This window comes from Bos taurus, chromosome 5 (genome assembly GCF_002263795.3).
Source record: "Bos taurus isolate L1 Dominette 01449 registration number 42190680 breed Hereford chromosome 5, ARS-UCD2.0, whole genome shotgun sequence".
In the NCBI taxonomy this organism is placed as follows: domain Eukaryota; kingdom Metazoa; phylum Chordata; class Mammalia; order Artiodactyla; family Bovidae; genus Bos; species Bos taurus.
Window position 1 is genome coordinate 44,318,084 of NC_037332.1, and position 60,948 is coordinate 44,379,031.

Sequence of the window (60,948 nt, forward strand, 5' to 3'; positions counted from 1 at the left end):
GGAGTGGGGTGCCATCGCCTTCTCCACAAAGTACCTCATCCTCTCCCAAGTACCTCACAATGGAGGTGACTTACAGACATCACCTTAATCAAATGATCACTGCGAACATCATCCGTAACAGAACATTCCAAAACTGCATGTCACCTGAAAGGACACAATGAGAAGAGGACAATATCACATCTGTGGCATCCCTGCCAGAGATGCATAACCTGATCTACTCCAGGGAACATCAGAAAAACCTTAGGCATTTTACACCATAGGTGGTTGAGGTCGTCAAAAGGATTAAGGTCATAAAAGTCATGGAAAAGATGATGAAGTGATCTAGACTGAAGGAAACTGGAAAACATAACAACCACATATGACATGTGATTCTGAATTAGACCTTTTAATTAAGAGTTTATTGTACAATTGATGAAATTGCACAGATCTGATGACCAGGTGGTCCTAATTTTGTCCGTGTTCATCTCATGATTTGGATGATGTTTTGAGGTTATGTAGGAGTTAAACACTGAAGGATTCGGAGCCATGGGCACCATGTTGGCAGTATATTCTCAAACTGTTCAGAAAACATAAAAGGTTGTACTGTATTTGCAAATTTGGGGAATGGTTGAGATTATTTCAGTCTCTTTAAAAAGTGGGAAAAACTATTCTTTTGAAAGTTATACTTCATCAAAAAGAATAAATAAAAGAATAAGTAAAACATGTATCACGTGGTTGCAGGTTTGAGCCCTGGGACACTCCAACACTTAAAAATCAATCAGCAGAGAAACAGCCAGCCTAGAAAGGCTGAGTAGGAACCTCTGTCAATGAGACAGAATATAAAGGAGGAGAGCTGAGAAAGAAAAACTTTTCAGAAATAGGAAGTGGTTCACTCTGTGCAATGCTACTGAGAGATCAGGTAGGATGAACAGAAAACAATTGATCTCTAGAACTGGCCCCAGTGCATCTTGGGAGGAGTCATGTTGGAGCTGTTTTCAGCTGAGTGAGGACAGAAGTCAGATTAAGAAGAGATGAAAAGACAAAGGGAGGTGAGAGCATGGACTGGGTGAATATAGATATCTCACCCCGGAAGTGTTACTGGAAAGGGAGCAGAGAATGACGTTGCAGTTGGAGGGTCATGTAGAGCCCCCGGAGAGTTCTGTGGAACAAGCCAGGTTACCAGGGCAGTATGGTGATGGACTGCATGTGGAGGCACTGCCACTGGCTGGAGCAGAGGCCCTGCATCCTAGTAATAAAGGGGAAGGAAGGGAAGGTGGGCCCAGGGAAAGACGCAAACTCTATTACGGTGGCCAGGAGGGTAAAACCTTGTATGAGTTGCTTCTGTTCTGTCAGTGTAAAATGAGGTTAGATCATCTAGTGAGTGCAGGTGCAGAAGGCCAGCGGTTGGGCATATGTGCTGGGACTTTGAAAAGAGAGAAGTAAATAGTGACAGTCAAAAAAAGAAAAAAAAAATTGGTGACTGTCATTTTGGTGAGTGGGGACACCTACATAGAAGGATTGCAGAGAAGTGACTAAGATGATGAGGCTGACTTGAGGGCCCATTTAAATTTATGTTTATGAACTTAAGATGAGGGGAATTCCTTGGTGGTTCCATGGTTAGACCCTAGAGAAGGAAATGGCAAGCCACTCCAGTATTCTTGCCTGGAGGATTCCACGGACATAGGAGTTGGGTGGGCTATAGTCCAGGGGGTTGCAAAGAGTGGACATGACTGAGAGACTAACACAAACGCCCATGGTTAGGACTCCATGCTTTCACTGTTCTGCTCCTTTTGACTGAACAGATGAAGGTTCACATGCCTACACAGGTGGGACTTTGCCTAAGATCAATTTGTTTAAAGATTCTCATTATATTTTTGTTGAATACTGGAGCGTACTTGTATCATTCAAGATTAAGTCTGGGTTATTTCTTTGATTAAGAACTGAATGTCCTAGAGATACATTTGATAATGAAGATTTTAGACAAATATTCACTAGCATTAGTTCTGTTAGCAAGCTGAAAAATGTTGTAGACCTAATACTAAATAATAAACACGTGAGGTAAACGTCAAGCCTCTTAGAAGAAAGATTGCATGCTCCTGATTCTATAAAAACATAATTTGTTTGAAGAGTTGTAGTGTAACCTTTTACTCAACTATTACTTCCTTAATATTAAAAAGAGACAAAATGAGCTGAAGTGAAAAATCCACTGTTACACTCCGCAGTCCTGAACATAACTCCTGAGATCTTGGTTTTGACACTTGTTTCTCCATACCACCCTGTAGAAAAAGATGAAACATATGGTAAGAAGGTTGAAACATATCTTCATTGTGTTATAGATACTTCAAATCCTTTGAGAGAACAAAATAGTTTATCAATACATGAAATACAAGTTATAGACAGTTGCAAGTATTGATGTTTAGCTGGAGATATGTATATCAAGGACTTCACATCTCCCCCAAGCCTTCACCAGGGCACAGAATGCTGAACACAAATGCTGAGTTCTGTGCAGTCCACAACAGCACTGCAAAGTGCAGTCCACATTTACTTAATTCCAAAACTAATTTCGAGATATGACAAGGTATTGGTAGTGTATGGAGAATCTTAAAGCCTCTAGAAATTCCCTAAAAAAAATGAGTAGTAAAAGAGTAAGATTCTGAATCTGGTAAAATATTGTTTCTATGTAATACACTGTTTAGCATAAATCTAAAGCTTCAGTTTTACCATGGTCTTTGGGAATATTCCCTCACTTCTCTCATCACAGCAAGATGAATCAGCTCTCCTGTTTAGTGCTTAACACATACTGTGGTCTATAACAGGAGCTAAAGACTAATAAGATTAGTCTTATTCTAAAGACTAATCTACACAGTGATGTAGGTCCATTATATTTCAAACACAAACATACAAAGAAATTCACAGAAGAGTGGTCAGATTTGTGGTGATCCAGAGTGGGGCTTGGGGGTGGGGTGAGGGCTGAGGAACTGGACAAAGGCAGTGGAAGGTACTACAGACGTCCAGTTATAAGACAATAGTAGGGATGTGATGTACAACAGACCTTCCCTGGTGGTTCAGTGGCAAAAGATTGCAGCTGCAGTGCAGGAGACCCAAGTTTGATCCCTGGGTCAGGAAGACCCGCTGGAGAAGTAACCTACTCCAGTATTCTTGCCTAGGAAATCCCATGGACAGAGGAACCTGGCAGGCTACAGTGCATGGGGTCCTGAAAGAACTGGACACGACTTAGCAACTAAACAACAACAATACAATATACAACATGATAAATATAATTAACACTGCTATATGTTATATGTATATAAAGGATGTTGAGAGTAAATTTTAAGACTTTTCATCCCACACAGAATTTTTTTCTTCTATTTCTCTAATTTTGTATCCATATGAGATAATCTGTGCTTACTAAACTTCTTGTGATAATCATTTCATGATGACTATAAATCAAATCACTATGCTGTACACCCTGAACTTTTATAGCGCTGTATGTCAATTACATCTCAGTAAAACTGGAAGGGAAAAAAAACATACCATGCTCTAACACCTTGTGGATCACTGAAACCTTCTTTGCACTTGCTACAGCTTGAGTGATGTCATCTTTCAGCAAAGCTGGAAAAGAAGTGATGAGAAGTGAAAACAATATAGAAATTTCATTTTAAGTTTAGGTTAAGTCAGCTTTCTCTTAGGCTGAGGAAAGAACAACTAATACTATTTTTTAAGAGTCCGTGTATCTGTGTGAATGTTGGAGGGAAACTCTTTCTTCATTCCATCTCCTTTGGTATGAAATAAAGCGTTCTGTTTCTCATTTACCAAAGTCAGTGGATGTTCAGGAACTATTAATTAATGTGATACAAGGGACTCTTTTTACTAGGCAGTGTAAAAACAAAACAAACAAGCAGAAACAGGTCTAGAGTTTTTTACTTAGCAATTCTAATGGAAATTTATCATAAAAAAATCATGGTATGTACCCAAAGATGTGTGTATAAGATGTTTCATAGCAGTTAATATAAAAGGAGAAAATGGAAACAGCCTAAGTGCTTAACCCTGAGAGATAGACTGAGGGACTCCCTGGTGGCCCAGTGGTTAAGAGTGCACCTTCCAGTGCAGGGGATGCTGGTTCAATCCCTGGTGGGGGAAGGAAGATGTCAAATGCTGCAGGGCAGCTAAGCCTGCACATCCCAACTGGAGAGAAGCCTGCCTGGCACAATGAAGATCCTGCCTGTGGCAACTGAGACTTCACATGGCCAAAAATAAACAAACAGATGTCAAAAAAGGAGTGGATTGATAAATTACAGAATATCTACACAGTATAACTCTATTCATCTTAAAAAATAATAAAGATGGGTATTTGTTAACAAAAATAGTTTGTGAAATAAAGAGCAAACTGTAAAGCTGTAAATTTAGTACAATTTCTTTTATGTTGAAGCACATTGCTTGTGGATACAAATGTGCATAATATAGCTTTAATTCATTTACATGAGTGATGTAGATTCTGAAAGAAGATATGGATACCAAAAGTTACCAGTGTTCATGCATCTCTTGGTAGTAAGAATTTCTATTCAAAGATCACAGGTTATTCTATAATGTAAAATATTTGTATAAAATAAATTAACTGGATACAAAATAATATTCTAAAGGCTAATCTTTTTATTAGGACTTTGAATATTTAAAAATATAACTATCAGTTTTGCAATATTTCTTCAATAGTTTATGCAGTAAAGATTCATATGTTATCTCTACTTTAAAAGGAACTCAGTAGAATATTTTTTCACCCCATTTACACAAATCTGTAAATTAGCCTGTTAGAATGATTATGCTTATATAGGCACAGGAGTTTTTGAAGATGCAAACCAAAGAATTTAGAAATGAAATGTCATAATGTTTCTAAATCAGTTTAAAATCACTCAGCAAACAATCCCATATATATGATATACATAAAAGAAGTAAATATGACAAAATGTAAATAACTGTAAAAGTACACGATGAGCATATTGATGTTTATTATGCTAATGTTTCTAATTTTCCAAATATTTAAAACATTTCACAATAAAAAGTAAAAGTTATATTTTAAAAAGACCACACATATTCCTCTTTTTTGGTTAACCACTAATACTTTTGTTTTTTAATAAAGGAGGGTACATTGAAAAACAACAAACAAACTCCCACACAACCAAATCATCCCTAAACCTCTACAAACAAGGAAAGTAGGAGGAATGACATTGTTCTTTACAAAGCACCAACATGTCCAGTTATGATGAAGTGATAGGTCACTCCAGAAACTCTTGTATGTTAGCAAACAGCAAAGTTTTATGATACCAGCTCTTTAATTTCTAACTTAAGGAATTATGAGGAGCAAAGTAAAGAGCTTCTAGAAATTAAGATGGAGTTTTTTTAGGTCCCTGATGAGCCCTTCAAGACCTTTTTATTTCTATTGAATCTTGACCTAAAGTATCGTTCCAGTTTTCCCATAAGATGATTATGGAAAAGCTTGACTAACCCAACAGGTATAACCAGGTGAGTCCTGTGCCATGACTCCACATTATCCTGTCTTACCACTGCAGGGTATACGACAGGCGTTAACTGCTCTTGGGGTTTTGCCATCATTACACCATCTACGGCTATTGATTTGAAATATCCCATAATCACTGCTTTTGTCTCCACGATTGTAGTTTGTAGCACATGTGTTGTAACTTCTTTCCCAACTGGCCAAACACACCCCTGAAAAAAAAAATTAGTAATAAACAGCAACACGACATAACTTATACTTCACAGCATAATTAGTTCTATTTAATTCTACTTTACTAACAACTTATTTTATAAGTATAAAGATGTGTTTTACTTGTAAAATATTTTAAAACTTTCGTGTTAAAGGGCCCTTAAGAGAATTCTTTTGTTAGCAAAACATTTGTTTATACCAATGAAACAAGTAACATATTTTAAAATATTAAAATAGATGTTTCCTCTATAGCTATTACCCTTCCCCTGCTCCCATCACTCATGTAAGAGTCAGCCTAGAATAGAAAAATCAACAGAGTTATTGAGTAGATTTTGTCATTAGCGGTATATGTGTGAAAGAAGATGCTTCAGTGGTGTCTGACTCTTTGCAACCCCATGGACTGTAGCCCACCAGGCTCTTCTGTCCATGGGATTTTCCACACAAGATTACTGGAGTGGGTGGCCATGCCCTCCTCTCAACCCAGGTCTCGAATCCATGTCTCTTGCATCTCCTGCATCAGCAGATGGTTTCTTTTTACTGAGCCATCTGGAAAGCCCTGTTAGTGGCATATGCATATGCTAATGGAAAAATACTTTTATTAGGAAAAAAAAATTTTTAAGTATTTTTTTCTGGGAGAAAAAAAAATTTCTTATGATACCTAAAGTTGAATTTGGATATCAAATTAGAATCCTGAAAAGAGTCATAGAATAGGGAAGACTATGTCATCCATCCATCCTTCTAGCCAGTTACTCATTCATTTAAAAATAGTTATGGAGGAGAAATGTCTGAATTCACTCTGAAAAATACAGAGATGACTGACAAATATGGACCAAAATACACAGTCACTTTTCCTTAGGACACATGTTGAATTTTGTGGGAGAAAATGAAAAATAATTCATCAACTAGAGTCAGAATAATAAAATGTCATTTCATACTGCATTTCAGGGATCCTTATATAGATATTGAGTGAGGGGAAATAGGTTCCTTTTGTCCCTGTTTTAAGAGTTCAATGAAATTAAAAAAAAACTTTGCCCAACATCATGGTAGGGGCACTAAAAATGAGAAAAACACTGCCTTACTCAGGCTTGCAGAACTCAAGTTCCAAACTGGAAATGGCTAAAGTCAAATACCAAGGGCTTGACAGGCATATCCCAGGTGCTAAAATATATCTTATAGTCAGCCTCCACATGCCAGCTGGCAAATTCAGTGGCTCTAGAGTATAGCGGTACCTGACATGCTTAGAATGGTATAGAATTTGACCCTCCCATGCCTCAGTCCTTCACCTGGTACATCTGATTCTAAAGGAACCATTGATGTTTTGACCACTGTGAATGTACAAAACCTCAAAGAAATAAGAAAAGTCCATTCACACAATATCCTTTATTATTCATCCTCTATTAGTATCTGTTCTACACCTGGCTCACAATTTGAAAGGAGGAATAGTTAACTTACACTTTGCCAGGCTGATGCCCTTATAGCCATCTAATCCAAGTCTTTTCAGAGTTCTGGCAAGCTCACACTTCTGAAATTTCTTGCCCTGAACAGTGACAGAAAGGAGGAGAAGCCCCAGATTAAGGAGAGCCTGCATGTTGACGGACAAACCAGATACCCAGGCTGGACTTGATATGTAAAATCTTTTCACTTCTCTCTTCTCTGACCAGTTTGGGGGCTCCACCCTTGGTGACATGTGGAAAGCAGGGCCTGTTTTTGGTCCACTGACCAAAGTTTTCTTCCTTATGTTTAAAGGAATATGCTGATATCCTAAGTATTAACTGGCAAGAAAATAATAAAATGAGATTGCTTAATGACCTTGTTCAGGAAGAACTGGAATTAGCACTATAGCCCAAAGAAGAACTTCCTCTTATTTTATTACAAATTTGAGTAACTATAAAAAAAAAGATTACTGAATGAATATTTTATCCAACTGAAAATGAACTCTAAAATGTCATTAAATTTCTTTATGTGCTTTCACTATGTTGTCTTTTCACGTAAAATTATTTTATATATATATTTTCCACAGAACAACATGACATACTGCCTGGTGTTCTGATAAGTATGCAGCACCACACCATGTTGTTCAAGCAGACTGCTCATGTGAACAACATTCCTAACTCCTTTCTGACAATGCCTTACTTCACATTTCCATGTTAGAACATAAAGGGTCATTGTAAAACAAAATAACTTAACAGTAAAACTTACAGAAGGATAACCATATATGCCACCCCAAAATCTTCCTTTTTGGCACAAGGATTATTTTGAGCTGAGGCAATTGAAAAGAAGCAAATCCAAGAAAAATTCTCTGCCCTCCCCCTAGTTTCCTAAAAGCAGAACATAAATTTGTGCAGATATTAGTCACCAACAACCCTTGACTCTTATCAGCCCCAAGACAGCACCAGAAGACTCAATAAAACAACCTTTATTGAGTATTAGTTTTTATATTTAATTAATTTTATTTTATTTTTAAACCTTACATAATTGTATTAGTTTTGCCAAATATCAAAATGAATCCACCACAGGTATACATGTGTTCCCCATCCTGAACCCTCCTCCCTCCTCCCTCCCCATACCATCCCTCTGGGTCGTCCCAGTGCACCAGCCCCAAGCATCCAGCATCGTGCATTGAACCTGGACTGGCATCTCGTTTCATACATGACATTTCACATGTTTCAATGCCATTCTCCCAAATCTTCCCACCCTCTCCCTCTCCCACAGAGTCCATGAGTATTAGTTTTTAATGTTTTTATTATCATCCCACAATCTGCCAGCCTTGAAGCCTAGTATTATTTTCCTCTGTCTTGTTACTACTCTAAAAGTATCTTGTTCTTTGGTTAAGATAATCTGTAAGTCTAAGTTCTAGCCATGTTTTTGAGTTATGCCTACTAGCATTTCTCATAAGTATAAATGAGATGTACATGTTAATGGACTTGTTTACTTTTCTCTTGTTAATCTTTTGTTACAGAGACCCAAACAAAAACCTTAAAATGGCAAAAGAAAACACGTTTCTTCCTGTACAGTTTCTAGTGATGAGGATGGACAGGGAAAGGCTAGAACACTCCTCTTGCCTCAAACTGCAGTTGAGATATGGGATAATCGACAACAGACCAGCAGAAGGGAAGAATTCTTACCATGTCAGTCTCCCAGCTCTCTGTCTGTAGTGCATTCAAGAGAGGAGGATAAAAATTTCTACTTCTCTGTTCCTTTCCAAATTCACACTGGCAGGAGAAAAAATATTTGTGAAAATAGATCTTGAATCATGCCTCTTGTGAATTTGGTTTTGGCCATCAACACCTATGGTTATTGATTCTTAGCCTCCCAGAAAGAGTCACGCTTTCCTTTGTCTCTCTCATTTGTCATAGGAATGAAAAACGTTAAAACAAGAATCTCTATTTGTCTTGTTTTATGTACTGAGAACTTTTGTAACCAGTGAGAATATTCCCTCTCATTTTTGCCACTTGAGGGGTGCAGGTTGTCTGTCAGGCTTGCCTCAGTAACTAGTTAGGACCCTAAGACATGAAGTAACAGGCAACATTTTCTTCGTCTAACTAACCACACTGGGTCTCAGGAAAGTTTGTCTTTATAAAGACATTATAAGGGGCTTTTATTGTTTCTACAAGATTAAGAGGGGAAGATCAGAGAACAAATGTCAAGAACTACAGATGGCACACAGCAAGTATAAAACTTATGTAAATATTGATAGCCGGGAAACTGCTTTGACAGAGGTCCAGGAAATGTACAGAAAGGCTTGATTTATTGTCCCTTACTCTCTAAACAGACACCACCAGGCCCAGATCTTTGTGTATTTGGGGACGGCACTTCACACACACAAAATATTGAACTAATCTACAGACTATTAAAGAAAATAAAAAAGATTATAGTACTTATCCAGAAATCTGATAACAGGCAAATATGTTCCTGACTTCCTCCTTAGATAAAACTTATGATTCTTAGTCCCTTGGAAATACTGATCTTATCATATCTTTGAAATGGAGCATCCAAATGGTTGGCTAAAGCACCCTTGCTTGGGACTGGAAAAAAAAAAAAAAGAGAGAGAGAGAGATTTTAAAAAGCAAACTGCTACTTGATATTTCTGTAACTTCCATAACTGCCACAAATTTTATCCACAGCCCCCATAAGGTCATCTATTAAAGGCAAGTAATATTCTGCTTCTCTTTCTATCATATAAATCTTTCACCTTTTACTAAAAATTTCTGTGGAGAAGAATAATTCTGAGTTCAAGAGGGAGATGATACATGTATAATTATGGCTGATTTGTGTTGTTATACATCAGAAACCAACACAACATTGTAAAGCAATTTTCCCCCATTTAAAAATAAAAGTTAAAAACAGGCAAGTAAAAACCTTAAAATGTCTTCCCACAAATATTGGTAAAAGGCTTCAGCCATCTGAGTGGGTAAACTTAACTTGTTCCATCTGCCAGAAACACCATTTATATCCAACTATTCTTGCTTGTTTGGCTCTAGGTGAGTGATCACACCATCATGGTTATCTGGGTCATGAAGATATTTTTGTTCAGTTCTTCTGTGTATTCTTACCACCTTTTCTTAATATCTTCTGCTTCTGTTTGGTCCATACCATTTCTGTCCTTTATCGAGCCCTTCTTTGCACGAAATGTTCCCTTGGTATCTCTAATTTTCTTGAAGAGATCTCTAGTCTTTCCCATTCTGTTGTTTTCCTCTATTTCTTTGCACTGACCACAGAGGAAGGCTTTCGTATCTCTCCTTGCTATTCTTTGGAACTCTGCATTCAAATTGGAGTATCTTTCCTTTTCTCCTTTGCTTTTCTCTTCCCTTCTTTAAACAGCTATTTGTAAGGCCTCATTACAAGAGGCTGTTTGCTATGACCAGTGCGTTCTCTTGGCAAAACTCTATTAGCCTTTGCCCTGCTTCATTCCATATTGCAAGGCCAAATTTGCCTGTTACCCCAGGTGTTTCTTGACTTCCTACTTTCGCATTCCAGTCCTCTAGAATGAAAAGGACATCTTTTTTGGGTGTTAGTTCTAAAAGGTCTTGTAGGTCTTCACAGAACCATTCAACTTCAGCTTCTTCAGCATTACTGGTTGGGGCATAGGCTTGGATCACTGTGGTATTGAATGATTTGCCTTGGAAACAAACACAGATCATTCTGTCGTTTTTGAGATTGCATCCAAGTACTGCATTTTGGACTCTTTTGTCTTCACATTCCAAGTGAGATGGTAGGTGTTGAGAGAGGGCATCAGAGGGCAGACACACTGAAATCATAACCACAGAAAACTATCCAATCTGACCACATGGACCACAGTCTTGTCTAACTCAATGAAGCTAAGCCATGCCGTGTGGGGCCATGCAAGACGGGCGGGTCATGGTGGAGAGGTCTGACAGAATGTGGTCCACTGGAGAAGGGAATGGCAAACCACTTCAGTATTCTTGCCTTGAGAACCCCATGAACAGAGAAGAGGCAAAATGATAGGATACTGAAAGAGGAACTCCCCAGGTCGGTAGGTACCCAATATGCTACAGGAGATCAGTGGAGAAATAACTCCAGGGAGAATGAAGGGATGGAGCCAAAGCAAAACAATACCCAGTTGTGGGTGTGACTGGTGATAGAAGCAAGGTCCAATGCTGTAGAGAGCAATATTGCAGATGAACCTGGAATGTCAGGTCCATGAATCAAGGCAAATTGGAAGTGGTCAAACAGGAGATGGCAAGAGTGAATGTTGACATTCTAGGAATCAGTGAACTAAAATGGACCGGAATGGGTGAATTTAACTCAGATGACCACTATATCTACTACTGTAGGCAGGAATCCCTTAAAAGAAGGACACTCTGTCTATCAGACCCAATCCCTTAAATCTACTTCTCACTTCCACTGTATAATCATAAGGGATTTGATTTAGGTCATACCTGAATGGGCTAGTGGTTTTTCCCTACTTTCTTCAATTTAAGTCTGAATTTGGCAATAAGGAGTTCATGATCTGAGCCACAGTCTCATCCTGGAATGTGAAGTCAAGTGGGCCTTAGGAAGCATCACTATGAACAAACCTAGTGGAGGTGATGGAATTCCAGTGGAGCTATTTCAAATCCTGAAAGATGATGCTGTGAAAGTGCTGCACTCAATATGCCAGCAAATTTGGAAAACTCAGCAGAGGCCACAGGACTGGAAAAGGTCAGTTTTCATTCCAATCCCAAAGAAAGGCAATGCCAAAGAATGCTCAAACTACCACACAATTGCACTCATCTCACACGCTAGTAAAGTAATGCTCAAAATTCTCCAAGCCAGGCTTCAACAGGATGTGAACCGTGAACTTTCAGATGTTCAAGCTGGTTTTAGAAAAGGCAGAGGAACCAGAGATCAAATTGCCAACATCTTCTGGATCATTGAAAAAGCAAGAAAGTTCCAGAAAAACATCTATTTCTGCTTTATTGACTATGCCAAAGCCTTTGACTATGTGGATCACAATCAACTGTGGAAAATTCTGAAAGAGATAGGAATACCAGACCACCTGACCTGCCTCTTGAGAAACCTGTATGCAGGTCAGGAAGCAACAATTAGAACTGGACATGGAACAACAGATTGATTCCAAATAGGAAAAGGAGTACGTCAAGGCTGTATATTGTCACCCTGCTTATTTAACTTATATGCAGAGTACATCATGAGACACACTGGGCTGGAAGAAGACAAGCTGGAGTCAAGGTTGCCGGGAGAAATATCAATAACCTCAGATATGCAGATGATACCATCCTTATGGCAGAAAGTGAAGAGGAACTAAAAAGCCTCTTAATGAAAGTGAAAGAGGAGAGGGAAAAAGTTGGCTTAAGTCTCAACATTCAGAAAACTAAGATCATGGCATCCGGTCTCATCAGTTCATGGGAAATAGATGGGGAAACAGTGGAAACAGTGTCACACTTCATTTTTTTGGGCTCCAAAATCACTGCAGATGGTGATTGCAGCCATGAAATTAAAAGACACTTACTCCTTGGAAGGAAAGTTATGACCAACCTAGATAGCATATTCAAAAGCAGAGATATTACTTTGCCAACAAAGGTCTGTCTAGTCAAGGCTATGGTTTTTCCAGTAGTCATGTATGGATGTGGGAGTTCGACTGTGAAGAAAGCTGAGTGCTGAAGAATTGATGCTTTGAACAGTGGTGTTGGAGAAGACTCTTTAGAGTCCCTTGGACTGCAAGGAGATCCACCCAGTCCATTCTAAAGGAGACCAGTCCTGGGTGTTCAATGGAAGGACTGATGCTGAAGTTGAAACTCCAGTACTTTGGCCACCTCATGCGAAGAGTTGACTCATTGGAAAAGACTCTGATGCTGGGAGGGATTGGGGGCAGGAGGAGAAGGGGACGACAGAGGATGAGATGGCTGGATGGCATCACCAACTCGATGCACATGAGTTTGGGTGAACTCCGGAAGTTGGTGATAGACAGGGAGGCCTGGAGTGCTGCTATTCATGGGGTCGCAAAGAGTCAGAAACGACTGAGCGATTAAACTGAACTGAACTGATTCTTGCTTACCTAGAGAAGGAAATGGCAACTCACGCTATTATTCTTGCCAAAACTATATGGACAGAGGAGCTGGGCAGGTTACAGTCTTTGGGGTAGCAAACAGTTGGACACAAATTAGTGACTGAACAATAACAACAAATTCTTGCTTAATAGTTATAAGAATATAACTATTCCCTTATATTCTTTTATAAAACTATTCTTTTATAACTTCCAACCAAAGTGCAGGGGGAATGTTTTAGAATTTTTAATCATTTGAAGGGAGTTAGCTTCTTGCCCTAGGAATTTACTGTGCTGAGTTGCTCAGTCGTGTCTGACTTGCAACCCCATACACTAAGGCCTGCCGTGCTTCTCTGTCCAGGGGATTCTTCAGGCAAGAATACTGGAGTGGGTTGCCATGCCCTCCTGCAGGGGATCTTCCCAACCCAGGGATCGAACCCAGGTCTCCTGCATTTCAGGTGGATTCTTTACCCTCTGAGCCACCCAGTGATGCTGTTGTTTAAATGAATATTCTTATGGTTCAATATTAGTTCTCATGAGTTTACACTGCTCTAGGCCTCTGCCAGGTGATTTTTATCAGGAGTTTTGTGTTTCTGAAAGAAGAGGGGAGTCTATATACCAATCTTCCTTGATTTACAGTTGGGTAACATTCTGATAAACCCATCATAAGTTAGATAATGTAAATAAAAAAATGCATTCCATACACCTAACCTACCAAATATCACAGTTCTGACTATCATAACTCAAACCTCCCTGGGACACATACATTAGCCTACGGTTGGGCAACAAAGCCTATTTTAGAATAAAGTGTTGAATATCTGATGTAATATATTGAATATGCTCCTGAAAGCGGAAGACAGAATGGTTGTCTGGGTACAGAATTGTTTTAAGTATATTGGTTGTTTACCTTTGTAAACAAAATATATACTAGCCCAGAACAAGATTACATTTCAAATTCCAAGTATATTTTCTACTGAATGCATACCACTTTTACACCATTGTAAAGCTGAAAAACCTTTAGCCATTGAAGTTGCGGACCTCCTGTACTGTAACAGCAAATACAGACACAGTGCCTGCCATGTTCCAGGCATTATTTGTATGTTTTAAATCACTTAACTCCCCTTGAAAAGGTATTGTCAACATTGGCATTTTACAGATGAGGAAACAGAAATTCACAGAAGTCCAGCAGTTTGCCCACAGCCCCTCTGGGAGTGAGTAAAAGGCCTCCCTGCCTGTCCACCTGCTTTTCCTGTAAGCTCTACCCAACACTTCAGTAAAACTGCCTAATAAGGGCCCATCCGGACTTGGAACAACAGACTGGCTCCAAATAGGAAAAGGAGTACGTCAAGGCTGTATATTGTCACCCTGCTTATTTAACTTCTATGCAGAGTACATCATGAGAAACGCTGGTCTGGAAGAAGCACAAACTGGAATCAAGATTGCCGGGAGAATTATCAATAACCTCAGATATGCAGATGACACCACCCTTATGGCAAAAAGTGAAGAGGAACTAAAAAGCTTCTTGATGAAAGTGAAAGAGGAGAAGGAAAAAGTTGGCTTAAAGCTCAACATTCAGAAAACGAAGATCACGGCATCTGGTCCCATCACTTCATGGGAAATAGATGGGGAAAGAGTGGAAACAGTGTCAGACTTTATTTTTTTGGGCTCCAAAATCACTGTAGATGGTGACTGCAGCCATGAAATTAAAAGACGCTTACTCCTTGGAAGGAAAGTTATGACTAAGCAGAGACATTACTTTGCCAACAAAGGTTCATCTAGTCAAGGCTATTGTTCTTCCAGTGGTCATGCATGGATGTGAGAGTTGGACTGTGAAGAAGGCTGAGCACCGAAGAATTGATGCTTTTGAACTGTGGTGATGGAGAAGACTCCTGGGAGTCCCTTGGACTAGAAGGAGATCCAACCAGGCCATTCTGAAGGAGATCAGCCCTCGGATTTCCTTGGAAGGAATGATGCTAAAGCTGAAACTCCAGTACTTTGGCCACCTCATGCAAAGAGTTGACTCATTGGAAAAGACTCTGATGCTGGGAGGGATTGGGGGCAGGAGGAGAAGGGGACGACAGAGGATGAGATGGCTGTATGGCATCACTGACTCAATGGACATGAGTCTGAGTGAACTCCGGGAGTTGGTGATGGACAGGGAGGCCTGGCGTGCTGCGATTCATGGGGTTGCAAAGAGTCGGACATGACTGAGCGACTGAACTGACTGAACTGAAGGGCCCATCAGAATGCCTCTAATGGGCAGTTCATCAGAAAGCAGTTGGAATCTGTGGGAAATGGAAGTACAAGCTTGATGTCAGAGTGCTGTATCAGATCTCCTTTTATTGTTGCTGTTCACTTAGCATTCCATTCAAGTGATTATTCTAAGTTACACACAAGGAGAGGCCTACCTGTGTTTTTGTTTATTCCTTTTTTTTTCATGCGAGAAACTGACAGGGCAGATAATCAAACCATGTGTTCATTGTGCTCATTGTTACTAAGGTAATTCCCTGGGTCCACCAGAAAAATAGCTTCAGGGAGAAGTCACAGTTCCCAGGAGCCACCAAATACTTGCGAAGGCTGGAGTTTTACTTCCTCATCAAGAATGAGCCTCTCTAAAGAAACATGGGAAGCTAAGTATGCAAACTCTTGAAAGTATACACTGTCTGGAATGAATCACTACTAGCTGAGTTAAGAAAACAGCTTTGACTATGAATGGGGGGAGAAATGCGGCCAGAGGGTGGTGGTGGAGATGGTGCTGGAAAGGAGTGGAAAGGTTAAATAACTGTCAGGGGAAATGTATTGTCACGAGAGTGTATGCTCCTTGGTTCTTTGTCTCATCACAACAAAGATTTGGAGTGACGGACATTAAAGCCCCCTCGGCGTGTCACAGCTCTCAGGTCTTGGATAGACCGTGTTATAGCTCTCAGGTCTCGAAAGGACCATGTTATAGCTTTTAGACAAATCAGTGTTAAACAGCTTTATTTTATTTAGAAGATAGCAGGAAAATCCATCTTTAAGGCGTGTGGGCACATCGATCCAAAGACGAAAAAAGAAGAGCACGCCAGCGCGCAGAAGAGAGAGAGAGAGAGAGCTAGCTTTGGCTCCTCTTTTTATATGTTTGTGTCTCCCTGGGCCTGTCCTATGTAAACTGAGCCAGCCAGGAGTGTTGTTTGTTTTACCTGAGGTCCTCACTCCGGTCCTCGGACCTTCTTTTGTTCTATTTTCACGGGCTTTTTCTTTCTTTGTCTTTTAGCCACTGCCATTTTGGACTCCTTTTCCTTATTCTACCTACCGAACAGTATTAATTCCATCTGCAGGGTTTTGTGGTTTTTAAATTTTTGTTGCTTTTTTGGTTTTGGTTTCATTTTGGCTTGTTTTTTTTTTTTTTTTGGCAGATCTTTCTTTTAATTCTACAAGATGAGAATGTCCAGGTAGAGGACAGACTTTCTGATCTTAGTTTCCAAAGTCACTTTTTACTCACTTGGTGCCTGTTGAACTCTGAAAGTTCCTCTTCCACTTTGTGAACCAACAGGAACTTCCTTGTTGTGGAGTGATTAACACTCCACAATCCCACTGCATGGAGCCCAGGTTTGAGCTTTGGTCAGAGAACTAGATCCCAAAGATGCAACTGAAGAAAAAAAATATCCCAAGTGTTGCAACTAAAGATCCCACATGCCCCAGTGAAGATTAAAGGTCCCAAGGGCTACAACCCAGCGTGGGATAAATAAACAAACAAAACAGCAACAACAGGAAAGAAAACCAAGCTCATAGATATGGAGAACAGATGGATGGTTGCCAGAAGTGGGGGAAGGCGGTGGGCAGTGGGAGAAAAGGTGAAGAAGGTCCAAAAGTACTAACTTCCAGTTACAAAACAAGTCATGGGAATATGAAGTACAGCACAGTGACTATAGTTACTCTATTGCACATTTAAATTTGTTTAAAGTACATGTTTAACATCATCACAGGAAAAAAAAAAAAAAGTTTGTAACTAACTTTGGCAATGTGTGACTAATATAATGACCAAACCTGGTTTACCAAGAGAAACTGGGACAAACCTTTTGCCCAAACCTATCCAATTGCAGGTACCTGGACAGGGCAAAGCTGCCCAGTGGTAGAGGCTAAATTTGTCTGCAGCCTCTCTGCCCCTGATACATGACTCATTGGTGCATTCAGTCCCCTGGTTTATGAGTACTCATCATAGACTAATGACAATTGCTTTGTTTATTTACTTTAAATTTTAAGAAACTCTAATTGATCAACAAACTTGTATCCCAGGTCTAACTAAAATCCAGTTAGCCATGGTGGGGGCACAGGGTAACATATATATATAGAACTATCATCAAAAAGGCAAGAGAGTTCCAGAAAAACATCTATTTCTGCTTTATTGACTATGCCAAAGCCTTTGACTATGTGGATCACAATAAACTGTGGAAAATTCTGAAAGAGATGGGAATACAAGACCACCTGACCTGCCTCTTAAGAAATCTGTATGCAGGTCAGGAAGCAACAGTTAGAACTGGACATGGAACAACAGACTGGTTCCAAATAGGAAAAGGAGTATGTCAAGGCTGTATATTGTCACCCTGCTTATTTAACTTATATGCAGAGTACATCATGAGAAACGCTGGAATGAAGCACAAGCTGGAATCGAGATGGCTGGGAGAAATATCAATAACCTCAGATATGCAGATGACACCACCCTTCTGGCAGAAAGCATAGAACTAAAGAGCTTCTTGATGAAAGTGAAAGAGGAGAGTGAAACAGTTGGGTTAAAACTCAACATTCAGAAAACTAAGATTATGGCTTCTAGTCCCATCACTTCATGGCAAATTGATGGGGAAACAGTGGAAACAGTGTCAGACTTTATATTTTTGTGGCTCCAAAATCAGTGCAGATGGCGACTGAAGCCATGAAATTAAAAGACACTTGCTCTTTGGAAGAAAAGCTATGACTAACCTAGACAGCATATTAAGAAGCAGAGACATTACTTTGCCAACAAAGGTCCTCCAGTAATCATGTATGGATGTGAGAGTTAGACTATAAAGAAAGCTGAGGGCCAAAGAATTGATGCTTTGAACTGTGGGGTTGGAGAAGATCCTTGAGAGTCCCTTGAACTGCAAGGAGATCCAACCAGTCCATCTTAAAGGAAATCATTCCTGAATATTCAATGGAAGGACTGATGCTGAAGCTGAAACTCCAATACTTTGGCCACCTGATTGGAAGAATGGACTCCTTTGTAAAGATCCTGATGTTGGGAAAGATTGAAGGCAGGAGGAGAAGGGGAGGACAGAAGACGAGATGGTTGGATGGCATCATTGACTCAGTGGACATGAATTTGAGTAGACTCCAGGACTTGGTGATGGACAGGGAGGCCTGGCATACTGCAGTCCATAGGTTCGCAAAGAGTCGGACACGACTGAGCGACTGAACTGAACTGAATCCTTTCCAGGGCTAAGTGAGGCAGGATAGGGAGTCTCTTTGCAGGCTGGCCATTACTCTCAGTGTGGAAGTAATTTTTTTCAAGAGAGAGAACTGTGCACATGGATATATCCCTTCAGTCTATGAAATACTCTGCAAAGCTCTAAGATTTACAGTTAATATTTGAAAAAACATGGAGTGCCTATTAAAGTAGCAGATTCTCAGGGCTTAATATCAACTTTGGTGGGGGGTATAGAAAACTCTTCTTTTTAAAAGTCAGTACCTCCAGTAGTTCTGCAGGTGGTCCATAAAGAAATAGATTAATTACCTCTGTTTTGTCTTAAAATAAGATCTAACAGATCTTAAACACCATCCTTTCCCAACTATGAGCTTCATAACAACTTATCCCCCAAGAACTACAGTGCCTCTGCTTGGCTTGCCTCGCTTGCAAAACAACAGAAATTTGAAAAGCAAGCCAGGGGTGGAGGGTGGCACGAAGATGACACAGGCGTGACACAAGGGACAGGAACACCATTCCCGGCCTCACCCACACCCTGCATGCTAGCTCCCTGTCTTCCTTGAAGCACTTACCCTTCCCAAACACACAAATGCCCGCAGAAAATTTATCCGGAAAAAGGCAATGAGGCTTGGGCTTTTCTGAAGGATGCCAGTCAAGTTCCTGGATTTCTAAGCCTGCCGTGTAAATTCTCAGACAAGCATCTTTCATTGTTGCTTTTGTTATAGTCACTAAGTCATGTCTGACTCTTTCTTTTTTTTTTTTTCCAATTTTTATTTTTATTTATTTATTTTTTTTATTTTTAAACTTTACAAAATTGTATTAGTTTTGCCAAATATCAAAATGAATCCGCCACAGGTATACATGTGTTCCCCATCCTGAACCCTCCTCCCTCCTCCCTCCCCATACCATCCCTCTACGTCGTCCCAGTGCACTAGCCCCAAGCATCCAGTATCATGCATTGAACCTGGACTGGCAACTCGTTTCATACATGATATTTTACATGTTTCAATGCCATTCTCCCAAATCTTCCCACCCTCTCCCTCTCCCACAGAGTTCATAAGACTGTTCTATACATCAGTGTCTCTTTTGCTGTCTCGTACACAGGGTTATTGTTACCATCTTTCTAAATTCCATATATATGCATTAGTATACTGTATTGGTGTTTTTCTTTATGGCTTACTTCACTCTGTATAATAGGCTCCAGTTTCATCCACCTCATTAGAACTGATTCAAATGTATTCTTTTTAATGGCTGAGTAATACTCCATTGTGTATATGTACCACAGCTTTCTTATCCATTCATCTGCTGATGGACATCTGATCCAGCAATCCCACTGCTGGGCATACACACTGAGGAAACCAGAAGGGAAAGAGACACGTGTACTCCAATGTTCATCGCAGCACTGTTTATAATAGCCAGGACATGGAAGCAACCCAGATGTCTGACTCTTTCATGACCCCATGACCAGGCTCCTCTGTCTGTGGGATTTCCCACTCAAGAACACTGGAGTGGGCTGCCATTTCCTTCTCCAGGCAATCTTCCTGACCCAGGGGTCGAACCTGCATCTCCTGCATTGGCAGGCTAATTCTTTACCACTGAGCCAAAAGGGAAGCCTCCATTTTTTATTAAGCTTCCATCATCTAATGACATGCTCTGTTTTACCTATAAGTCATGGACTTAGAACATTTTCCTTGAGAGATCACACATGCAAGAAAAAGATTTGAATTTAAGGTATCACCTCCCCGCCCATAATTCAAGGATTCTAACTTGTGGCACGGAGAAGGCAATGGCACCCCACTCCAGTACTCTTGCCTGGAAAATCCCATGAATGGAGGAGCCTGGTAGGCTGCAGTCCGTGGGGTCACTAAGAGTCGGACATGACTGAGCGACTTCACTTTGACTTTTCACTTTCATGCATTGGAGAACGAAATGGCAACCCACTCCAGTGTTCTTGCCTGGAGAATCCCAGGGACGGGGAAGCCTGTTGGGCTGCGGTCTATGGGCTCGCACAGAGTCGGACACGACTGAAGCGACTTAGCAGCAGTAGCAGCAGCAACTTGTGGCAAGACACCTCAGGGTGCTGCTCCAGAATGACTAGAACTTAAACAAATTTTCTCACTTGAAAATCAGAACGTTCTCTCAAGCAGAACTTGAAAGAAAAGGAACTGCACAGGGTTTAATTAATCTCCTGCGTCCACACAGGGTGGCTAAGGCGAGGAGAGGGTGCACACACCAGGCAACAAGCAGACCTGTGGCTGCCGAAGACAGAGGAGCAGTCACGGTAAGCCTTGTTGCTTAGAAAGATCAAAACCAACTCTCCTGGATAAAGGGACTCTCTGCCAGACACAAAGCCAAAACCCAACTTCTTATGAAGTTTACAGAATCCTGATGTTTTCTGTGTGCAAACTTTTAAAAATTGAATTCTCACCTTTCTCAGAAAATAAAAGAGGAGATTTCAGAGTTCAACAACCACCAAGTGAGTAACAAGTAACTTTGGAAACTATCACTAAGATCAGAGGGTCTGTCTTCTGCTTGGTCATTCTCACCTTGTAGAATTAAAGAGAAAGATCTGCCAAAAAAACAAACCAAAATGACACCCAAACCTGAAAAACCCTCCAAAACCCCCAAACCAATAAAAATTAAAAACCCAAAACTCTGCAGATAGAATTAATACATTTGCCCTAACAGTTATTTATCCTGCCCATCCCTTTCCAGCACCATCTCCACCACCTCCTGTCCCTGTTTCTCCCCCCATCCTTATACAAAGCTGTTTTCTTAACAAAGCACCTAATTAAGCAAGTAGTGATTCACACCAGGCAAATGTATACTTTCAAGAATTTGCATACTTAGTTTCCTGTGTTTCTTTGGAGAGGCTCATTCTTGATGAGGAAGTAAAACTCCAGCCTTTGCAAGTATTTGGTGGCTCCTGGGAACTGTGACTTCTCCCTGAAGCTATTTTTCTGGTGAAGCCAGGGAATTACCCTAGTAACAATGAGCACAATGATTACAAGTTTTGATTATCTGCCCTGTCAGCTTCTTGCATGCAAGAGAACCTATAAACAAAAACACAGGTAGGCCTCTCCTTCTATGTACCTTAGTATGACCCTTAAATGGAATGCTAAGTGAACAGCAACAACAAAAGGATGATACAGCACTCTGACATCAAGCCTGTCCTTCCATTTCCCACAGATCCCAACTCTACTAACTGGCCTGCTTTCAGATCAACTTTCTGTTAGAGGCGCTCTGATGGGCCTTTAATAGGTATTTTACTGAAGTGTTGGGTAGAGCTTACAGGAAAAGCAGGTGGGCAGGCAGGGGGGCCTTTTACTGGCTTCCAGAAGGGCTGTGGGCAAACTGCTGCACTTCAGTGAATTTCTGTTTCTTCATTGGTAAAATGCCAATGTTGACAATACCTTTTTCAAGGGGAGTTAAGGGAATTAATACATATTAAGCTTTTTAGAATAATGCCTGGGACATGGTATGCACTGTGTCTGAATTTGCTATTACAGTACAGAAGGTCTGCCCACTTCAACATGGCTTATGGTTTTTCAACTTTACAATGGTGTGGAAGTGGTATGCATTTGTTGCAGGAAGGGGGACCCCTTCCAGGGCCCGAAACAGGGCTTTTTTCTAACACTTGGAAATGAATTGTCTGAGGAGACACATGTGCTGACAAAGCAAGAGATTTTATTGGGAAAGGGCACCCAGGTGGAGAGCAGTAGGGTAAGTGAACCCAGAAGAACAGCTCTGCCATGTGGCTCGCAGTCTTGGGTTTTATGGTGATGGGATTAGTTTCTGGGTGTTCTTTGGCCAATCATTCTAATTCAGAGTCTTTCCTGGTGGAGCACGCATCGCTCAGCCAAGATGGATGCTAGCGAGAGGGATTCTGGGAAGTGGACAGACACGCGGTGTCTCCTTTCAACCTTTCCCGAACTCTTCTGGTTGGTGGTGGCTTATTAGTTCTGTATTCCTTATCAGGTTCTCCTGTCATAAAACAACTCATGCAGATGGTTACTATGGTGCCTGGCCAGGGAGGGTGGTTTCAATCACTGTGCTTCCCCTGACACATTCAGTAGAAAATATCCTTGGAGTTTGAAATGTGATCTTTTCCCAGGCTAGTGTTACCTTTTGTTTACAAGGGTAAATAACCAATATACTTAAAACAATTCTGTACCCAGACAACCATTCTGTCTTCTACTTTCAAGAGCATATTCAATATTGCATGACATATTCAACACTTAATTCTAAAACAGACTTTGTGTCAGATGATTTTGCCTGACTGTAGGCTAATGAATGTGTCCCAGGGAGGTTTAAGGTATGCTAGGCAAAACTCTGATGTTTGGTAGGTTAGGGTTATAGAATGCATTTTTGACTTATGTTATTTCTGACTTATGATGGGTTATCAGAATGTAACCCCACAGTAAGTCAAGGAAGACCTGTTAATAGATTCCCCCTTTTTTCAATAACCCAGAACTCCTAATTAAGATCACTTGACAGAGTCCCAGAACACTGAAAATTCTTGAGAACTAATCCTGAAACATAAGAATATTCATTTAAGCAATTATCAACTGGTAGCAAATTTCTAGGGCAGGAAGCTAACTCTCTTTTAGAGATAAAAATTTCAAAACATTACCACTGAACCTTGAGATGAACTTATATAAGAATATTTATATTGTTTGTATTCGCCCGAATTCAGATGTTGACATCCTAAAACCCCAAAGATGATATATTAGGAGATGAGACCTTTGAGCAGTTCTCAGATCATAAAGGTGGAGCCTTCACAAATGGGATTAGTGTTCTCATAAAACAGACCCCACAGAGACCCTTCTACCATGTGAGGAACAGCAAGAAGGCCCTGGCTGCAAACCAGGAAGAGAACCTGTAGAAGAATCCACAGTGCCAGTGCCTTGACCTTGGACATTCCAGCCTCCAGAACTGTGAGAAATAAACTTCTATGGTTTGTAAATTAAAGCAAAAAGAATAGCTATATTCTTATAATTATTATAAAAGAAGAGCTGGATCTAAATGGTGTTTCTGGCAGATGGAACAAATTAAGTTTACCCATTCAGATGGCTGAAGCGTTTTACCAGTATTTCTGGAAATGTACTTTTAAGATTTTTACTTGTCTTTAATAAATAATCTTATGGAGTCTGTGAACAAAATCTAGGGCCAAGAGAGCTTATGGAAATACCAAATAGCAATTTATTTATTTTTTTTATAAAATCTCTCTCTCTCTCTTTTTTTTTCCCCCAGTCCCATGTTTGCTTTAGTCAGCATTTATCTCTTTGGATGCTTACACTTTAAAGATATGGTAAGGTCAGCATTTCCAAGGGACTGAGAAAGAATTGTAGGTTTTATCTAAGAAGGAACTCAGGGGCATATTTGCCTATTAACAGAAATCTAGGATAAGTACTATAATGTTTTTCTTTTCTTTGATGGTAGGATAATATAGCTCGATAATTTTTATTTGGTAGTGCCAGCCCCAAATATGGAGGGTCTGGACCTGATGGGGTCTGCTTACAGAGTAAGGGAAAATCTATCAAGCCTTTCTGTATATTCTCTGGACCTTTGTCAAAGCTATTTCCTGGCTATCAATATTTACATAAGTTTTATACCTACTTGAGTACCATTTGCAATTCTTGAAGTTTTTCTCCGATATTCCCATCCTAATCTTGTTAAGGAAGTGTTTTAGTTTTTCTCACACTAGCCAAGGTATTCTATATATACTTCTCTCTTTTCTTTCTTTCTCTCTCCTCTCTTTCTTCAATCTGATCTTCCTATAGGTATCAAGAGGACATTTGTTGAAGGTTGTTGTTGCTGCTCACTCAGTTGTGTCCAGCTCTTTGTGACCCCATGGCTGGAGCACAGCAGGCTTCCCTGTCCTTCACCATCTCCCAGAGCTTGCTCAAACTCATGTTCATTGAGTCAATGATGCCATCCCACCCTCTCATTCTCTGTCACCCTCTTCTCCTCCTGCCCTCAATCTTTCCCAGCATCAGGGTCTTTTCCAGTGAGCCCACACTTTGCATCAGGTGGCCAAATTATTGAAACTTCAGCTTCAGCATCAGTCCTTCCAGTGAATATTCAGGGTTGATTTCCTTTAGGATCAACTGGTTTGATCTCCTTACAGTCCAAGGGACTCTCAAGAATCTTCTCTAGCACAACAGTTTGAAAGCATCAATTCTTCGGTGCTCAGCCTTCAGACGGATGGTCCAACTCTCACATCCATACATGACCACTGGAAAAACCATGGCTCTCACTGGATGGACCTTTGTTGGCAAAGTAATGTCTCTGCTTTTGAACTTGCTGTCTAGGTTTATCATAGCTTTTTTTCCCAAGGAACAAGCGTCTTTTAATTTCATGACTGCACTCACTGTCCATAGTAATTTTGGAGCTCAAGAAAATAAAGTCTGTCACTGTTTCATTTTTTTCCACATCTACTTGCCAGGAAGTGATGGGACCAGATGCCATGATCTTAGTTTTTAAAATTTTGAGTTTTAAGTCAGCTTTTCACTCTCCTCTTTCACCTTCATCAAGAGGCTCTTTAGTTACTCTTTGCTTTCCGCCATTAGGGTGGTGTCATCTGCGTATCTGAGGTTATTGATATTTCTCCCAGCAATCTGGATTCCATCTTGTGCTTCATCCAGTCCAGAATTTCACATGATGTACTCTACATAGAGGGCTTCGCAGGTGGCACTAGTGGTAAAGAACCCGCCTGCCAATGCAGAAAACATAGAGAAGCAGGTTTTATCCCTGGGTCGGGAAGATTCCCTAGATGAGGGCATAGCAACCCACTCCAGTATTTTTGCCTGGAGAATCCCCATGGATAGGGGAGTCTGGTGGGCTACAGTCCACAGGGTTGCAAAGAGCTGGACACTAGTGAAGTGACTTATCATGCAGGCACACATGCACTCTGTGTAGAAGTGAAGTAAGCAGTGTGACAATATACAACCTTGATGAACTCCTTTCCCAATGTTGAACCTGTCCAGATTAGAGCTCTTTGAAAAATCCTTTAATCAGTCTTCACTGGTAGCTCAGTGGTAAAGAATCCACCTGCCAGTGCAGTATACACGGGTTCAATCCCTGATATAGGATGATCCCACATGCCCCAGAGCAACCAAGCCTGTGCACCACAATGCCTGAGCCTGTTCTCTCGAGGCTGGGACCTGCATTACTGAGCCCATGAATCCCAACTACTGAAGCCCGTGTGCCCTAGAGCCTGTGGTCCAAAACAAGAGAAGCCACCACAATGAGAACGAGAAGCCCACACACTAGAGAGCAGCACCCTCTCTGCACAACTAGAGAAAAGCTCGCGCAGCAATGAAGACCCGGGACAGCCAAAAATAAAATAACTTACTTGTAAAAAGTCCTTTTAGGTACTTCCCTGGTGGTCCAGTAGTTAGGAATCCTCCTGCCAATGCAAGGGACATGGGTTTGATCCCTGATTGGGAAAATTCCACATGCTGAGGGGCAACTAAGCCTTTGCACCACAACTATTGAGGGTACACTTTGCAACAACTGAACCCAGGGGTCTGGAGCCCATGCTTGGTAACAAGAGAAGCCACTACAATGAGATGCTCACTCCCTACATCTAGAGAGCAGCCCCTGCTTGCAGCAACCAGAGAAAGCCTGCATGCAGCAACGAAGACCCAGTTCAGCCATAAATAGATAAAAATTTAAAAATCCTTTTAGGTATAAAACTACAAATCTTCAGTATACGTATTTCAGTTCTGACTTCAAACCAGTGAGTCTTTTTATGACTTAAAACCAATATTAGTGGGAATGCAAACTAGTACAGCCACTATGGAGAATAGTGTGGAGATTCCTTAAAAAACTGGAAATAGAACTGTCATATGACCCAGCAATCCCACTGCTGGGCATACAAACCAAGGAAACCAGAATTGAAAGAGACATATGTACCCCAATGTTCATCGCAGCACTGTTTACAATAGCCAGGACATGGAAGCAACCTAGATGCCCATCGGCAGGTGAATGGATAAGAAAGCTGTGGTACATATATACAGTGGAATATTATTCAGTCAATAAAAAGAATGCATTTGGATCAGTTCTAATGAGGTGGATGAAACTGGAGCCTATTATACAGAGTGAAGTAAGCCAGAAAGAAAAATACTAATATTAACACATATATATGGAATTTAGAAAGATGGTAATGATGACCCTATATGTGAGACAGCAAAAGAGACACAGATGTAAAGAACAGTCTTTTGGACTCTGTGGGAGAAGGTGAGGGTGGGATGATTTTAGAGGGTAGCGTTGAAACGTGTATATTATCATATGTGAAGCAGATCGCCAGTCCAGGTTCGATGCATGAGACAGGGTGCTCAGGGCTGGTGCACTGTGATGACCCTGGGGGATGGGATGGGGAGGGAGGTGGGAGAGGGGGTCTGGATGCGGAACACACGTGCACCCGTGGCTGATTCATGTTGATGTTAACCACTACAATATTGTAAAGTAATTAGCCTCCAATTAAAATAAATAAATTAAAAAAAAAAACACAATATTAGGGCTTACCCATGGACATGAGAGGTGTCCCCTAAGAAATGTAGCCCTCTCAAGATGCAGAGCCTCTCCAGAGAAAGCCTAAGAAAGCAAAGACCTTCCATGTCACAGGTAGCAAAGAAACCTCTATCTCCCACCAAGTGACACCTTAAATCACTGGCCTCCTAACCTGTGTTACCAGAAGATGATACTACTAGGAGAGTTTTCCCCTCAAAACCAGGCAACAAAGGTAGAGGCCATTATGGCCTCTTATGGACTTGGATACTTTATTCAAACTCCCCTAAAGGCTGGCATGATTGGACAAAGAGAGTGTTGCCTGTCACTTCATGTCTCAGGCTCCCAGCTGGCTGGCTAGCTGCTGATGCAAGCCTGACAGACAACCTGCACCCCCCAGTGGCAGGACCCAGAGGGAGTATTCTCACTGGTGACAAAGCCAAGTTCTCAATACATAAAACAAATGGAGATTCTCATCTCACGGCTTTTCATTCTTCTGACAAATGACAGCGACAAAGGAAAGCATGACTCCTTCAGGAAGACTAAGAATCAATAACCATAGGTGTTGATTACCAAAACCAAATTCACAAGAGTCCCAATTCAAGATCAATTTTCACAAATGTTTTTCTTCTGCCAGTGTGAATTCACAAAGGGACAAGGAAAAACTGTTATCTTCCTCTTTTGACTGTGCACTACAGACAGAGAGCTGGGAGACTGACGGTAAAAATTCTCAGGCCTGTTGTCAGTTATCCCATATCTCAACTGCAGTCTCCAGGGAGAGTGGAGTGTTCCAACCTTTCACTGTCTCATTCTCATCACTAGAAACTGTAGAGGAGGAAACTTTTGTTTCATTTTACCTTATTAAGTTTTTGGCTGGGGTTCTGTGCAAAAGATTAACAAGAGAAAAGTAAACAAGTATATTAACATATAGATCTCATATATACTTATGAGAAATGTTAGCGGGAGTAACTTAAAAACATGGTTAGAACTTGGACTTACAGATTATCTTGACCAAAGAACAATATACTTTTAAAGTAGCAACAAGACAGAGGAAACCAGTGCTAGGCTTCAAGGTTGGCAAATTGTGGAACAATAAATACATTAGAAACTGATGGAAGATACTAGCTACTCAGTAAAGGTTATTTTGTTGAATCCTCTGTTGCTGTCTTGGGGCTGATAAGTGTCAATAATCACCAAGGTTGTTGGTGATTAATATCTGCACAAATTTATGCTTTGCTTTCAGGAAAACAGGAGGAGGGCAGAGAATTTTTCTTGGATCTGTTTCTTCTCAGTTGTCTTCAGCTCAAAATAATCCTTGTGCTAAAGGGGAAGATTTTTAGGTGGCGTATTCTGTTATCTTTCTGTAGGCTTTACTGTTAAGTTCTTTTGCATTATATGTTCTAACATGGAAATGTGAAATAAGGCATTGTCAGAAAGGAGTTAGGAATATTGTTCACATGAGCTTACTTATTATAGTAAAACACTGATTCATAAAATAAGAATTTGTAATAGACACCAAAAAAGTTGGCAGAGGAATCTGGTTGAGCAACATGGTGTGGTGCTACATACCTGTCAGAACACCAGAGAGCATGTCATGTTGTTTTGTGTATATAATACATAAATGTATATAATAAATATATACATATATAAAAATGTATATAATACAATTTTAAGGAAAAAGATGAAGACAATATAATGAAAGCATATAAAACAACACCATGCAAGTGAATGTTAATCAAGATGGGAACTCATTTTCAGTTGTGTAAAATGTTCATTCAGGGTTTTTTTTTTTCCTTTATAGTTGCTCAAATTCAATAGTGCTAATCCCAGTTCTTCCTGAGCAGTATATTTCATTATTTTCTTGCAATTAACTCTTAGGACACCAGAATATCCCTCTGCAAACATACAGAACAAAACTTTTAGTGTCAGTGAAGTAATAAAACGTCCCTGCTTTCCACATGTCTCTAAGGGTGGAGCCCCCAAACTGATCAGAGAAGAGGGAACTGAAAAGATGTTAAATACCAAGTCCAGCTCACCCTGGTCAGCCTGGAGGTCTGGCTTCTCAGTCAACATGAAGGCTGTCCTTATTCTGGGGCTTCTCCTCCTTTCTGTCACTGTCCAGGGCAAGAAATTTGAGAAGTGTGAGCTTGCCAGAACTCTGAGAAGATATGGACTGGATGGCTATAAGGGAGTCAGCCTGGCAAATTGTAAGTTAACTCTTCTTCATCCTTTCAAACAGTTAGCCAGGTGTGGAACAGACACTAACAGAGGAAGAAGAAAGAGACTTTGAGTGAATGGGCCTTTTTATTTCTTGGCAGGTTTGCACATTTACAATGGTTAAAAACATCAAAGTTTCCTTTAGAATCAGATGTACCAGGTGAAGGAATGAGTCATGGGAGGGTCAAATTCTATAGCATTCTAAGCATGCCAGATTCCCATATACTCCTCTAGTGCCACTAAATTTGCCAGCTGGCACATGAAGGCTGACTCTAAGATATATTTCAGAAGCTGGGATAGGTCTGTCAAGCCCTTGGTGTTTGACTCTACTCATTTCCAGTTTGGAACTCGTGTTCTGCAAGCCTAAGTAGGCAGTGTTGCTTTTTTTTTTTTTTTTTCATTTTTAATCCCCCTACCATGATGTTGAGCTTTGAAACAAAGTTTTTTAAAACTTACATTGAACTCTTAAAACAGGGACAGTAGGAACCTAATTCCCTCAATCAATATCTACATAAGGATCCCTGAAATGCAGCATGAAAATATATCTTATTGTTTTAACTCTCCATTAATTAATTTTCATTTTCTTCCACAGAATTAAAGATGTACCTTAAGGAAAAGTGGCTGTGTACTTTAGTCCATATTTGTCAACGTCCTCACTGTATTTTTCAGATTGAATTCATATATTTCCCCTCCATAAGTTATTTTTGAACGAATGAGCAACTGGCTGGCTGGCTGGATGACATAGTCTTTCCTATTCTATGATTCTTGTCTGGATTCTATTTTGATACCCAAATTCACCTTTAGGTATCATAAGAAATTTTCTTTCTCCTAGAAAATCCTTACTTTTTCTAATAAAGGTATTTTCCCATTAGCATATACATCTGCTGCTAATGACTCACCAACTCTGCTGCTTTTTCCACTCTAGGCTCAATCTTACCTAGGGATGGGAGCACGGGAAGGGTAATAGTAATAGAAGACACAGCTATTTTAATATTTTTGCAATATGTTATCTTATTTCTTTAGTATTTTCAAATGTTTGGCTAACAAAAGAATTCTCTTAAGGGCCCTCAACACCAAGTGTTAAAATATTTACAAGTAAAATATATCTTTATGCTTCTGAAACAAATCATTAGTAAAATAGAATTGTGCTATGAAATATAAGGCATATGATGTTGCTGTTTATTACTAAAAATACATTTTTTTTCAGGGATGTGTTTGACCTATGGAGAAAGCCGTTATAACACACGAGTTACAAACTACAATCCTGGAAGCAAAAGCACTGATTATGGGATATTTCAGATCAACAGCAAATGGTGGTGTAATGATGGCAAAACCCCAAAAGCAGTTAACGGCTGTGGTGTATCCTGCAGTGGTAAGACAAGATAATGTTAAGTGATGGCACAGGTCCCATTTGGTGGTACCTATAAGAAGAGAGATTTAATACAAATGAAAAGGTCTTGAAGAGTTCATGAGGGACCTAGAAAAACTCCATCTTAACTTCTAGAAATGCGTTATTATCTACCTAAGTCCTTAAGTAAGAAATTAAACAGCTGGTATCATAAAAGGTTGCTGTTTGTTAACATACAAAAAATTTTGGAATGATCTATCACTTTATTATAACTGGACTTGTTGATGCTTTGTAAAGAGCAATGCTATTCCTCCTACTTACCTTGTTTGGGAAAGGTTTAGGGATAATCAGGTTGTGTGTGTGTGTGTTTTAAATATATACTCCTTTGTTGGAAAATGAAAGAATTTTGATTATGAAATATTTTAAATATGTGAACAATTTGAAACATTAGTATATCAACATAAATGTGTACTTTAACAGTATAATATGTGCTTTAGCAGTTGTTAACATTTTGTCATGTTTACTGCTTTTATGTATATATTATCCAGTTGGTGGTTTTTTGCTGAGTGATTTTCAAGTGAATTAGAAACATTATTACTTTCCATTTCTAAATTCTTTACTGTGCATCTCTAAAAACTACACTTCATATTTAATCACTACCATTCTAACAATTTAATATATGGATTTGTTTAATCAGAATGAAACAAATATTCTATTGAGTTCCTTTTCAAATTGAGATAACATATGCAATATTTAGGGCTTGCCAGGTGAGGCTAGTAGTAAAGAACCTGCCTGCCAGCTCAGGAGACGTAAGAGACACGGGATTGATCCCTGGGTTGGGAAGATCCTCTGGAGGAGGGCATGGCAGCCCACTCCAGTATTCTTGCCTGAGAGAACCCCAACGGACAGAGGAGTCTGAGGGGCTACAGTCCATGGGGTCTCACAGAGTCGGACACGACTGAAGCTACTTAGCAAATATGTATTTGCTACATATTTATTTACATACAATATTTATTGCATACATACAATATTTATTGCATAAAATATTGAGAAGTATTGCATACATACAATATTTATTGCATAAAATATTGAGAAGTATTGCATACAATATTTATTGCATATAATATTATTGCATAAAATATTGAGAAGTATTGCAAATTTGATATTGTTTAATTTTTAATATTAAAATTCCTAATAAAGAAGATTAGTTTCTGGATATTCTTTTGTATTCAGTTAATTGTTAGGGTTTAAAAATTATTTTTTATTATATAATAATCTGTGGTCATTGAATAAAAATTCTTACTACCCAGAGATTTATGACCACTGGTAACTTTTGGTATCCACATCTTCTTTCAGGATATATATCACTCATGTACATGAATATAAAGCTGTATCATGCACATTTGTACCCACAAACATGTAAGCAATGTGCTTCAACAAAAATGAAACTGAACTATATTTACCAGCTTACAATTTGCTCTTTACTGTAAAAAATAATTTTTTAACAAATATTAATCTTTATTATTTTTTCTGGATGAATAGAATTCTACTATATAAATATTCTAAAATTTATCAATCCAGCTCTTGTATTAACATATATATCTTGGGTACATATCTTATTATTTTTTTTGGAATAAATTTCCACTAGTAGAATTGCTGAGCAAAAAACTGCTAGACCAGGTTCTTCTGTTTGTTTTTGTTTGGTTTTCACAGTGTCCAGTGAAAAGAGAACCTTCTATCATATTTGTTAATAGTTCCAGAGCTTCCAATGACTTTGGCAAATGAGAAACAAAATGCTTTATTTCATGCCAAGTGAGATGGAATGGAGAGAGTTTCTCCCAATATTCACAGATAAAGGGACTCTTAAAAAAATAATTTTAGTTGTTCTTTCCTCAGCCTAAGAGAATAAAGCTGGCTGAACCTAAAATTTACATGAAATTCCTGTGAGCACTCTCCTCATTTCTCACCACTTCTTTTTCAGCTATGCTGAAAGATGACATCACTCAAGCTGTAGCATGTGCAAAGACGATTGTCAGTAGGCAAGGCATTACAGCATGGTATGTTATTTTTTTGTTTTCCGTCCAGTGTTGTTGAGATATAATTGACACACAGCACTTCATAAGTTTAAGGTGTACAGTATAAATGATTTATGTACACCCCAAAATGATTGTCACAGTAAGTTTAGTGAACACCCATGATCTCAATGGATAAAAAGTTAAAGAAACAGAAGAAAAAGTTTTGTGTGTGTGATGAAAAGCTTAGGATTTACACTCTGATCTATTCATTATATTATCATGTCGTACATTACATCCCTAGTGTTTGTTTATCTTATACCTGGAAGTCTGTAGTACTTTCCACTGCTTTCATCCAATTCCCCACCCCTCACGCCACCCACAATAGCCACCTCTGGTAACCATAAATCTCACCTCTTTTTCTATGAGCTGGTTTGTTTGTGTTTGAAGTATAAACTTCAAACTGCAACACTATGTAAGTTCCTTTTACAGAGCAAGGCATGCGTTAGGCTTTAAAAGGGAGACCTGCAGTCTTCCCTAGTAGTTTAGATTCTGTGCTTTCAATTCAGGAGGTGGGGGTCTGGTACCTGGTTGGGGAACCTAAGATACCAGAGGCCATGTGGTGCGGTTTAAAAAAAAAGGGTCGGGGGGAGTTTTACCCTACTGTTTTATAGTTTTACCCTACTGTTATGAGACAAGTGAGGGAATATTCTCAAAGACCAAGGTATGCTACTGAGAACTGAAAATCTAAAAAATTAGATTTATGCTCAACAGTGTATTACATAGAAATAATCTACTTTAACCGATTCAGAATCTAATTCTTTTATTCCTCAATTTATTTTAAGGGCTTCTAGAGTTTTTAAGTTTCTACATACTCTACCAATTCTTGTCATATCTTGAAATTAATTTTGAAAGTAAGTAAATATGGAACACGCTTTGCAGTTGTGTTGTGGACTACACAAGACTCAATATTTGTGTTCAGCATTCTGTGCTCTAGTGAAGGCTTGGGAGAGATGTGAACTCCTTGGTATACACGTCTCCAGTTAATAAATAGCAATACTTGGATCGGTCTGTAGCCTGTATTTCATATATTAATAAACAATTTTGTTCTCCCAAAGGATCTGAAATATGTATAACACAATGAAGATATGTTTTAACCTTATTACCATGTATTTCATCTTTCTCTACAGGGTGGCGTGGAAAAACAAGTGTCGAAACCGAGATGTCAGCAGTTATATTCGGGGTTGCAAACTGTAACTCTGTTGTTTTCTTTCTTCTGCTCATTTGTCTCTTTTTCATATTAAGAAGTAATAGTTGAGTAAAATGTTATACTGCCACTCTTTCAAACAAATAATGCTTTTACAGAAGCAGGAGCATGTGGTCTTTCTTCTAAGAGGCTTGATGTTTACCTCATGTGTTAATTGTTTGATATTACTACAACATTTTTCAGGTTCTTAACAGAACTAATGCTGGTGAATATTTGTCTAAAACCTTAGTTAGCAAATGTATCTCTAGTACATTAAGTTCTTAATCAAAGAAATAACCCAGACTTAATTTTGAATGATACAAGTATTCCCCAATATTTAACACAAATATTACAAAAGAATATCTTTAAGTGAATTGATCTTGGGCAAAGTCCCACTGTGTAGGCATGTGAATTTTCATCTGTCCAGCCAAAAGGAGATGAATTTGACAGTTAGTCAAATGACTAACTATGAAAACAGCCTGAATTAAGAATTTTGTTTTCATACAATGTGGCCTTTGATTTAAATGTTTTTGTAGAAATGTTGCATTTACATAGCTTTAAAAATAAACTCACAATTTATACATCAACTTATTTTAGCCTTTGTAAAGAACTCATTATGCATCTTGCTGATTCTGGAACATAAAGAAGGATTAGACAAGCTAATGCTTTTCCTTAATTTTATTAACTTAGATTCACACTTTATGACAAATTCAGAGGTAGATGAGCTTGCAAGCATTGAATTAATTGCTATTAAATAGATGTGAAATTATGCAAACTGTAAAAAAATACAAACGTTTTCATTAAAAGCTTTGCAATTCATACCTTGTCTTTATTTGTTAAGAGCCATGTAATGTCTCTGAAGAAATACATATGTATATATTTGGGGAAAAAAATGATCTGACACTTAGTATTTCCTACATCTTCACCTGTAAAGAAACAGCTGGGTGTTGTTGCGAGAAATCCATAAGCATACTGAGAGATCTCACTTAATATTTTAAATTAAAAATTTTTTTGGTGGTGCCACACAGCTTCTGGGACCTTAGTTCCCCAGCCAGGGCTTGAATTCGCACCCTAAACAGTGAAAGCACAGAGTCCTAATCATGGGGCCACCAAGGAATTCCCCTCACCTTAAATTCATAAACATAAATCTCAAATGGGCACTCAAATCTGCTTGGTCATCATAGTCACTTCTCTGCAGTTCTTCTGTATTGGTGTCCCCACTCTTTAAAATGCTGTCACTATTTGCTTCTCCTCTCATTTCAAAGTCCTAACATACGTGCCCAACTACTGGGCTTCAACACACTCTGCTCTCAGTAGATGACCTGGCTTCACGTTACACTGACAGAACAGAAGCAACTCAGAAAATTCTCCCTTCATCCCCACCATAATAGAGCTCACATCTTTCCCTGGGCCCATCCCCACTTCGTTCCCATTTATCACTATGATGAAGGGCGTCTGCTCCTCCCAGTGGCAGTGTCTCAATATGCAGTCTTCATCACAGCCCTCTCCCTACTCCAGTTTAGGCTGAGGGTTTCCTGCATCCTGAGTTTCTCCTTCTTTGCTGGATCATCTCCATCACTGTACAGACTGCCCTGGTAAACTTGCTTCTTACAAAGAACTCTCTGTGAGCTCTACATAACCCTCCAACCGCAACATTTTTTATTTTCTTTAACAGCAACACTTCTGGGATGTTATCTATATTCACCCACTCCACATCCTCACCTCCGTTTCTCTTTGTGACTCTTCTCAATCTGACTGCTGTCCTTACTCAGCTGAAAACTGCTCCAGCCTGACCTTCCAGGACACCTTGAGACCAGTTCTACTGATCACCCGATTTCTGTTCATCCTACTTGATCTCTCCGCAGCATTTGACAGACTGAACCACTTCCTACTTTTAAAAACTTTTTCTTCCTCAGCTTCTCCTCATTTACATCCTGCTTCATTGATGCTTCCTTCACAGCCATTCTGGCTATTTCTCTGCTGACTGATATTTAAGGGTTAGAATGCCCTAGGGCTCAAGCCTGTTATCATTTGATAGACATACTTTATTTATTCATTTATTTGTCTCTTCTAGCTGAAGTATAACATTAAAAATGAGTTTTTCTAACTTTTTGAAGACACTGAAATAATGTCAATTTTCCCCAAAATCTGCAAGTACATTACAGTCTTTTATGTTTTCTGAACACTTTGAGAATATTCTGCCAAAATGGTGCCCAGTGGCTCTGATCCTTCAGTGTGTAACTCCTCAAAATATCATCCAAATCAGCAGGTGAACACTGACAAATTAGGACCACTTAATCATCAGATCCTATGCAATTTCATCAGTTGTCCCAAAAGATTTTCTTAATTAAAAAAAATCAAGTGTTTTAGTCGGTGTTATGTTTCTCAGTTTCTTTCAGTCTAGATCCCGTTTTCATCTTTTGCATGACTTTATGACTTTAACCCTTTTGAAGACCTCAGCCACCTATGGTGTAAAACGGCGTACGGCTTCTCTGATATTCTGTGGAGTAGATTAGGTTATGCACCTTTGGCAGGGATACCATAGAAGTGATTTTGTGTTCTTCGCATTGCATCCTTACAGGTGACATGCAGTTTTGAAATGTTCTATTACTGATGATGTACACATTGATCATTTGATCAAGGTGATGTCTGCAAGTCACCTCCACTGTGACGTATTTGGGACATGGTGAGGTACTTTGAGAAATTTTGTTCCTAATCAAAATTTCGATTTTTATATTCACTTATTATATCAGTATGGGTTTCCCCAGTGGCTCAATGGTAAAGAATTCTCCTGCCAATACAGGAGACACATGAGACATGGGTTCGATCTCTGGGTCAAGATGAACCCTGGTAAAGGAAATGGCTACCTGCCAGTATAATCCCACAGACAGAGGAGTCTGAAGGGCTACAGTCCATGGGGTCACAGAGTCGGACACGACTAAGTGCACATGCAGGCATGACACATTATATCAGGATGGACCCTTGGCTTCCTACTTTATTCCAATTATAATGAGTCATAACCCATTCAGTTCAGTTCAGTTCATTTGTTCAGTCATGTCAACTCTTTGCTACCCCATAAACCACAGCACAGCAGGCCTCCCTGTCCTTCACGAACTCCCGGAGTCTACCCAAACTCATGTCCATTGAGTTGGTGATGTCATCCAGCCATCTCATCCTCTGTCGTGCCCTTCTCCTCCTGCCCTCAATCTTTCCCAGAATCAGGGTCTTTTCCAATGAGTCAGCTCTTCACATCAGGTGGCCAAAGTATTGGAGTCTCAGCTTCAGCATCAGTCCTTCCAATGAACACCCAGGACCAATCTCCTTTAGGTGGACTGGTTGGACCTCCTTGCAGTCCAAGGGACTCACAAGAGTCTTCTCCAACACCACAGTTCAAAAGCATCAATTCTTTGGCATTCAGCTTTCTTCACAGTCCAACTCTCACATCCATACATGACTACTGGAAAAACAATAGCCTTGACTAGATGGACCTTTGTTGGCAAAGGAATGTCTCTGCTTTTCAATATGCTGTCTAGGTTGGTCATAACTTTCCTTCCAAGGAGCAAGCGTCTTTTAATTTCATTGCTGCAATTGCCATCTGCAGTGACTTTGGAGCCCAGAAAAGTAAAGTCAGCCACTGTTTCCATTGTTTCCCCATCTATTTGCCATGAAGTGATAGGACCGGATGCCATGATCTTCGTTTACTGAATGTTGAGTTTTAAGCCAATTTCTTCACTTTCCTCTTTCACTTTCATCAAGAGGCTCTTTAGTTCCTGTTCACTTTCTGCCATAACAGTGGTGTTATCTGCATATCTGAGGTTTTTGATATTTCTCCCGGCAATCTAGATTCCAGCTTGTGTTTCTTCCCGTCCAGCGTTTCTCATGATATACTCTGCATATAAGTTAAATAAGTAGGGTGATAATATACAGCCTTGACGTACTCCTTTTCCTATTTAGAACCGGTCTGTTGTTCCATGTCCAGTTCTAACTGTTGCTTCCTGACCTGCATACAGGTTTCTCAAGATGCAGGTCAGGTGGTCTGGTATTCCCATCTCTTTCAGAATTTTCCACAGTTTATTGTGATTCACACAGTCAAAGGCTTTGGCATAGTCAATAAAGCAGAAATAGATGTTTTTCTGGAACTCTCTTGCTTTTTTGATGATCCAGTAGATGTTGACATTTTGATCTCTGGTTCCTCTGCCTTTTCTAAAACCAGCTTGAACATCTGGAAGTTCACAGTTCATGTATTGCTGAAGCCTGGCTTGGAGAATTTTGAGCATTACTTTACTAGCGTGTGAGATGAGTGCAACTGTGCGGTAGTTTGAGCATTCTTTGGCATTGCCTTTCTTTGGGATTGGAATGAAAACTGACCTTTTCCAGTCCTGTGGCCTCTGCTGAGTTTTCCAAATTTGCTGGCATATTGAGTGCAGCACTTTCACAACATCATCTTTTAAGATTTGAAATAGTTCAACTGGAATTCCATCACCTCCACTATCTGCTATAATCCATTGCTGTTGTTTATTTTGATGTTCTCATTGTCCCTGGTTTGGCCAGGAGAATCTCTGAAAGCTAACTTCTGTGTCATTGTCTGCCAGTGCAGGAAACATAGGGTTTGATCCCTGATCTAGAAAGGTTCCATTTGCTGCAACTAAGCCCATGCACCACAACTACTGAACCTGTGCTCTAGAGCCCAGGACCTGCAACTACGGAAGCCCATACACCCCAGAGCCAGTGCTCCACAACAAGAGAAGCCACCACAGTGAGAAGCCTGAGCACAACAGCTAGAGAATAGCCCCTGCTTGTTGCAATTGGAGAAAAACCCTAAGAGCGACAAAGACTAGCACAGCCCAAAATAAATATATAAAAATTAAAAATATATACATATTAAAAGGCAAAGACAAAAATAAAATTGGAGACATGTAGAGATGGGCTCAATAAAGGACAGAAATTGTATGGACCTAACAGAAGCAGAAGATATTAAGAAGAGGTGGCAAAAATACACAGAAGCACTGGACAAAAAGATCTTCACGACCCAGATAGTCACGATGGTGTGATCACTCACCTAGAGCCAGACATCCTGGAATGTGAAGTCAAGTGGGCCTTTAGGAAGCATCACTACAAACAAAGCTAGTGGAACAGTAAATCCATCTGCCACTTCCCTTAATTCCTTAGCTTCTTGGCAGTATTTGACACGCTATCTATGCCTTCTCTTATGAAATATCGTCTCTTTTTTCTCCTATCTTTCTGGCAGCTGATTTCCAGATAGTTCAGTCGCACTGTCCTCTGTTTCTGTGGTGCTTACTGGATTGAAACACTTAAGTTATATACTAATTATTTGTGAACTCCATGAGGCCAATAATTGTATCTTATACACTTTAATGTTCTTAAGCCCTATGAAATGTTTCTAGTCATCTATGTTTGTTGAATAGTGAATAAATGGAAAAGTTAAGAAGACTCAAGGCTCTTTTCCCAAAAGTGGTTGAAATCAGTGAGGTCTGTTGAGGTACTCTGTCGTACTGAAATGGAGCAGGACCCAGGATATAAGCTGCCACAATTCTGAGAACTGGCCTCAAGGAAACGGAAACAAATCAACCCTAGAGCTGAAGATTCACTATACCTAAAACCACATGACAGTGGTCAGACTAGCCCATGATCAGTTTCAAGGTGACTGTCAGAGCTGATCATACTGTTTCTGCATATAACCCCCTTCCTCAGCCTATAAAAGCTCTTGTCCACTGACTATGGGGGGTTTTGGGGGGAATCTGTCTTTGAACAGGCATCCCCTCCCCCCTACCCCACCCCTCCCCGCACCCCTCCCATTCTTGTAGCCAGCATTCAAAATAAAGCAAACTTTCTTTTACACCACCCTGGTCTCTTTATTAAGCTTCCCTGGTAGCTCAGAGGTTAAAGTGTCTGCCTGCAATGACGGAGGCCTGGGTTCGATCTCTGGGTCGGGAAGATCCCCTGGAGAAGGAAATGGCAATCCACTCCAGTATTCTTGCCTGGAGAATCCCATGGACTGAGGAGCCTGGTGGGCTACAGTCCACAGGGTCGCAAAGAGTCAGACACGACTCTCTTTATTGGCTTTTGCGTAGTGAACAGCGGGATCCAACTTTCAGTTACAATACATTCTTCATCCAAAATACAGGATTTTTTGTCCTCTGAACACTTTACTGGATTCTACCTTTCAGAATGTGGTCTCTAGAACTTCCCTGGTGGTCCAGTAGCTAAGACTAAAGATCCCAATGCAAGGTTCTCAGGTTCGATCCCCAGTCAGGAAACTAGATCCCACATGCTCCAACTAAAGACCCAGCATTCTGCAAGTAAGATCCGCCTTAGCCAAAAAAAAAATAATGCGATCTCTGCAGCAGAACTTTCCTCTTTGTAATTATTTCTCCAGCTTTCCTATTTCTGCTTCTCCCATTTCTTAAAAAAATTTTTTATTCTTTGCTTAAGAGGTTACCCTAAGTATTTTCAAAGCAAAATAAGCTTTCATAAAATAAAATTAAGGACTTCATTGGTAGTCTAATGGTTCAGAATCTGTGTTTCCACGGCAGAGGGCACAGGTTTGCTCCCTGGTCTGGGAAGACAGACCCACATGCCACCTAAAAACTGTGTACCATGACTACTGAGCATGTGTGCTACAACTACTGAAGCCCTCCAGGCTAAAGCCCGCGCTCTGCAACAGAGAAGTCACCACAGTGGGAAATCCGCACCCTGCAACAGAGAAGTCACCACAGTGGGAAATCCGCACCCTGCAACAGAGAAGTCACCACAGTGGGAAATCCGCACACCGCAACGCACAGTGACACCCGCTCGCCACAACTGGAGAAAGCTTGCATTCAGCAAAGAAGACCAGTACAGCCAAAAATAAAATAAAGAAAGAAATTATCAAAAAATAAGAGATTTTCAAAAAGACATAAACCTATCAGGACTGGGAGAATGAGAGAGAAGACAGAAACAGAAATCTTGAAACTCGGACTAGAAAAGGCAAGTGGTATAGGGCAGTCCTCAGAGCTGAGGTCAGAGCTAAGAAGCTATCCAATTCACACTGCAGGAACTCCCTGAATCTCAAGAATTTGTGGGTGTAGGGATCTCTGGAAGTAAGGGAAGGGAGGAGGAAGAGAGGAGCTAGAAAAAAAAAAGACTGGTTGAGATTCTGTTTAAAAAATATTCAGGTTCTACAGACATAGGGAATAAACACATGGATACCAAGGGGGGAACTGAGGTAGGATAAGTTTGCAGATTGGGATTGGCATATACACACTACCATGTATAAAATAGATGATTATTGAGAACCTACTGCTCCCATAGCAGGAAAAAAAAAAAAAAGAAAGAAAGAAATTACAATCTGTTCGTAGGACATATATTTACCTAAAAATACATTCCAACGTACATTGAAAGTAAAAGTCACTCAGTCGTGTCCAACTCTGTGACCCCATGGACTGTATAGTCCATGGAATTCTCCAGGCCAGAATACTGGAGTAGATAACCTTTCCCTTCTCCAGGGGATCTTCCCAACCCAGGAATCAAACCCAGGTCTACCGCATTGCAGGCAGATTCTTTATCCGCTGAGCCACAAGTGAATATATGTTAGATGCAAACAAATACTGTTTGATTCTACTTATAGGAGACACCTAGAATACTCAAACTCATAGAGTCAGAAAGTACACGGGTAGATGCCGGGGGCTGGGGGAGGGAGAATGGGGAGTTAGTGCTTAATGGGGGCAGAGGTTCAGTAGGAAGGTGAACAATTTGAGAAATGGATGATAATGAAAGTTGCACAATAATGTGAATGCACTTAGTGCCACTGAAATGTATAGTTAAATATGGTTAAAATAGTATGCTTTATATTATGTGACTTTTACCACAAAAAAATTTTTTTTAAAAATTCAGGTTCCTATAGCTGAACAATTATTTACCCCCACGGGATAGAACAAGGTTGTAAAGCAGGGCCTTTGCATTGAGGGTCACCAGACAGGGAGGAATACCCTACAGAAAATAGGTAGATTAGCCAAACACATGCGGGGTACTAAGACCTTCATCCCCCACTAAACTCTTGAAATACTGGCAACCAGGCCTTTTTATGTGTGTGTGAGCAGAGAGGAGGGAGAGGCTGCCCTGGGGATGTGTCCAGTCTAAGAGGAGAGATCTAAGGAGCCTCAGTGAAACTGACTCAACCCACCAGGTCATCCTTCAGAGAAGGACGCACAGTCAAATCCATATAGGCCCTCAGAACCTCAAATGACTTTTAAAGTTTCCCGATCCTAAATTTAAATAGATAACCAAGGATTGCCAAATAACAGAGAAACGCCTCTAATATGAAAAGATATAATTCAAATTAAACAAGTGAAATGGCAGATAAGAGGAAACATAGAGAAGTCAACCAAAGCCAAAACAAACCCAAACTGTTATTACTACATCCAGATAAAATAAGAAATAGCAAACATGACACAAAACAAGGAAGAAAAGAATAGTCAGGGAGTGAAAGAGAGCTGTTGGAATTAAAACTTTAAGAGCAGAAATGAAAAAACTTGGAGAAAGATAAGACGGATGACATACTAGCTGCAACTAAAGACCTGAGAGGAGATTTAAACGGAAGACGTAGACGGCAGTGGGGATTAAGGGGTGCAAACTACTGTGCATAAAATAAATAAGCTGAGACTCCCTGGCAGTCCAGCAGATAGGATTCCATGCATCGACTGCAGGGAGCGTGGGTTTGGACCCTGGTTGGAAACTAAAATCTTGAAAGCCATGTAGCACAGACAAAATAAATAAATAAGCAAACTACACAAATATATTGGACAATACAAGGAATATAGCCAATACTTTATAACTACAAATGAAATATAATTTTTAAGAATTGTGAATTGCTATGTTGTACACTTAAAACTTATATATTATTGTATTTACATCAACTATACTTCAATAAAGTATTGAAGGCACCTTGAAGTTGGGAGTTGAACTAATGATAGATACAAAGAAAGCTAAGCCAGTTTAAGATCATGTAGTTACTAGCTCTAGGGAAAATAAAATCTTGCATAAGAGAAGAAAATAATTGTATTTATGACTATGTAAAAACTGAGTATTGATCTAATAAAGTATATGTGGTTACATCAGAAGGATAGGTTTTAGGGAAAGTTGCCATGTGTGATGAAGATGCAGGAGGAGGAAATAGAACTTAATCCTTAACCATGGGAATCAATATCATAAAATGGAGAAATCAAGAAGATGCAATACAAGCATAAAAGCATGGGAGTATAAATAAAATTCTTTTTTTTTTTTTTTTTTTGGCCATGCCCCACAGCTTGTGTTATCTCAATTCCTAGACCAGGGATTGAACCCGGGCCACAGCAGTGAAAGTGCAAAATGCTAACCACTAGGCCAACAGGGCACTGTCTAAAATTCCTAACATTAACCTAAAAGAGTAGAAAATTGTTGCCTGTAAAGTGGGAAAAATGAGGAGTAACATCTTTCATAACAAACCTGTAGAAACATCTCATTCTGTAAACACTGAGAATTTATAACTTTGTAAAAAATTTTGAACGGTCTACAATATAATTTGCTGCTTCCCTGGTGGACTTAGTGGTACAGAATTCACCTGCCAATGAAAGAGACACGTGTTCGATCCCTGACCTGGGAGGATCCCATGTGCTGCGGAGCAGCTAAACCTGCGCACCACGACTACTGAGGCTGTGCTCTAGAGCCGGGGGCGGGGGGCGGGGGCTGCAACCACCGAGCCCTCGCACAGCAACCACTGAAGCCCCAGCCCCCAGAGCCCCGCAACAAGAGACGCCACCCCAAGGAGAGGCCCAGGTACTGCAACTAGAGACAGCCCCTTCTTGCCTCAGCTACGGAAAAGCCCACACAATGAAGACCCAGCACAGCAAAAATAAAATGAATACACAAAATTATTTTTTTAATGTAATTTGCATAATAGACATATATATAACTGAAAAACATTATGTCTATGAATGACTTTAGTCACTCATGATATAACTTTTAAATTCCCTTTAGCAATTTCTATAAAATATTTTTTAAGTAAGTCTGCTAAATACAAGTGCAAGAGATATGCTCAAGGCTTAGTTATAACTAGTGCTACAGGAAGAGCCCAGTAAAATCATCTGGAATATTACTCTGCATTTCAAATAGTATCCTGAGGTGAAACTGAGCAACATGAGAACTGAAAGTCTTTTAAACATGATGAAACTTTCACACTGATTTTTACTTCGTTCTCAGAATAAGGGTGAAAATTTGGCTTGAGAACTTAATTGTATTAAAATAACAGGTATAAGTAAAGGCATGACATTTATCAAAACCACTAAGCAAAATCTTCAACAACCATTGCTTTCCCTGTTAGGCCAACTTTTGCTACTCTCTGGTTATTTCTTTAGTCAGCCATTGTTATACATCTGTCCTGGTGCTTCTTAGATACATCCTATCTGTGCATCTGAGCTGTCACACTTCAAGCCTCGCTCCTCTACCTTGACTCATTCTTCTTACACCTCTGGATATTCTGATATGAATAAACCCTTTATTCATAGCCAAATGGTCCTAAAATCTTGAAGTCAGAGGCTGTACTAGAGTTGGGACCCTCTGCTGTCCTCCCATGGCTGGTCATACAGATTTGAGATCTGACACTTGGAGCCCCAGAAGCTACTGTATTAGAATCATGTGAGATTGGATAGTAAGAAAACTCTTAGAATCCCCAGGGTGGGGGAATATACTAAATAATCAGAGATATTCATTCAAGTAACTGATTTTTATTGGGCATATATCGTATTATAGGCACTGTTCTAGGTACTTGGAATACAGGTATAAACAAGAGGAAAACCTTTCTGCCCTCCTTCCTGTAAAAACAGTGGTCCAGCATGTTGTGTCAAAGATATAACACACCAAAGCAGCTGTCCAGATGTGGAAGAAGGGGTGACCCAATGAGAGGTATCAAAGCCTGAGTGCACAGCATCAAATCCATGGTGTGGCAGTGTTGGGAGATTGGTTACAAACAGTCAAGTTGATCAAATATATGCTTGTGCTCACAATACATCTTAAGGATATTAAAGACAATGGGTGTCTGATTTCTCACTGTCATACAAGGGAGTTGGAGAAGGCAATGGCACCCCACTCCAGTACTCTTGCCTGGAAAATCCCATGGACGGAGGAGCCTGGTAGGCTGCAGTCCATGGGGTCGCGAAGAGTCGGACACGACTGAGCGACTTCACTTTCACGTTCACTTTTATGCATTGGAGAAGGAAATGGCAACCCACTCCAGTGTTCTTGCCTGGAGAATCCCAGGGACGGGGGAGCCTGGTGGGCTGGTGTCTATGGGGTCGCACAGAGTTGGACACGACTGAAGTGACTTAGCAGCAGCAGCAGCAGCATACAAGGGAGTTACCAACATGAAAAAGGAAAAAAACTAGAATTAACCTTGTTGTATGAGACTGGAACTGGAGGTATTATATGAACTCAATTTAAATAGATAAAAATTATGTAAATTCATACATTCTATAGCTCTTACCATTGATGGGATAGGCAAACAATAACACTCAACTACCCAGAGCTGGTTTTTTAAAATAAGGGTTCTTGGGAGAAGTGGAAGACTCCAGCTGAAGGAGGAAAAGAATAAGGTGAGAATTAAAACACTTTACACAAGAAAACAAAAAAGTACCCAGAGAATGATGGGAACACCAAAGCTAGTGTGTAGAGGCTCTCCTGGCCAAATCAGGAACATCAAACTAAATGATGGCCACGGATTATGACACGTAATAATTGCAGTAAGATAGGAAGCCAGGGGTCCATGCTGATATAGTGAGTACATGCAAAAATTGACATTTTGATGAGGAAGAAAATTTCTCAAAGTACCTCACCCTCTTCCAAATACCTCAGAGTGAAGGTGACTTGCAGACATTACGTTAATCAAATAATCTATGTGAACATCATAAGTAATAGAATATTTCAAAACTGCATGTCACCTGAGAGATATAACAGAAAGAGCACAGTATTACATCTATGGTACCTCTGCCAAAGATGCAGAACCTAATTTACTCTAGAGAATATCAGAAAAACCTTAGGCCATTTACACCATAGTTGGCTTGCGGTCTTCAAAGGGGTTAAACTGATAAAAGTTAAGAAAAAAGTGAAGCAATGATCTAGATTGAAGGAATCTGAAAAACATTTCAACCAATTTAAACACGTGATTCTGAATCAGACCTTTTAGTGAAGAAAAACTTATGTGACAATTGATAAAATTGCAAAGATCTGATGACGAGGTGGTCCTAATTTGTCAGTGTTCACCTCCTGATTTGGATGATGTTCTGAGGTTCTGTGAGAGTTGTATATTGAAGGATTCAGAGCCGCTGGGCACCATATTGGCAGTATATTCTAAAACTGTTCAGAAAACGTAAAAGGCTTTAGTGTACTTGCAAATTTTGGGAAAGATTAATATTATTTTAATGTCTTTAAAGAGTGGGAAAGACTCTATTCTTTTGAAAGTTATTCTTCAGCAAGAAAAGAAAAATAAATGAATAAGTAAAACTGTTCTTTCAGATGGTTTTACAGGTTTGAGTCCTGGGGACTCCCACAGTTAAAAATCAAAGAGCAGAGGAACAGCCAGCCATGAAGGGCTGAGAAGGAGCCATCAATGAGGCAGGATGTAAAGGAGGAGAAGCTAAGGAAGAAAAACGTTTCTAGAAGTAGGAAGTGGTTCACTCTGTCAAATGCTGCTGAGAGATCAAGTAGGATGAACAGAAATCAGGTGATCACTAGAACTGGCCCCAAGGCACCCTAGAAGGGGTCAGGCTGGAGCCCTTTTCAGCTGAGTGAGGAGAGCAGTCAGATTAAGAAGAGATGAAAAGACAAAGGGAGGTGAGGTCATGGAGTGGGTGAATATAGATATTTCATCCCCAAATGCTGCTGTAAAAGGGAGCAAAGAATGACGTATTTGGAGATGTAGAGTCCATGATATAGAGTCCATGGAGAGTCCTTTGCAAGATGAACCTTTTTGGGGGCAGTTTGCACAGTGATGGGGTGATCGAGCAATGAGGAAGAAACACAGGATGCTGGAAAAACTTAGCTTAAATTGGAGTAGTGAGGGGGCTATGTATGGTGAAGACTGCATGTAGAAACTGTCTTTGGCAGGAGCAGAGGCCCTACATCCTAGTGATGAAGGGGAAAGAAGGGAAGGAGGGCTCAGGAGAGGTGTGAACACTATTATGGTGGCCAGGGGGGTAGAATTTTGTATGACTTGATTCTGTTCTGTCAGTGTAATGTGAGCCCAGGTCGTCTACTGAGAGTAGAGGATGGAAGGCTAGTAGCTGGTGTGCTTGCTGGAACTTTGGAAAGAGAGAAGTAAACAGTGACAGCCATTTTGGAGAGTGGGAATATCAGCACAGAAAGTTCACAGAGAAGTGACCACCAATCAATCTTAAGGGCCCATTTGAGATTTGTGGTTATGAATTTAACCACACTGAAAGGAATGACAGTCTGGTGGCTAGGAATCCATGCTTTCGCTGTTCAGGGTGGAGATTCAATACCTGCTTGGGGAACTAAGACCCCAAAGCTGTGCAGTTCCACCAATTTTTTTTTTTTAATTGAGATCTGTGAATAAGCCTATGGATTTTTCTCTAGCAATATCCTTCTGTTTGGATACAGGTGAGAATGTTGGAAATACTAAGTGTCAGCTCATTTTTTCCCAAGTACATACATATGTATTTCTTCAGAGACACTAAATGGCTCTAAACAAAACAGACAAGGTATGAATTGCAAAGCTTTTAATGAAAATGTTTGTATTTTTTACAGCATGCATAATTTCATATCTGTGGTTAGTTATTTCAATACTTATCTGCCTCTAAATTTGGTCATAATGCATGAATCTATGCTAATAAAATTAAGGAAAAGAAACAGCTCATCTAATCCCTCTTTATATTCCTTCATGATCAGCAAGGCACATAAATGATCTTGCTTTAATTAAGAACTGAATGTACTGGAGACATATTTGATAATTAAGAGTTTAGACAAATATTCACCAGGATTAGTTTCATTAGCAAACTGAAAAATATTGTAGGCCTAATATCAAACAATTAACACATTAGATAAACATTAGGCTTCTTAGAAGAAAGACCACATGCTCCTGCTTCTGTAAAAATGTTATTTGTTTGAAACAATGGTGGTATAAACTTTCATTCAACTATCACTTCCTTAATATGAAAAAGAGATAAAATGAGCTGAAGAATGATAACTCCACAGTTACAGGGTGCAACCCTCAACGTAACTGCTGACGTCATGGTCTCGACAATGACTTTTCCATGCCACCCTGTGGAGAAAGATGAAACAAATGGTAATAAGACTAAAACATAGCTTCATTGTAATGTACATACTTCAAATCCTTTGGGAGAACAAAATAGTTCATCAATACATGAAATTCAAGCTATAGACAAATCCAAGTATTGTTATTTGCCAACTGGAGATATGTATACCAAGGACTTCACATCTCCACCAGCCTTCACTAGAGCACAGAATGCTGAACACAAATGGTGAGTCCTGTGTTGTTCACAACACAACTGCAGAGTGCATTCCACATTTACTTAATTCCAAAAATAATTTCAAGATATGACAAGATAGAGTGTGTAGAATCTTAAAAACTCTAGAATCTCCTAAAATAAATTGAAGAGTAAAAGAATAAGATTCTGAGTCAGTTAAAGTAAAGTGTTCATATGTAGTACATTGTTAGCATTAATTTAAAGCTGCAATTTTTCAGTTCTCAGTAGCATACTTTGTTCTTTGGAAATAGTCCTTCGCTTCTCTCATAAGAGTAGGGTAAAACAGCTCTCACCTGGGACTTCCCTGGTGGTCCGGTTGTTAAGACTTTGCCCCTCCAAAGTTGTGGACAAGGTTCGATTCTTGGTGCGGGAGAGGGAAGCTAAAATTTCGGGTGCCCTGAGGTGCTACCAAAAAACCCCCAGTTCTCCCCACCGTCTTATTTTTTTGGCCACACCTGATGTCGTTGGTTTCCTGTCCAGCACCCCCTGCCTTAGAAGCACAAAGTCTTATCAACTGGACCACAAGGAAAGCCCCCAGCTCACCTCTTTAATGCTTAACATAAACCATAGTCTGTAATAGAAATTAACACAGTGTTGTGGGTCCATTATACTTCAAACACAAACATACAAACAAACTCATAGAAAAAGAAGTCAGATACGTGGTTACCAGAGGAGCAGGTTGTAGTTGAGATGAGGGGTGGCAAACTGGATGAAGGCAACTAAAGGTACTACAAACTTCTAGGTATAAAAATACTAGGAATGTAATGTACAATGTGATAAATACAATCAATACCGCTATATGTATGAAATAAATATATGAAAATTCATATAAATGAATTTAATGAATTCATTTATATGAATATACATATTCATACATAAAATTCATATGTATATGAAAATTGTTAAGAGAGTATAGCATAAGACTTTTCATCACACACACATATTTTTTCCTTCTATTTCTTTATTTTTGTAACCATATGACATAATGGTTGTTCACTAAACTGACTGTGATAATAATTTCATAATGTATGTAAGTCAAACTCTTATACCGTACACCTTAAACTTCTACAGCGCTGTGTGTCAATTACATCTCAATAGAATTGGAAGCAGAAAAAAATACCCAAAAAAACAACGTACCAGGCTGTAATGCCTTGCTCACTGACAATATGCTTTGCACACGCTACAGCTTTAGCGATGTCATTTTCCATTAATTCTGAAAAGCAGATGGTGAGAAATGAAAACAACATTCCTAGAGATTTCATTTTAAGTTTAGGTTCAGCAGGCTTTATTTTCTTAAGCTAAGGAAAATACAACTAAAATTATTTTTTGAGTCCATATTGTGAATGTTAGGGGAAAACCTTTTCTTCATTCTATCCCATTTGGCATGAAATTAAAGCGTTTCGTTTCTCATTTACCAAAGTCATTGGGAGTTCTGGATTTATTAATTAATGTGATAGAAGATTCTCTTTTTACTGTGCTGTGCTTAGTCGCTCATTCGTGCCCAATGCTTTGCGACCCCGTGGACTGTAGCCCATCAGGCTTCTCTCTCCATGGTGATTCTCCAGGCAAGAATACTGCAGTGGGTTGCCATGCAACCACTGTGGATTGAACCCAGGTCACCTGTATTGTGGGCAGATTCTTTACCATCTGAGCCAGGGAAGGCCAAGAATACTGGAGTGAGTAGCCTATCCCTTCTCCAGGAGAACTTCCCGACCCAGGAATCGAACCAGGGTCTCCTGAATTGTAGGTGGATTCTTTACCAGCTGAGCTACTGAAGCAAAACAAAAACAACCAGGGCGAAATGGGTCCAGCATTTTTTGGCTCAGCAATTCTATTACTGGAAGTTTATTCTAAAGAAATAATAAGAGATGTACACACCCAAAGATGTGTGTACAGATGTTTCATATCAATTAATAACAGGGGGAAACACAGCCTAAGTGCTTATCAATGAGATTTGGATTGATAAATTATAGAATATTTATTTAGTGGAATTTATTTATCTTGAAATATAATAAAGATTGGTACTTATTGATAAAATAATTTTGTGTAATAAACAGCATATTATAAAGCAGTAAGTTTAGTATAATTTCATTTCTGCTGTCATTCATTGCTTACATGCTTGTATGTGGGTACAAAAATGCATAATATAGTTTTACATTCATGTATGTGAATGATGTATCTTCTGAAAGATGTAGATACCAAAACTTACCAGTTATCATAAATCTCTGGATAGTGAGAATTTTTATTCAGTGACCACAGATTATTATATAATGTAAAATGCTTTTTAAAGTAAATTAACATGATACAAAAGAATATTCTTAGACTAATTTCTCTATTAGGAATTTTAATATATAAAAATTAACAATATAAATTTGTATCAGGTCACCAATATTTTATGCACTAAACATTGTATGTCATCTCTATTTTAAAAGGATCTCAATAGAAAATTTATTTCAGCCCAGTTAAACAAATCTGTAAATTAACTTATCACAATGACAGTATTTAAATAAGAACTGTATTTTTTGGAAATCCAAGCTCAAGAACTTAAGAGTTTCAAACTCACTGTAAACCACTCAGCCAACACACACACACACATATATATACAGTTTATATACATAGAAGAAGTAAATATTACAAAATGTGAATAACTGTTAAAGTTCAGTTCAGTTCAGTTCAGTTCAGTACATGATGATCATACTGATGGTTGATATAGTCATGTTTCGAATTTTCTATATATTTCAAACATATCATCATAAAAAGTAAAAACAATTTTTTAAAAGGAACCACAGGTATTCCTCCTCTTTGGCTAACTAGTAATCCTTTGTTTTCCAATAAAGGAGGGTATATTAAATAAAAACACACACACACAACCTAATTATCCCTGCTGCTGCTGCTAAGTCGCTTCAGTCGTGTCCGACTCTGTGTGACCCCATAGACAGCAGCCCACTAGGCTCCTCTGTCCCTGGGATTCTCCAGGCAAGAATACTGCAGTGGGATGCCACTGCCTTCTCCGTAATTATCCCTAAATTTTCCCAAACAAGATAAGAGGAATGGCATTGTTCTTTACAAAGCACCAACAAGTTCAGTTATACTAAAGTGCTACGCCATTCAAGAAACTCTTGTATGTTAGCAAACAGCCAACTTTCATGATGAGTGAAAGTGTTAATCGCTGAGTTGTGTTAGACTCTTTGCGACAACATGGACTGTAGCCAGCCAAGCTCCTCTGTCCCCGAATTCTCCCCGAACAGGGATCTCCCTCACTGTAAGCAGATTTTCTACCATCTGAGCCACCAGGGAAGCCTTCAAGACATTTTCATTTGTACTGAATCTCTGTTCTTACAAGTATAACCAGATCGGGGCTGAGCCATCACTCAACATCATCTTGTCTTACCGCTGCAGGATACATGACAGCCGTCAACTGCATTAGGGGTTTTGCCATCATTACACCACCATTTGCTGTTGATCTGAAATATCCCATAATCAGTGCTTTCACTGCTAGGATTGTAGTTTGTAGCTTTTGTGTTATAACTGCTTTCCCATTTGGTCAAACACAACCCTGAAAAAAAATGTATTTTTAGTTGAAAAACCACATGATATGACTTACACTTCATAGCCCAATCAGTTCTATTTAATTCTACTTTACTAACAACTTACTTTATAAGTACGAAGATGTACTTACTTGTGAAATATTTTAACACTTTTGTGTTAAGAATTCTCTTAAGAGAATTCTTTTATTAGCAAATCATTTGGTAATACTAATGAAACAAGATAATAAACTTTTAAAAATATTAAAATAGCTCTTGCTCTTCACACATCCCTAAGTTAATACTGAGCCTAGAATAGAAAAACCAACAGATTAGTTGAGTGGGTTTGGTCATTAGCAGCAGATGCACACACTAAAGGAAAAATATGTTATTAGGAAAAATAAGGATTTTATGGGAGAGAGAAAATTTCTTATGACCCTGAAGGTGAATTGGGGTACCAAATTAGAATTCAGACAGTAAGAATCACAGAATAGGAAAGACTGTCCTCCATCCATCCATCTAGCCATTTGCTCATTCACTCAAAAATAGTTATGGAGGGAAATGTCTGAATTCAATATAAAAAAATACAGTGATGACATTGACAAATATAGACTAAAATACAGAGGAACTTTTCCTAAGGCCATTTCTTGAAATCTGTGGAAGAAAATGAAAAATAATAACTGGGGTGAGCACAATAAAATGTCATTTCCTGCTGTATTTCAGGGATCCTTATTATAGAAATGAATTGAGGGAAATAGGTTCCTATTGTCACTGTTTTGAGAGTTTAATGTATTTTAAAAAAAACCTTGCTGTTAAAAGCCCAACATTGGTAGGGGAATTAAAAATGAGAAAAATATTGCCTTACTCAGGTAGAAGAACCCAACTTCCAAACTGGAAATAGCTAGAGTCAAACACCATGGGCTTAACAGACATATCCGAGATGATGAAATACATTTTATCATCACCCTACATGTGCCAGCTGGCATGTTTAGTGGGACTAGAATGGCCCTCTAGTGCCACAGTCCTTCACCTGGTACATCTGATTCTAAAGGAGCAAGTTGATGTTTTTAACCATGGTAAGTGTACAAATCCTCCAACAAAGAAAAAGTCCATTCAGTCAAAGTCCCTTGCTCATTATTCATCCTCTGTTAGTTCCACACTTGGTTAACAGTTTGGAAGGAGAGAGAAGAGTTAACTCACAGTTTGCCAGGCTGACTCCCTTATAGCCGTCCAGTCCAAGTTTCTTCAGAGTTCTGGCAAGCTCACATCTCTCAAAGACCTTGCCTTGGACAGCGACAGAAAGGAAGAGAAACCCCAGAATAACGAGAGCCTTCATGTTGACTGAGAAGTCAAATGTCCAGACTGACCAGGGTGAGCTGGACTTGCTATTTAACATCTTTTCACTTCCCTCTTATCTCACTGGTTTGGTGGCTCCACACTCTGAAACACGTGGAAAACAGAAAGAGTTTATTGGTCCACTGACTGAAACATTGTTCTTCTTATGTTTGAAGAGAGATATTCTGATACCCTAAGAATTAATCTGAAGAAAATAAGGAAGTGAGATTACTTAAAGACATTAAGAAAGAAAGAACAGGGTTTAGCACTATTGCCAAAAGAGGAAATTCCTCCTATTTTATTATGAAGTTGAGCAAGTATTCAGGAAAAAAAACCTGAATGAACATTTTTCTCAACTGAAAATGAGCTCCCATCTTTGATTAACATTCATTTACATTAAGTTGTTTTATGTGACTTCAGTATGTTGTCTTCATTTTTTTCACTTATTTTATATACACCTTCCACAAAGAACATGACACACTACCTGTTGTTTTGACTGGTGGATAGCACAGCACCATGTTGCTCAGCCAGATTCCTATACTTACTCTTTTGGTGTCTATTATAAATTCTTAATTTATAAGTCAATGTCATAGTATGATAAATAAACCTCCGGTGAACAACATTCCTAACTCCATCTGACAATGCCTTACTTCACATTTCCATGTTAGAACACAGTGTCATTGTAAAGTGAAAAAACAGGATGGTAAAATCCATAGAAGAACAACCGAATATGCCATTCCAAAATCTTCCCCTTTGGCACAAGGATTATTTTGAGCTGAAGAAGCAGATCCTGGACAAGTTTTCTGCCCTCCCCCTATCATCCTGAAAGCAGAACGTAAATTAGTGTAGATATTAATCACCAAAACCCCAGATACTTACCAGCCCCAAGACAGCACCAGAGGATTCTATAAAACAACGATTTTGACTAGCCACTATCGCCTATCAGTTTTTAATGTATTTGTCATCCTAAAATTTGGCACCCTTGGAAGCCCAGCACTCTTTTCCTCTGTCTAGTTGCTCCTCTACATATTTACTGTTCTTTGGTAAAGATGATCTGTTAAGTCCAAATTCCAGCCACTGTTTGATTTACTCATCCTGGCCTTTCTCACAAGTATACACGAAATGTACATGTTAATATACTTGTTTCCTTTTCTCTTGTTAAACTGTCTTTTGTTACACATGTTGTCTCCTGTACAGTTTCTAGTGATGAGGATGGGACAGTGAAAGGCCAGAACACTTTGCTATTCATGGAGACTATAGTCGAGATATGGTTTAATTGACAACAGACCAGTGGAAGGTTAAGAATTCTTACCATGTCAGTCTCCTAGCTTTCTGTCTAGAGTGCATAGACAAAAAAGGAGGATAACAATTTCTTCTTGTCCCTTCCTTTCCAAATGCACACTGGCAGGAGAAAAAAAAAAATTGAAAATAGATTTTAAATTGTGACTCTGGTTTTGGTAATCAACACCTATGGTTATTGATTCTTAGCCTCCCAGAAAGAGTCATATTTTCGTTTGTCTCTGCCATTTGTCATGAGCATGAAAAACCATGAGAGTCTCCATTTGTTTTATTTTATATCCTGAGAACTTGGCTTTGTCACCAGTGAGAATACTCCCCCTGGTTTCTGCCACTTTAGGGGTGCAGGTTGTCTGTCAGGCTTGCCTCAGCAGCTAGTCAGCCAGCTGGGAGCCTACAACACGAACTGACAGGCAACATTCTCTTTATTCAACCATGTGAACACTCGGGGGAGTCTGCTTTAATAAAGTCTCAGTTCATAAGGGGCCTCTATGTACAGGCTCTACCTTTGTTGCCTGATTTGTGAAGGGAAGACTCTCATCCCAGTACCACCTTTCTGGTATCAGAGGTGAGGAGATGAGTGACTTAAGGTGTCTCACTTTGTGAGAGATAGAGGTTTCATTGCCACCTGAGACATGGAAGGCTTTTGTTTCCTTAGGCTTTCTCTGGGGAGGCTCTGCATTTGAGAGGGCCACATTTCTTAGGGACACCCCTTGTGTTCATGTCTGTGTTTAGTCGCTCAGTTGTGTTTGACTCTTCGCAACTCCATGTACTGTAGCCCACCTGGCTCCTCTGTCCATGGGGATTCTCCCAGCAAGAATACTGGAGAGGGTTGTCATGCTCTCCTCCAGGGGATCTTCCCAACCCAGGGATCAAACCCAGGTCTTCCCCATTGCTGGTGGATTCTTTACTGTCTGAACCATGAGGGAAGACCAAAAATATTGGAATGAGTAGTCTATCCCTTCTCCAGGGGAACTTCCTGACCCAGGGATCAAACCGGGGTCTCCTGCATTGGAGGCAGATTCTTTACCAACTGAGCTACCCAGGAAGCCCCTGTGTCCATGAGTAGGCCCTAATATTGGTTTTAAGCCATAAAAAGACTCACTGGTTTGGAGTCACAGTTGAAAGAGGTGTATTGAAGATTTGAACTCTTACACCTTAAAAGGGTTTTTGAGAGAGCTTGCATTTTGAACAAAGGTCCTATTGGTACCTATGGGAAGATGAGATTGAAAAGAAAAAAAGAAAGAAAGAAAAGATAGCTATAGAAGAATACCTTGGTTAGTGCAAGAAAAAAAACAAAATAAAACATTTTGTTAACAAGATTAGGAGGGTAAGTTCAGAAAATAAACATTAAGAGCTGCTGACATCATTCAAGCAGTTGTGATGTTTACATAAATATTGATAGCCACAAATAGCTTTGACAAAGGTTCAGAAAATGCACAGGAAGTCTGGATTTATTGTCTATTATTCTGTAAGCTAACCCTACCATGTCCAGACCTTCTTGTATTTTGGGGCTGCCCTATAAAAACTTAAAATTTTTTAAATATCATTGAACTATTTTATCCTACTGCTAGTGGAAAGAAAAATGTTATAGTAATTAATTATCTTAGATTTCTGATAATAAGCAAATATGCCCCTAAATTCCTTCGCTGATAAACTTTACAGTTCTTTCTCAGTACTTTGGAAATATTGACCTTACCATATCTTTGAAATGTAAGCATCCAAAGAGATAAGTGTTGCTTAAGGCAAACTTGGGACTGGAAAAAATGATAACCGAGAGAGATTTTAAAAACAAACTTTATTTGATATTTCCATAGGCTCCCTTACTCCAGATTTTGCCCAAAGCCTCAGTAAGATTATCTTTTAAAGACAAGTAAAAATCTAAAAGTCTTATCCACAAATATTGGTAAATACTTGAGCCATTGTAGTGGGTAAACTTAACTTGTTCCACGTGGCAGAAACCTATTTACATCCAACTATTCTTTTATAGGGGCTTCCCAGATGGCACTAGTAGTAATGAACCTGCCTGCCAATAGTAGGAGACATAAAAGATACGGGTTGGATCCCTGGGTCAGGAAGATACTCTGAGGAGGTGGTGGCCACCCACTCCAGTATTCTTGCCTGGAGACTCTCATAGGCAGAGGAGCCTGGAGGGCTGCAGTCCACAGGGTTGCAAAGAGTTGGGCACAGCTGAGCAACTGAGCTACACGTGCACTTGCTATGTGACAACGATGCTTAAATGAAAGCTATAAGATGTGTCTTTGCACTCATCTATATGTTTACATGTATCTATGTATGTATGCTATGTGTGTGTGATATTTTTCTCCCTCTGGATAGTTTTCCTAAAAACTCGTGAAAGAGCTCTATTTAATTGGTTTAAAGAAAATAGAAGCAGTTTTGACATTAAGACCAGTCACTTGATTTCCCTGTTGGTTCAGTGGCTAAGATTCTATGCTCCCCGTTCTGGGGGCCTGGGTCCAGTCTCTGGTCTAGATCCCACATGCGCAAATAAAGATCCCGCATGCCACAACTAAGACCTGATGCAGCCAAATAAATACATTTTTTTAATAAAATAAATTAGGCCTTGTCAAATATATTTATGTTATCTCCACTAGATGCTTGAGATGATAAAATTATAAATTCAGTCTAAGAACTAACTTTACAATAAAAATTATTTATTTAATGTATATCAATATGCTAAGGATAAAAAACCATGTGTAAATTTTAAGGTTCTTTGCTTCTGTGACTTTTGATACTTGCCTGGTTTTTCAATGAGAAAAATAAACTGAGGGCTAATTTTTAATATCTCATGAAATTTTCATGGCAACTCAAGCATAATTTTTAAGAACACACAAATTAAATGGATATAAGTGGGAGAAAAGTTTATAAATGAATGTTGCAACCATCATTATATTTTATAAAATATGTCTACTTAGACAGTTTCCAAAATCTTTTTGTAACATTAACTTTAAATGAGGTACCTTCATTGAATATGTAAATCATTTCCAAAAAAGAGAAAATACTGAAATATTAATTGCTAAACATGTTTAAGTTTATCTGCTTTTGACTTCTTAGAGAAACAAAAGATATTTGGATCTGTTAATAAAATGTTCTTTTGTCCACTTGAAAAAAAATGTACTTTAAAAAGGCATATGTCTCCAAAAATTACAAAATGATGTATTCCTGGGAATTCCTTGCCTGACTAGTGGTTAGGAATTTGTGCATTCACTGCCAAGGCCCAAGTTCAATCCTTAGTTGCAAAACTAAGATCCCACAAGCCACGCAGCTTGGCCAAAAAATAAATAAATAAAAATTTAAAAGAGCAAATAAGACAGAATATATGGGTTCTAGGAGACAGAGTTCTAATACAGGAGAGAGAAGAAGGTAAATTATTGAGATGAAGGGAGACGTGTCCCTGTGAACTCCCTGGGGAAAAACTTAAAAGATGATCTGGAATGTGAGAACCTATTGAAAGAAGTTTGACTATTTTGGGTAATGAATTAATACATCAATCACTGACTAATTCAAAATTGGGGAAAGAGTATAACAGGTTGTATATTGTCACCCTGCTTATTTAATTTATATGCAGACTATATCATGCAAAATGCCAGGCTGGATGAATCATAAGCTAGAATCAAGATTGCTGAGAAAAATATCAACAACCTCAGATATGCAGATGATACCACTCTAATGGCAGAAAGTGAAGAGGAACTAAAGAGCCTCTTGATGAGGGTGAAAGAGGAGAGTGAAAAAGCTGGCTTAAAATTATACATTAAAAAAACTAAGATCATGGCATCCAGTGTCATCACTTCATGGCCAGTAGAATGGGGAACAATGGAAATAGTGACAGGTTTTATTTTCTTCGGCTCCAAAATCACTGTGGACAGTGACTGCAGCCATGAAATTAAAAAACTGCTTACTTGAAATCAAGAGATTAGCAACTTAAAACAAGCATGTATAACTATAGACTCCTAAACAAAATTCTCACGATTGCCACAAAACAAAAATTTATAATAGATACACATACAAAAAGGAACTTAAAAATGAAACTGAAGATAGTCATCACATCACAAGAGAAGAGGAGAAAAGAAGAATAAAGAAAAAACATTACAAAACCAAATCCAAAACAATTAACAAAATGGCCATAAGACAGACGTATCCATTTTTACCTTAAATGCAAATGGACTAAATGCCCCAACCAAATGACGAAGACTAACCAAATGAATAAAAAAATTAGACCCGTATATTTGCTGCTTACAAGAGACTCATACAGTCTGAAAGTGAGGGGATGGTAAAAGCTATTCCATGCACATGGAAACCAAAAGAAAGTCGTTACAATACTTATATCAGACAAAATAAACTTTAAAATAAACACTGTTATAAGAGACAAATAAGGACACCAACTACATAACAATGAAAAACTCAACCCAAGAAGAAGATTAGCGACAATTTTAAGTATATATACATCCAACATAGGAGCACATCAATATATAAGACATAAAAGGATGTTGTTGTCCAGAGAAAAGAAAAAAAAAAAAAAAAGATGCTTGTTCCCTGAAAGGAAGGAATGACAAACCTAGACAGCATATTAAAAAGCAGAGACATCACTTTGCTGACAATGGTCCGTATAGTCAAAACTATGGTTTTTCCAATAGACGTGTACGGATGTGAGCATGGGACATAAAGAAGGCTGAGTGCTAAACAACTGATTCTTTCAAATTGTGGTGCTGGAGAAGTCACTTGAGAGTCCCTTGAACTGCAAGAAGTTCAAAGCAGTCAATCATAAAGGAAGTCAACCCTGATGTTCATTTGAAGGACTAATGCTGAAGTTGAAGCTCCAATACTTTGGCCACCTGATGCAAAGAGCCAACTCATTAGAGAAGATTCTGATGCTGGGAAAGATTGAAGGCAAAAGGAGAAGGAGGTGGCAGAGGACAAGACGGTTGGATAGTATTATCACTGAATGGAATTAATCCGAGAAAACTCTGGGAGATAGTGAAGGACAGAGGAGACTGGCATGCTGTAGTCCATGGGGTCACAAAGAATTGGACATGACTTAATGACTGAAAAACAATGACATAATTCAAGCAAGGGTCTTAAACATAGGTATTATGTCCATTTTACAAATTAAAAAATCTGTGTCCCGGAAAGAAAATTCATCTGCCCAAAGACATATAGATAGGGAGTGGGAGAGCTGGGGTTTAGATTCAGGTCAGTTCCTTGGCCTTTTCAGTTCACCACATTACTTTGAAGTTGAAGTGAAAGGGAAGGAATTCTATTGCAACACAATTCTCACCCCATAACACACTGTAACTTCTTTATCTACCACGTGTCTGATTTTAGTTACTGATATAGTTGTGCAAAACCATTTTATGTATTTATTTTTGAAGTGTGATTTTTCTTTAAGAGATTGATCTAATGCCAGGAATGCCATGGAACAATTAGAGACTATTTAAACGTTAGTTCTTAATGTGTGTACAACTGATAATTGTGGAAAGCTTTGGATATCTTTGTGTATACTTTCTTTGTACAATTATTTCTGTTATCTTTAAATTTCCATTGTCAATTCAATTAGAACTTTGGCTTGATCTCACTCTCCTTTTCACATTATGAACAAATATTTCCCTTCCTACATAAGGCAGATTAAAATATCCTTTCTTAATTTACATAACAGTTGGGCATTCATCACTGAGAAATTATTTTTTAAACACATCATGAAGCATAATCTTGTTTAAAAAGTGATGTAAATTTTTCCATTTTAGTTTTTTTTTTTTTTTCAGAAGAGTATTCAGATTTCTCTATTAAGCATGAAAATAGTCTGGCAAATCATGCAAAAATTAAAATGGACTTATTATACAACCCAGCAATCCACTCTTGGGTATTTACCCCAGAGAAATGTCTTCTTTCCTCATGAGAAATTCTATGTAAGTATATTCATAGCTACTTTATTCTTAAATAGCCAATAACTGTGAACTATCCAAATTTCCTTGAACAAGCGAATGGTTTAACAAACTGGTGTGTCCAAACCATGGTTGACTACCCAGTGACAATAAAGAAACAAACTATTAATACATGCAACATCCTGGAGGAACATCAAGAAAATTATACTGAATTAAAAAAACAGATTTCAAAAGGATACACACTGGAAAATTCCACTTATTTAACATTCATGAAATGACAATAAAAGAGACTGAGAATAGAGAAGCAGTTATAGGGGTTAGGGATGGGAGGGAGTAGAGAGTTATGACTATAAAGTAGTGGAAGAGAGGAGTCTTGGGCTGAT

At 39.2% G+C, this 60,948-nt stretch overlaps 2 protein-coding genes and 2 pseudogenes across 2 annotated transcripts; 2 read left to right on the forward strand and 2 right to left on the reverse strand.

Moving 5' to 3' along the window:
• Positions 1–8,128, reverse strand: part of LOC112446694 (lysozyme C, milk isozyme-like) — a 9,656-nt pseudogene extending 1,528 nt beyond the window's left edge.
• A 1,725-nt stretch (positions 8,129–9,853) lies between these two features.
• LOC112446890 (uncharacterized) lies at positions 9,854–9,958 on the forward strand (annotated as a pseudogene).
• A 19,248-nt stretch (positions 9,959–29,206) lies between these two features.
• On the forward strand, positions 29,207–34,794 carry LYSB (intestinal lysozyme). Its single transcript, NM_001007805.1, is given in 4 exon segments — positions 29,207–29,360; positions 30,578–30,742; positions 32,700–32,775; positions 33,921–34,794. Coding segments are annotated over 4 exon segments (444 nt in total). The 5' UTR covers positions 29,207–29,224; the 3' UTR covers positions 33,988–34,794.
• Positions 34,795–47,728: 12,934 nt separating this feature from the next.
• On the reverse strand, positions 47,729–53,401 carry LYZ2 (lysozyme C-2). The gene is given in 4 exon segments (NM_180999.1): positions 47,729–48,284; positions 49,648–49,723; positions 51,902–52,066; positions 53,235–53,401. Coding segments are annotated over 4 exon segments (444 nt in total). The 5' UTR covers positions 53,371–53,401; the 3' UTR covers positions 47,729–48,217.
• Between the last annotated feature and the right edge of the window lie 7,547 nt (positions 53,402–60,948).